At 43.1% G+C, this 71,516-nt stretch overlaps 2 protein-coding genes across 15 annotated transcripts in view; both read left to right on the top strand.

Moving 5' to 3' along the window:
* The window catches only part of ERICH2 (glutamate rich 2), a 26,665-nt gene extending 3,761 nt beyond the window's left edge, over nt 1-22,904 (top strand). For 2 of the 9 annotated variants that reach the window (XM_087819780.1, XM_087819782.1), the window contains exons 2-5: nt 11,578-11,759; nt 15,665-15,722; nt 21,156-21,227; nt 21,979-22,904. In XM_087819780.1, coding sequence (XP_087675906.1) covers nt 11,578-11,759; nt 15,665-15,722; nt 21,156-21,227; nt 21,979-22,124 — 458 coding nt within the window. In that variant the 3' untranslated portion in view covers nt 22,125-22,904. Of the gene's footprint in view, nt 1-2,339; nt 2,358-3,115; nt 3,509-3,540; nt 3,757-3,985; nt 4,023-8,373; nt 8,523-11,577; nt 11,760-15,664; nt 15,723-21,155; nt 21,228-21,978 lie in introns of those variants that run through there. The other 7 variants (XM_087819786.1, XM_087819781.1, XM_087819788.1 and 4 more) reach the window with 7 other exon arrangements.
* A 12,397-nt stretch (nt 22,905-35,301) lies between these two features.
* GAD1 (glutamate decarboxylase 1) lies at nt 35,302-71,207 on the top strand. 6 transcript variants are annotated; one of them, XM_087819418.1, is made up of 16 exons: nt 35,302-35,395; nt 38,428-38,490; nt 43,935-44,093; nt 45,464-45,706; nt 52,301-52,391; nt 59,190-59,302; nt 60,458-60,573; nt 60,658-60,737; nt 60,958-61,012; nt 62,279-62,395; nt 63,542-63,606; nt 65,287-65,365; nt 66,437-66,586; nt 68,528-68,635; nt 69,918-70,007; nt 70,789-71,207. In XM_087819418.1, exons 1-16 carry the CDS (start codon nt 35,314-35,316, stop codon nt 70,960-70,962), a joined length of 1,785 nt encoding a protein of 594 aa, XP_087675544.1. In that variant the 5' UTR covers nt 35,302-35,313; the 3' UTR covers nt 70,963-71,207. The 6 variants fall into 6 exon arrangements, with proteins under 6 accessions (XP_087675544.1, XP_087675541.1, XP_087675540.1 ...); XM_087819415.1 differs by lacking the exon at nt 62,279-62,395 and having other exon boundaries at nt 35,314-35,395; XM_087819414.1 differs by lacking the exon at nt 68,528-68,635 and having other exon boundaries at nt 35,314-35,395.
* Nucleotides 71,208-71,516: the final 309 nt, after the last annotated feature.

The following is a 71,516-nucleotide window of genomic DNA, read 5'->3' as shown; positions in this document are numbered from 1 at the left end:
AAATATCAATGATGAGAGAGTCATTGATCAGTTGCAGCCGGCAACCTGGGCATGTGCCCTGACCAGGAATCAAACCCTGATCGCCTGGATCCTAGGTCAACACTCAACCCCTGAGCCACGCCCGGCTGGGCAGGACAGTACTACTCTTGTGTTCAGGTGGGCTGGATCTTTTAACCACATAAAGAGGAAGGAGCTAGCAGCAGATAATACCTTATTCTAGGAACACTTGTAGAAATTATACCTGGAGGGATATAGCAAATCTAGAGAGAACAGGTCTCAAGAATGATTCTGGAACTGGAAAGTTGTTCAGAGACAGTTCTGATGATTAGCTCTTCCTCTATTTTTCCAATTCTGTCTCCACTGCCTGATGACTCTCCTTGGATATCTCCAGTCCATGAGCTTAAAAGAAGGGATTTGATTGATCCTGTTTGGGTAGTGTGGAAAAGTACATCGGAGCTTCTTAGATGAAAGGATTTAGTACAGTACTTTGAAGTTGGTCTTTCCCAGGTATATAGGGAATTAGTACTTGTTTCCCCTATAAAATTATGAGCTTCTCTTGTATCCCCAGGGCTTATCACAGACACATGGTACATAGTAGGCATTCATCAAATTGTGTCAAATAGACATTGAATGTTACATGAAAATTTGGAATTATCATCATTGTTATTCCCATTACCACTGGGACTGTTGAAAGACATCAGGAGAGTCTACTCATGTTCCAAAAGCCATAGGATGCACTTGGTAGAAACTCAAAGGGCTTATTAAATGAATGTTGTGAGGTTAACATTAACCATAACCAATAGTAATGAATATACAAGGTGTGTGCACCTGTTCTTTTTGGACACCATGACCCCAGTTTGAATAGGTACCACTGGATGGAGAAGAGAATTGCAGTAGCACCTTGCCAACATACAGCTCACATGCCTGTAAGAGATGGATAAACAGAAATACAAATGGTATTGCAAATTTTAAATTGTATTTTTTAAATAGGTAACACATTTATCTTGTTCAAAGTTCAAGAGGTACAAATGCACATAAAGTAAAAAGCTCCCACCCCAGTCCTGTAGCCATCACCAGAGTCAGCCAATATTATAATTTCTTTTCTGAAAACATTTCCTTTCAGAGATATTTTGCATATTGATAGTTATTTGAAAAATACATATTCCCTATACAGTGGCTATACCTCATTCTGCTCAGCTTATCAGCCATTGCTTTACCTTGACCTGTGTTTTTCCCCTGCTTTTTCCTGGAGTCAGTGATCTTTCTAAACAAGTATCATTGCTTTGGGGATTGTGTGATTTTTAAATTAATTAAAAGTCTTCAGAGCTAAAGCCTCCTTTTTGTTTCCCTAAGCAATCTTAATCAGCCCCTTAGAATTACTTCCCAGTTTTTCCTTTAGACAAAACATCAAGTTGTTTATACAGTGTCCCTCTTATGTACCACACACTGTGCTAAACACTTTACCCAGATCATCTCATGTAATACTTATAATGATCCAGTGAAGTTGGCAGTAAAGTAACTTATCCAAGCTTACATGGCACATGGCAGAACTGAGATGTGAATCCAGTCTGTCACTCAAGAGCCCCAGCTCTTGAGTACTACTCTATACTGCTTCTTAGGAATTCAATTTTATGAAAGGAGATTAAATAGACAGTTCCTGGGTAATGATAAAGTCAGACCTAGCAGAGCCTGTGTTTTTAAGGGCTAGGATTTGCCAGCCCTAGGTTTTTCTATTATCAGGTGAAAATGGGAGAATTATATGCACTGATGTTTCATTCAGGTAAAAGATGGACTGTAGCAATCCATAAAGATACTAGAGCTAGAAAGGAGAGGAGGGCTCTAAACATAAAGGGATGTCTACCCAAGCAGACTTTTGACAACACATGGGATTGTGGAAATCTGGAGTGAAAGTATTTCTCAGGAAAGGTCATCCTAGATTGCTTTTATTAAGGTCTTATTTGGTTCATTTTTGCATTGTTTCAGCTTCTGAGCACTGTCTACTGCCTTAGAGAATTAGGAAGAAAGTCTTTCATTTATTCTAGAGTTTGGCTTTCTACAACTGTTTTTCCCAAAAAGATGCCTTGTTTTTCTGATGAACTTGAGCTCTCTGTGAGCTCAAGAGATATCCCTCAATTCCCAGGGATAATCCAATTAATAACATGTATAATGTCTGGTTTGGTTAGGGTTGCCCAGAAAACAAAGCCCAAGGCAAAAGTTTACATATTACTGATTTACTCAGGAGTGCAGATCATTGTGAGGGAGCCAGATTTAAAAAGAGAAAAACAATGCAAAATAATGAAGCTTCTCTTTATTGCCCACAGATTTGGCCCTAAATTTTGTATTCCAGAAATCCCTAGGTATGTACTACCAAGAATAATTTGAAAAGTCTGGCTTGGGACATGGGAACAAGTGAATTGTTACCTATGAAAAGTTTAAATATGGCCCCTCTCATACATAAAAAACACCTTATGAGCTGATTTTCCTCCTTGAGATTAGAATGGAATTTATGCAGTCTACAGAAGGTAGTAACTTAGGAAAGGTAAAAATTCACAGAGAAAACATTTTAAGTATCAATAAACATAAGGAAACTTACAAAGTAAGAATTATAGTTTTAAATGTGTCTGGAGAAAAATCAAAGGTTAATTTCTAAATGTATTTGTTGAAATAATATTTTATTAAAAATACTATATCTTATTCTGGCTTATATACACTCTTACATGAAGAGGTTTTTCACAATATGGATGAACTGAAATGTGGCAGATAGTTTGGTTTACATATTGTTTTGTTGAAGTAAGGGAGAAAGAAGGTGGTCTAAACATGAGCCAAACTAATTTAATGATTGTTAGGGTCAGCTCAGAGGGAACGATGAATCCTTAACCTGCTGTTAATTGTATTTGGATCTACATCTAGAGACCAAGTTATTTAAAACCAGTTACAGTTAGGGGCTTATTTAATACATCACTTTTCTAACATGCGCAATTATTCCTGTAGCTCTTTTTACATAGACTTCAAGGTAAAAGGGGAGAAAGAGTTCATTTCTCTAGGCTTTTTTTTTTTTTTAATATATCTTTATTAATTTCAGAGAGAGGAAGGGAGAGGGGGAGAGAGAGAAACATCAGTGATGAGAGAGTCATTGATCGGCTGCTTCCTAGGCACTCCACAATGGGGATTGAGCCTAAGACCTGGCCATGTGCCCTGACCTGGAATTGAACCTCGATCTCCTGGATCATGGGTCAGTGCTCAACCGCTGAGCCATGCCAGCCAGGCAGGACTTTTTTTTTTTTTTTTTTAAGCCAATTTCATAATCCAGATGAATGAGGTTTTTCAGTTAGGATCGAAATAATGCTACCAAATACAAAAACAAAGTACACACTTAAAACTCTACTAACATGCTAAGCTCTATATTCTGTTTTATTTATATTCTAAATTTATACAAGAGTTTAAAGACTTATGAAGTAAATATTTTGGTTTTTGCAGGGATTATCTAGACAAGCCAGATGCTGTAAAGGTAAGAGTGCACAAACTTTTTTAGGACACTTTAGTTCTATTTTATCATCAATTTATATAGTTTTTGAATAATTGTTTTAGGATGAAGTTACCAGTTAGCCTAGGTAACAGAAATGTTTATATAAAGACTATGAGTAAGTTATTTCAAATACCTCAAATGAAAATAATAATGTTAGTTTTTATTTCTGCTTCTATTTTAGGCACCAAAATATAGACAGAATGGCAAATGGCTAGTGTTTGATCCAAAGGGTAAATGATTTATTGCTTGAAAAGAATATGTTTGAACACCATTTTGTCTTAAATATTAAGAAGATAGTTTACTGAAATGGTCAAGTGTGGTTGAAAGACTTAGCAATTAAATCCTTTATTATATTGTCTGTCATTCAAAAAATGCCTAAATATTTGCCAGTCAGGAATTTCTCTTAGGAACATCACTATTGATAAAATACTGAGGTTTTTTTTTCTTCTTCTCTTTCAGAAAAAGTGATGATTGAACCAAATGAAACAATATCAGAGTAAGAAAATGTCTCCGGTTGTGCAACTGATCTATCACATGCCTTTTGAGCAATTAGAACTAGATAATGCAATCATTTGTCACCCAATTAAATTTGAAAGGCCAAAAATGCATGGATTAGCACTTTAGCTTTTGCTTCAATCTAAGCAATTGTTACTAGATAAAAGGACATTTAAAATGAAGTGTGAATTTTGATAAAAATGTAGAGATATAGATACTATTCACTTCTACTTTTAAATGCTTACACACCAAGTAGTGTGTATTTAACTTATATAATTCTCATTTCTATTTCCCTTTGATAATTGCTCATTTCTTTCAGAATATCTCTTTATATTTATAAACAGATTCTTTAATTACTATGAGATGATTCATTACTACTAAATAAGGAAAATACATAATCACCCCAAGTAGATGAAGAGATTAGTGTTAAAAAGAATTATGGTTCAGTTTAAACTTAGTAGCTAAATATTAAGTACCTGATTTGTTCAGGGTTACTGATTCTGATCATCAAAGCCCTTCCTGATAGGATCATCTCCTACCACCTGAAAAAAAATTCTATCATTTAGTCCATGAAAAATCACATTTTGAAAGTTGATCATAAAACACATTCATAGATATCAATTATTGATAGGTTTGTAAGCACTGTTCCGGTGGGATTCTATTCAAATAATATTATTTTGGCTTACTGTGAATATTACTGGCTGGGAAAAATTTCACCTAATGCAACATATATTTTGATTTCATACTGTCAAACCTAAAGATTAAAATTAGAATCTATTTTGGCTTTGTTGTAAATTATATATTGAATATATATTTTTATATTAAAGGGAGAGTAATGTATAATAGATCAATGATGAGAATCTGTTTATTTCAGATTTAATATTATAGACAACCAGAACAAATAAATGCCCTGTTAAATATATGTATATCCTATTACATGGTTGAAAGCATTTAAATTTAAAAAAAAACTAAGACAATTTTAGTAGTCTTTGAGTGAAATATAACTTTTAATGATAGTAATGGAAGTTAGTAGGTCATTAATGAAAATAAATTGTTTTGCCTACTATGAGCCCAGTATTCTGAGACTGTGATAAACAATGTTGGAATTGGAGCAGGAGTGATCCACACCCTGAGGTAGTTGTACTCCAGGGATAAATCAAAGGCAGCCAGGACCAAAATACAAAAGCAGAGTACCTACTTTTTCTCTTGATCTCATTAATAATTGCATCTGCTCATCAAACTATTTTTTGAAAGGGTAAGATGAGCATTTTCCCCTTAATTTGCTTGCAGAGAAGAGTTTGGGTTTGGTTGTTGTTTGAAGTGGATGGTTAATGTAACCAATAAGCTTCATCGTTGTGTGGTGTTGTCACCTCAGGTACCTTACCCAGAGTTGAAGGCAAACAGGGCCAGTCCTGGAAAAAAATGATTAAGTAAGAAAATAGAAAATCATGTGGGACCTTTGTTTGGGGACTAGGTAACTGACCTGCAAAGGTGATGAATTTTCTCAGTGTAGCTTCAGATTCCACTTTCCACCCCGCTGTTGGCTCCATAGTCTGACTGGCAAGTGGAATTTGCCAAAAAGTCCTATCCAGCTTGGGTTAGGGGGAAACTAGAAGTTTTCTTTCTCCACCAGTTCTTTGCTTTAATCTTCTGATTGATTTTCATTCTAGTCCAAGCCACAAGGACTTTATAAACCATGAGTTTCAAACTTCTCTGCACACAAACCTCACATTTATAATTCCCTTTCCCCTCATAGATCCATGTGTAAAATATTTTGTCCACCCAACAGAATGCACTTAATTAACAAACTTTTCAGTAGTAAAGGTAAAATATATCTTTAATGCTGGACAAAGTTTTATAGATCTTGGGCCTTTGATCTGTTGATGTTTTTGGTCAAGCTTTTGAGCATACTCAGAGATGTGAAGTGTAAATGGCTGAAACAGACCCACAGCACTCAATGCTCTGAGGTTGAAAAGTTATATCTATATGTTTTTTCATAATCATATGTTTTCTCTTCTAAAGTGAAAAGTTATTTTTTTATTCCCATTTTTATACTTTAAGTAAATGCATCTTCGGACAAAGACTAAGATTGGGCAGCAAACTTTATATGTCAGCAACACAGGTTTCTCTAAATATAGCTAAGACATTTTTAGAAAATAAGTTTTAATTAATTTTTAGGCCCATGTTTGACAAATTATAAATCATTTTAAAACAAAGTTTAAAATATAAACTTCCTGAAAAACTTGTTAATTCCAATAGAAATCTGGGGACGTTTCATAAATATACCCAGTACTCTTAACAGAGGAATAATCCTAAAACCTAGATTATTTACCCTCTAGCATTAATATGTTCCAGTGAGATATCTAACTTGACTAACTCTCAAACTTAAGCAGATGCTAAATTAAATATCTTCCATTTCCAAAGGATATTACATAAAGTAAAAATTTGAGTCTTTCCTTAATTATAACTGTATTGAAATAACAGATATTTTAGAGTATACCGGTTATCTATTTTTCTTAAATAGTTAGAGGCATTATTACTATGAATAATAGCGCTTTCGCAAATGGAAGTCAATAGATTATTGTTGAAGAGGGGGTCAGTCATTGGGCCTTTGAGTCTTCGAGACTATATGAGAAAGACAACAGAAAGTGAGCAGAAAAGGAATTCATATTTTATTGTTAAATGATGATTTGGCCCCAATTTTCATATATATTTTTATGGCACATTAATGCTTCCAAATAGTAATATCCTATTTGTTTTCAGGCCATTGAGTATATTGACTTCCTCCATGTTGTGTCATTAAGACTATTAAAAGCATTTCCAACAATGCAAGTACCCAGAACTATACTAGCTAAATTCTCTTCTTTGGGGTATAACTTAGTCAATATATAAGTAACATATTTCATCATAGTTTAACATCTCTTACAATCGATGGCATCTTAAACTTGGCAATGCTTTTTCTTTTTCTTAAATAATGGTATGTCTTATAAATATATGGTATCTTGGATTCAACAAAATACTATAATTTTGGGAGGGTGGAGGGAGGTAGGCAGTAAAGCCCTTTAATCTAGATTTACTATTAGAGCAAATAAATTCTAGTAATCACTTGTGATGATCTTTGGTTATAATAGGAATCTCACCATGCTAGAAATTAAATACTTGTGACTTCTCAACTTTTCACATGTAGAGTTTCCTCTCGGATGTTTTCTTTCGAAATTAGAAAATTGAGGAGAGCAGAGGCAGACAAATCATCTTTGCTGTCCATTTTGTCTTACCAGGGAGGGGTTTGCTTTAGCAGAATATACTGGGGAAGTGAGGATTCTATTCCCTCCTGTTGTATTAAGAATATAACAGCTCTGCCCATGTGGCTCAGTGGATTGAACGCTGTCCCATGCACCAGGAGGTCACCGGTTTGATTCCCAGGTTGCTTGATCCCCAGTGGTGGGACGGGAGGCAGCGACCAGTGTTTCTCTCTCTCTCTCTCTCTCAAATCCATAAAAACATATTTTAAAAATAGAACATAACAAGCTGTTCTGCCTCTTTGCTAAATCACGGTACAAGACCACTAACTTAACTGCAGTACTAATGTTCTGCATTCAAATTTCATTGGATATAAAACAAAGCCACTATAACTTTGGGAGAAAAAATAATACTTTACATCTTTTTATATCTTTCCATGCAAACTAGGAGCTGAATTTTTAAACTTGGTAAAGGAGACACATTAAAAGAATCTTAAAACCACGGAATACAGACTTAGGCTTATTTTTCCACCAGCATGAGTGCCTGTCATTGTAAACAGAGTGCACCACACATGAATCCTCTGTCTCAGTGCGTTGTTTATTGACATGAGGTTTCGGGTGTAAAGGCTAAAAGAGAGAATCCATTTTGATTTCAATGACTTAATGAAAAAGCAGGCTACTTTTTATTATGACCAAAGATTAATATTAGTGTTGCACTCTCTCAGTGTAGCATTTAGCAATAGTAAAAATTGATTTACAAACTTAAAAAATGGCTAGTATTTCATAGTTTTGTTCCATTATATATGTTACAATGATGTGCCAGACATTCATAGAACTGATTGCTTATATATTCTGTGTTAAAGAATTCTGAAAAGGTTCTAAGAATCATTACACAATGACAAATGCCAAGCAGAAACAGAATTTTAATCACCAGTAAAAATTATTTTTAATGCTTTCCCACAAAGAAGATACTGCATTTTAGCTATTTAGTTTATTGTTGGTATATTATACTGTATGTTTATATTAAATAAGTGTGTGTGTGGACCCATATAAAGCCTTAAACAGAATTTTGACCTAGGAAAATATTTTTTTACTATCTACTTTAACATTTAGGAAGGAAGTCTCTTCAAAAAGTATTGAAAATAAAGTCTCTTTAAAGAATACTGAAAATAGAGTACCTTCAAAGAGTATTGAAAATAAAGATACAGAAACAAATCCACAGCCTAAGCTATGGTCATCATCCTTCTTAAAAGAAAGCACAGGTAATAACACTTGGTTTTGCTTTTGTTTTGAGTAACTGTTGCTTCTAATTCATTCCTCTTTCACCATGACTTTTGGAATGTTGACAACTCTGTAGGTCTGGGGAGGGTCATGGGAATCAGTACCTTTTCAAATTCATGTACCATATACGCAGTCAGGTATAGGATCCATGGAAAAACATTACGTGAAATGATAATAATAGAGTATGAATAGAGAGTGAATTAAAATACCTAATGAAAGCATTAACAAGTTCATTCATTCAACAATAGTTTATTGAGTGAAAGGCACTGGCTTAGAAGCTGTGGATACAATAGTTAGCAAATAGGGTCCTTGCCTTTATGAAGTTCACATTCTAGTGGGAGATAGACAACCGACTATTAAAAATAAATAGTAAACAATATAAAATAAATACAAGCAAAAAAGCAGCACAATGACGGGTTGTGATGGATGTTATAATGTTAATAAATGGCACCTGGGAGAGGACTGCCTTACATCTAGGATCAGAAAACCTCTCTCATGAAGCTCAATGTGTGTTTGTGGATTAACTGAGGCAGTTTCTGTGACATCACATACAGTCCTGAATTCCCTATTCTGATGATGACAGTGTGATGAGCCAGTGAACAGGCTGGATACACATTGGAAAATCGGAATGGCTGTGAGCTAATGGAGACTGTAAAGGAAACAGAAGCAGGTAGATGGCTTGAATAGCCCAGCCATCCTACCCTTAGAAGGACTTGGTATCCCTTTTCAGGGTAGCACTTTTTTTTTTTTTTTTAAAGTCAAGAGTTTGCTTTAGAGTCAAGAGTTTTACCAACTTTTTCTTTTTTTGGTCTGTGTTCCCTTAACATTGTTTTCTCTTGAGCTCTCCTGGATTTCCTCATTTTCTTCTTTCAACACAAGTGTTGCTGCATTTAGAGCACTCCAGAAGGCATCTCACAAGACTTCCCAGATACTCTAAATCTGACAAGAAAGGGATGGTGTAGCACAAGTTAGTATGAAACTGTGAGAGATATCCATAGAGCCAGAGGAGTCCTGTAAGCTCATTGAATGGTGTTTCCCAAAGAGATAAGTTTAGAAAACACATACTAAACTTTTTAAAAAATTACTTTAATAGTAGTATGTTTTAATATGTGTTAGAAAAAAATAATATAAGATGTGGTTGAGAATATGGACTCTGGAGCCAGACTGACTTCCAGATCTACCACTTAATTAGCAGTGTGAATCTGGGCAGGTTACTTAACCTCTCTGTTCCTCAGTTTCATCTAGGAATGGGATAAAAGTAAAACCTCCTTGGGATGTTTGGAGAATTAAATGAGTTAATATATTTAGTGTTCAGAAGAGTAATGGCATATATGTATTATGATTATTATATGTTACTGTTGTTAATACATCCATCAGTTTCATGGATGATAATATTTATGATCTGACAAAATGTATAAGTTAAAAAGTAGATTCAAAGAAAAATGTTAATTAGTATAGATGATATTCATATATGGCAAATGGATGAAGATAGTATAAGAATTACTGAAGTTTGGAAAATATTCTAATAGTTCGTACCATGGAGATTTTACCTCTTAAATATTTCTCTAATTTATCACTTCTCTATCCCTGTCTTACTAGTGCCTTATCATCTCTCTCACTTGGATTTTTGGGAGAGAACTCTAACCTCTCTCCTTACTCTGTCTGTCTTCCCTCAAATGCACTTTTCACTCTGCTATCCAAGATTTCCCTCAGAAACACAGAATTGATCATACTTGTTTCCTTACATAAAACCTTTCATTAGTAGCCCCTTCATTCTTAGGATAAACCCTAAGATTTCTGGCCCACAAGATTCTCCATTATCCAGCCAGCCTTACCTACACTTCCAGCCACATCTGTCACCATTTCAGCCTCAACCTTGACCCTCAAGCAGCGTCAAAGTGCTTGTAGTCCACACACATTCTTGTTTCTGCATTGGCTCATGCTGTCCTCCCTCCCTGGAAAAACTGATCTGCTCAGATTGGCCAGTTCCTAACCACTCCCCAGACTGGGATGCGGCCCTCCTTTGCTCTCCCATTTACCTAGAACATTATCTTCACTGTTTGTCCATGCTGTTTTACAATTATCCATGTTTCTGACTCCCCAGTTAGAGTTTTTGCAAGTACTCTCAGATCAAGGACTATTCATTTTTCTGTTCCTGGGACTCAGCATAGTGCCAGGCACTGAATGGGTAGAGTCAGTAGCATTTAGTTTTTATTTTTCAGTCATCTATGTTTGGTCGTAGGTAATGTGACTTGACATTAAGCAAAATAATTAATAATGCTATGTATAACCTTTGGTTATATTTAGAATACTCCACATGTATTTCTTCCTGTTTGTGTGTGTGTTTAGAGAGAGAGAGCTTTATTCTCAAGTATCCAAGGAGTGACGTGACCTAAGAAGGACTATTGCTTCGAGCCTTTCCAGACTTACTTTTACTCTCCAGGCTTTTTACTTTATATTTACCCTCCTATAAGAACAATTTAGGAAATATATTTCTAGAGATAGAATAGTATTAATTTTTTTTCTTGAAATTATATTCTTTATAAACAAAACTGTTTTCCATTTATTAAAATTTCAGGCACTAAACAATTGACATTAACATGAGCTCAGTGTTAATTGGTTTGGGTTTTTCTCTCTTTCACTTGGCAGTTTTATTACCGTTTTTGAAAATGGAAATCAGTGCTGTTTAGTCATGGGAAAAAATAAACCCCAGCACAGAAAGCCATGTAGGCAACATGTACACTTGTTACATTATCGTTTAGGAGTAACCATTTCAAATTTTTGAACTTTTTTTTTTTAAATATATTTTTTTTGATTTCAGAGAGAGGAAGGGAGAGGGGGAGAGAGAGAGAGAGAGAGAGAAACATCAATGATGAGAGAGTCATTGATCAGCTGCAGCCCGCAGCCAGGGCATGTGCCCTGACCAGGAATCGAACCCCGATCGCCTGGATCCTAGGTTGACGTTCAACCACTGAGCCACACCCTGCTGGGCTGAACTTTTAAATATTTATTGATTAATTATATATGTTGTTTTAGGTGAAATGGACAAAGATGAAGTCATTGCAAAGCAGGAGAAAAATAATGAATATTGCCTTCGGGATACTGATAAGTTCTTCGAATCAACAGAAGAGGATGGTGAAGATGACACCAATGGTGAAGAGAATGAAGACAGTAATCCAAATAAGGACACTCGTGCCCCATTAGAGTTAATGGCAGAAGTAAGCTCTACTTGTGCATTATAATTTAAGACACTTAAAAATATTAAATAACTAAATAGTCTATATCCTTGAAGATTAAAAAAATAGTAAAGAGGTTTTTGCCCATGTATAGATGCTTACCTGGCTACTCATCTCTCTCATAACTTTCACCAGGGCAGAGGTGAGAGAAGATTCTAGAACTGACAGTATTCTGGTAAAGGCAGGAGCAGGAATAAGAGAAGTTTTGGTATAAAACTCTTCAGCGACTGTTTAAAGGAATGTTTCTACATTAAGTGTGGGCACCATGCTAGTTACTAGGAATATGTAGAAATAAATAAAGACCTTTGAGAACTAACAGACATATTATTTATATAATACAATTTATAATAAAATGAAATATGTGGTAGTAGGAGTATTTATGAAGTTCTCTGGGGATGGAGGATTAAGTGGATAATTGAGAAAAGAAATAGGAGAAACAGGATAAAAGGAAGAGACGTGTGTACATCTTAGAAACTTGAAGGAAGAGGGAAGGTAGGAATCTATCTGGTAAACAAGAGGAGAAGGCATTCCTGGCATAGGAAACAGCATGGGCAAAGGCACTGAAGCCTGAAACGTCACATGCAAAACTTGTACATTTACTGATAATTCTGTGGAGAACAAAACAATTTTACCTCATTTAATGTGGTATCACAGTCTACCTTTACTTAGTATTACACAACTTCATGTATATTGTATGGACTTTATAATAGTACATTTTCATGTCCCCTTCTCATCCTTGGTATTATTGTTGTCATACATTTTACTTCTGCACATGGTATAAGCTTCACAATACAATTGTTATTTTTGCTTTAAGTGGTCAATTATCTTTTAAAGAGATTTTTTTAATTGGAAGATATCTTTTTTCTTTTTTTCAAATATGTTTTTATTGATTTCAGAGAGAGGAAAGGAGAGGGGGAGAGAGAGAGAAACATTGATGAGAGAGAAACAGCAATCAGCCACGTTTTGCATGCCCCCTACTGGGCCAGGCATGTGCCCTGATTGGGAATTGAACCAGTGACGACCTTGTGCGTAGGACAACATTTAACCACCGTTCCACACCTGCCAAGTGGAAGATCTTTTTTGAAACACATTTCTGCTGTTCTTCATAGTTTTGTGAGGGTCCAACTTTTCAACTAATATTATTTTTTTTTTTACCTGAAAAACCTCCCTCAGTATATTTTATAGTGCAATTCTGCTGGCAGTGAATTCTCTCAGCTGTTGTTTGTCTGAAAAAGTTTTACTATCGCCTTTTATAAAGGATATGTTAGCTCAAGAAATCTAGGTTGCCAGGTTATTTCCTATAATTTGAAAGGTTACTCTATTGTCTAATACTACTTTCTGAAAAGATGCATAGTTTCAGAAAAGATGTCTGCTGTTATTATCTTTATTAGTCTGTATTATATCATTTTGTCTATTTTTAAAATTTTTTATCTGTAGTATTATTATTGGCAATTTGATTTTGATGTGCCTTGATTCTTGTGTTCATTGAGATTCTTGGATCTATGAGTTTATAGTTTTCACCGGAATTGGAAAATATTCAATTAAGTCTTCAAATATTTTTTTCTGACCTCTGCCCTTTTCATGAAAGTTTTTAGCCAGATATCCATTGCATGAATTTCTTAATTTCACTGGCTTTTGAACTATTGAAAGAGAATATATTTTATGTTAACAACATAAAATAGATCAATACAAAGAAAAAATAGATCAATGCAAAGGAGCCTTTGAAATGGATTCCATGTACCTTTTATTTTCTGAGGCTAGTATTTTTAATATAATGCTTCATTAAATACACTGGATCTTAGTTGATACTAAGAAATTCTTGCGCGGCCGGGCTTGGCTCAGCGGTTGAGCATCGACCTAGGATTCAGGAGGTCGGGGTTCGATTCCTGGTCAGGGCACATGCCCAGGTTGTGGGCTGCAGCCGATCAATGACTCTCTCATCATTGATGTTTCTACCTCTCTCTCTTCCTCTCCCTTCCTCTCTCTGAAATCAATAAAGATATCTTTAAAAAAAAATAAAATAAAAAATTCTTATTAATTTTGTTAGGTGTGATAGCATTAATGTGATTGTGTTTTTAATTTAAAGTGAAATGAGGTGATATCCATAAACTACTTTTAAATAGTCTAGGCAGAGGGGGGAAAAGAGTATATGGTGATATTCATAAAATCAAATTGGTAAAATGTTAATTTTTGAAGATAAGAATTGGGAGCATGCATTTCTTTTACAATTTTCTCTACTGTGTATATTTACATTTTCCATAAAGATTTTAAAAATATAAACAGATAATGAAAATAATCAATAACAAAACTACTTAAAACTAAAAGATATTCTTCTAAGTGACACATGAATTAAAAATAAAAATCTAAACTTATAACCTATTTAGAAAATAGTGATAACATAACACTAAATATTAAAACATTTGAAGTGCTTAGAGTTTTAAATGCTTTGATGATGATGATGGTGATGGTGATGATGACTGAAAAGTGACAGTAAATGAACTAAATATTAATGCCAAAAACTAGAAGAAAACCAAAATAAATATAAGGAAAAGTACAAAAAAATGAATTAAAAGAACAAATTAATAATTCAAAGTAAAAACCAAATTAATATATCAACTTAAGAGCTAGATATTTGAAGAAAATGACATGGATCAAACACTAGATATTATAATTAAAATGAAAGAAAAGTACAAATAGGAATGAAAATGAACATGTCTTAACCTTAGGAATAGATTTTAAAAATATAAGAAAATTATTAATATGTAAATAAATGAGAATTGTGATGAGATTACGTATAGAAAAATCTCTAGAAAAGTTCTCTTTATATTAGAAAAATATACATAATCTAATACCCATCAGAGAAATGTAGAAAATGGTTAGAGAACTGCTTCTTAAAATGGCACCTGGGTATTAATCAAATATCTGGAAATGTGTGAGAAGTGGTTTTTAGTTTTGTGGGATTTTTTTGATTTTTTTTTATGATTTGATGCTCATGTCTCTTGGAAAGCAAACCAAGTGTATCTACATATGGTACAGAATATGTCACACCCAAGCAAGAACAATCATCTAAGTATAGGCTAATTTTTTAAAAAGAAGCAGTTTAGATAATTAATAATAAAATATTAGTTTAGTAAATGGCAGCCTAAGTAAATAAAAAATATGTAAGAATATTTAATTCCATGGGAGAAAATGATCATGATATGTGAGTATGAACATGATTTATTTTTAAAAGTTACTGAACAATTCTAGTTTTTGTAAATATGTAGTCATTTATGGAAACAATATACATGAATGTAATAATAAACATCTCTGGGTGGTAGAAATATAGAGGCTTTTGAATTGGGAACAGAATATGTTTATTTAGCTTTTAAATTTTCTACACACAAAGGTATGTATTACTCTGTAACAAGAAAAATATAATAAAAATAGTAAAAGCAGGATGGTATGAGAGCAATACTAGAAAATAGTGACTATACATACTTGTAAATCTACATTTTTTTTACTAAGTATTATCATGTAATTATGGACTGAGTTCACAAATAAAAGCTGTATCTGAACCAAAAGGATATGTGATAGTGATTAATGTCTTCACTGTCTCTGCCAGTTGAATCAACCTGTATATTTTCAACTTGTTCAGGAGTATACATATAGTGTGGCTGCAGCAAAATAGAGCTATCATACTTATTTTACATATGTTGCCTTGCCGTGAGAAGTCCCTAAATACAGTTAATTGGTTGACTGATTACAGACTTACTCCTGGAAAAACATGTGTAAATGTTAAAAGCAAAATAGTTAATCATTAATGGAATATTTTCTAGGGAGTTTATAATTGACACTTTAATTCTCTCTGGACCTACCTATCTGAAGAATTTCTTAATGTTTTCCAGTTCCTGAAAGCAGAAATGGGCCAAGACTACCATTTGGCTAAAAAATTATGTCAGATGAGTAAGTATAAAATACTTTGTTTTCCAACCTTCTCTTTGTTTCTAAATACATCACATAAATATATAAGATGGTTTGATTACTATAAGTCCAGTGACTTTCCCCAGTAGTGTCTCAGTGATTCCTTGACAGTAAATTAGGTTGATTGGTATAAGGGCAAATTTAGACTTCTAGACTAACTTTGAGTGAGATCAAGTAAAAGAAACGAATTAATTACCATGAAGGTAAGTCCAAATCCTTATCTTTATGATAATGGTAGGTAACTTTATGCCTTTAGTTTTAAAGAAGTGTCAGGTAGTGGAGCAAACCTTACTTAACATGCAATTATTCCACAAATACTTGGGTGCTTCCATGTGCCAGGCACTGTTCTAGACACTGGAAATACAGCAGTCAACAAGACAGATAATGATCCCACATTTATATCTAGTGTCAGACAGATAATAAACTCACATATAAAGAGTGTGTCATAAATGATAGGTGCTATCTAAGAAAATAAAGTAGGGAAGAAGGAATAGAAAGCACTGGGAGGAGACAAAGCAGTTTCAGATAGGATGGTCCCAGAAGGCCTCATTGAAAGACTTGCGCAAAGACAGGAAGTTGAACTAGCCACATGGGTATCTGGAAGGAGTGAGCTCCAGGCAGGACTAATAGCAAATGTGCTGAGATGCGAGTGTGCCTCACGAACAACAAGGACAGTGTTTAACTGGAGAGAATAACCAAGGGGAGTGTGATAGGAACTGAGGCCACAGAGGTTACGGATTGGGGTTGTGCAGATTGCATAGCACCTTTTCACAGCTTAGGGTCCTCGCTTTTTTCCTTAGTAGGAAACCAGTAGACGTTTTTGAGTAGAAGAATATTACCCCACTCTTTTTTCTTTCTATCTTTGGTTTTTAGTGGTTTGACGATGTTCAAAATATTTGTGGTTTTGTCTCTATACAAAGGGAGGTTTGAGAAGTTTCCCGAGTTTCCTAATTCTTTGGGTTGCTGTTTTCATTAACTTTGAAAGTTTCTTGGCCATTACCTTTTCAAATATCACTTCTGCCCTATTCTCTTTCTCTCTTTTCTTCCTGGGTCTTCAGTTACTCATAAATTAGACTTTTTTTTATGGTGTCCCACATGTATCTTATACTCAACTTTGGTTTTTTTCCATTTCTTTTCCTTTCTTTGTTTCAGTTTGGATATTTTCTTTGACCTGTACTTGAGTTAACTTATCCTGTCTTCTGCTGTGTCCAGTCTGCTATTAAAACCATCCAGTGAGTTCTTCATTTCAAAGATTGTGTTTTCCAGTTTTAGAAAGTCAATTTAATGATTTTGAAAGATTCTGGCTCTCTGTTGAAGTCCACAATGTTTTCAACTATTTTGCCCATCTTTTTCTTTAATACATATGTCATAGTTATTTTAAAAGTGAAAATGGCAACTCTCCAATAAACTTTATGGACAATAGGCCTGATGTTAGACTTAAGTCTCTTGGTCCAAGTCCTTGAAGTGAAAATGCAATGTAGGGACTGTGAGAGTCTCCTCTCACATGCCTCACACAGAGTCCCCACTGTGTATACAGTACTTCTGAAATCATTGGCTAATTTTTAAAATAGGTTTCTTGGATGCTTTAATACTACCTATTTTGTATCCAAAATAATAAGCCATGTTTTGTACTTTTGACCTTAAAGCCATTGAATAAAACTATTTTGATCAAAACTACTTTTGGTGGCCCACATACATAAATTTCCAATCAGAAGGAATCCTTAGAGAGAATCATGTCCTATCCTCTATTTTTATAAATAATGAAACTGAAGCAGAAAGAAGTTAAGCAGCTTTGGCAGCCCCACCCAGGAAGCAGGTGACACAGCCAGACCTGGAAGCCAAGCCTCCTTCTCCCACAAGCCCTTTCTTCTCTGAGGGGCTAGTGTAGAAGTGAGTGACTCTGTAGCTCTAGCTCTCAGTTCTCTGAGTTTCCTGTGGACACTAATTGTAGGGAAATTTATATATCATATTTCAGTATTCATCAATGATTTTTAGAAAGCCTTTGGCTGAAGCTTAGAAAATATATGCACTGATATTATATTTGTCAGTCAGTTTAGGCTGTCAGCCCTGCCGTGAGCTGCATAAGTAGCAGGTGCTCAAAAAAATGCTTATTGACCAGACTCAAATGGGTGAACACTCATTAAGTGCCAGGTCAATGGGGATGGAAAAGTCCAAATTGATCTATCTTAATGGGGCTATATCCCTTTAAAAACTCACTCACTACCATCCTTCCTTCCAACAAATACATATTGAGCACCATATCTGTACCAGGCATTATGCTGGGAGCTGGAGAGAAAGCAGGAATCAGAGCACACTTGCTCAGAACCCTTTTGGGGTTGACATAGACATGATCTGGTTTGGTTTTCATCCCTACAGCTCAGCTAGTAGCACTGTTCACTCTTTTTCTGTCTGTTTCAAAAAGTGGTGCCTTTAAAACTAAGGACTAGACTGTAGGAAAAGGAGCTATGGAGGGCCCTCAGACAGGCACCAGGATCCAGGAAGCCACCTGAGAAAGAACACTGCTCCCAAGAGGAAGAAGAGGCTGATGGGAAACATGGGAAAAGAGGCCCAAAGATGGGGAGGGAGTATACATAGTTAGATTGGCTACCCTTGAGGCAGATTCCCAGCTAAGGATGTAAAGGTAGGAGGCCCAGGTTTAGCAGTGCCAAGCAAGTTCCAAGAAGAACAGAGAGCTGAAGACAGACTCTGTCTCAGGAAGAAGGAAGGGCTAGTGCTGTGATGCTAACAGGAACACTTCTGTCTCTTTTTTTCCAACTTCTAGCTCTTCTACAGACACTCCCCCTTTCTCTCTGTAGATATTTATATATTTATGTGTGTAAACATAGATTATCTATTTACATATTTATGTATATGTGCATGTATTGAGCACCTACTAGGGGAGCATTAGTGTTACATTGTTTAATTCTTAAAACAATTCTGTGAGGCTGATTTAATTAACCCTACTTTACAGATGAGGAAATTGAAGCTAGCAAAGAAAACTAGTTCACACAAAGTCACACAGCTACCAAGTGGTCTGGCTTAAAAGCCTATGATATCCTATTATATTTCCATTTCCTCATTTTATTAATAAACTCATACTTCTGGTCAAACAGGCAGAGACTTGGAAAAGAGATACTTTTATGGACCAAGCAGGTTTGAAATGGCTCCTATGTTGACTAATATATTTATTTTATTAATAAATATATTTATTCTGTGAAATAATTTATATGAAATAATGTATCTTTGTCCCTTCAGAAATGTTTTACAAATCCATTTTCTCGAACAAAGCCTCAGGTTCCTGGTGTGTTTTCTTTTCTTTTTCTTTTTTTTAAAATATTGGTTACTTTATTTTTTAATATATTTTTATTGATTTCAGAGAGAGGAAGGGAGAGGGAGAGAGAGATAGGAACATCAATGATGAATCATCTATCAGCTGCCTCCTGCATGCCCCCTACAGGGGACAGAGCCCGCAACCCAGGCATGCGCCCCGACCAGGAATTGAACCTCGATCTCCTGGATCTTAGGTCAATGCTCAGCTGCTGAGCCATGCCCGGCCGGGCCCTGGTTTCTTGCTGTCACACTCAGTTTTTATTTGGTCCTAATATTTCCTCAGTCGTTTTCCTGCTGAACTGCTGTCTCTGCTCCACTCCATGCCTCTCCTGCCAGGCATTGGCTCAGCCTGGAAAAGTGATTTTTAAGTGGACTGAAAGTCAAGAGCTCTGAGTACTTATCTTAGTTATATCTCATGAATGACTGAGATTTTGTGCCAGTCTTCCTATTTCTTGGTCTTTTCACTTGCAAGAATGGAATCCGCAGCTCAATCTTCTCGGTTTCCACACTTCTGCTCACAGGCAGCCCTAGATTCTACTAGCCTAGAAGACCTATTTCATCTACTATAATAATTGTAAACGTTTAAGAATAATGGCCTGAAAACCAAAATGATTCTCATCATAAGTCTAACACAACTTCGTATGTATCTTCAGAAAACAGTTCCTATAATGTGTTTTTCTCTTTTTGAGTAAAAGAAGTCATTCTTTCCTATTGCCTAGATATAATTTATATAGGCAAAAAATAAGTTTTCTACTCAGTTGTCTATATTCATTTATTTCATTTTTTAATGTTTTGAGAGCTCCAGCTCTGTGCCAGGCACTCTAGGGATGTAAACAGTGAACAAGACCAACCTTCTAGACAGAAGAATATGCTCATAACTATTATGAATCTTATAGAGAGGAGAATTGGTTTCCCCAATTCTAGACCCTAGAATAGCCTCTAGTCTGAGGGACTTAAAAGTTGTATAAATACCTGTAGGATCCTTCAAAGCAGCTTCTGAGCAGGCACACTGTCATGCTAATGCAGCTTGATGGTAAAGGATTAGGAAATAAAGACACTGGTTTGGTGTGTCAGGATGAAAGCCATGTGGGGTGAGGTCCTATGAGCTAATGGGGCCTAGTTGAGCCATCCACAATTATCTCTCTTCCTCTTAGCCAGGCCAGTATAGCACGCTTGATGTTTCAGTGCCCCCTGGGTGCCATCAGGATCACAGGAGTCACAACATTAAATGGATGACGCTGAACTCTGAATACTCCTCAAGGCAGGCAGGAAGATGATAGAGATCTGAAAAATAAAATAGTCTAGAAAACTCTCAAACGAAAGGTGTAAATTGTTCTGGCCTCTAGGACATTGGTAACATACCAACAAGCCTTAAAAAATCTCTTGGTATGACCCAAAGGATTGATGAGACATTCACATAAGGATCAACAAAGGAATAAAGTGCTCAAGACAGTGGCTGATCAAGAGGGGAGAATGCTGTGAAGGTGGCAATGACTGGGGTGTACACTAGGGCAGACCTTTAAGGATGAAGAAAAATAAGAAAGATCAGTTCTCCTATTTGAAAGATCAGTTTTTAAAAATGTCATATCTGCCATGGAAGAGCTTGCATGTGCGCGCACACACACACACAAACCAAAAACCCCCAAAATTGTTCCTATGTGTTCAGATGAGGCCTTTAGTAAAGGATGTCATGTAGATTGTGGGAGGGTGAGATGAGATGAGAGATTAACAGACTCTAGACACATTATTATTAGCTAAGTCTATTTTTGCAAGATTTGTGCCTTGTTTGTGGAATGATTACAGTCGCTAAACACCTTGGTTTCAGGCCTATGAGGGAAGCCTCATAGTGACAGAGGTTGAATCTTTGGACAGGAGGTAGAAAATAGAATGAGAATTATTTCTCTTATAAAGCACCTAAGTTAAGTAGCGCATTTTCTCTATTTGCACTTAAATATACCCATGGTATAATTGTTGTTTATTGCTTTGTACATTTTCACTTACTGTGATTGACAGTTTCATTCTGAGGAGACTGTTTGCTGAAACACTTTGAACATCTAGTAACACACATTCTGTTGTCATTTTCAGTCCTAATCTATGAACCAGAAAATCCTGAGGCCAAGGAGTTTTTCTCACTTATTGAAGAAATGTTGCTAATGGGTAAATTTAAAAATTGAAATTCCTTCTTTCTCATAGAACTATGAGCAGTCACTATTTAAAAACCCATTATCCCAGGAGATTAGCAAAGTACATCCTCAGGAAGTGGTTAAGAAAAGGCTAAATGGTTGTCTTGGGTGGTTTAATGAAACTGGCTTGTCCTTTGTGGATGGTCAAGATGACCTCCTTTTCTCTGTGGGGTGGAACTGCCCAAACAAAGCGGCTTCCTGGGCACAGCAGTCTTTAGAGGGAACAGAACATGCTAATTGCCCCTTGTATTAAAGGGACTATCGCACAATTCCAAGGAAAGCCAGTACCCTCTAAGTTATCCTATTCTATTTGAGAATTTACTTATCTGTTAGAGTTATATTCATAATAATAAAATGTATTTTTATAGACCTAGTTTTAAATTTGCTTTATTTTTCTTTAAATTTATAACCACTTTTTAAAAAATTTTATAGTTGAGAGTATTACAGATATTCCCCCATTTTCTCCCCTTTACCCCCTTCCCCCATTTTCTTCTCCTTCCCAATTAAATTGATTTTAAATCCACAAACATCTTTATTCCAGTAAGAATATATTCTTATTTGTACTACTATTTTAACCCTATATACAGTTTTAACAAAGTTCAGCTCAATTTTCATGTTCCAAAAATATGTATTTCTTAGTGGAGGGAGAAGCAAGGAGAACTGCCGTTTTTCAGAGTGGAAATATTACGAAACATATTAAGCAATTCTCGTCCCTTCTGTGGCAGAGAAAGTTCAAAATCTTGAAGATGACCAAGAGAGTGAAGAAGACAGCAGCGGGGAGAGTGAAGGAGACAGCAGCGGGGAGAGTAAAGGAGGGAGCGGTGAGGAGCCCAGTGAAGACAGCTCTGATGAAGGCGAAGACGGGGCATGACAGGTGCTACTGTGGTTTCCTCTTCATATATTTTCATTACTGTATCACATGGAAATATAAAGAGAGCTGCATTTTAGTCTAACTCTTCTTTATTTGGTACAGAGTTATGTTAATTCATCCATATTAGTTTGAACTCTTTCCTAATATTTAGGTCTTTGATCCAATGTGAGTTACTCAGAGAGGAAAACAGTATTTTGAAAACACATAACACTGTGTGCCAGGTACCATTCTACACACATTATTTAAGCCAACAAACCCATGAGGTAAGTACTATTGTTGTTCCCATTCAACAGATGAGAAAACTAAGGCACAGAGAGGATGGGTAGTTTGCCCAGCATCATGTACCTATTGAGTGGTAGAGCCTGGATTTGTATGTGGACATTATAGCTCCAGAATCATACTCTTAGTCCCTCCATGACCACCTCTTCAGGTACTTTTATATCATTTGTTTTATGCTCTTTATAGCATATATCAGTACCTGACATTCTTATTTGACTACTTGCTCTTTTTATCTTCTCCCTTCCTGTCAGAAAATGTAACCTCCCTGAAGCAGGACATTATCCTTTTCATAGCAACTGCACAAGTGCCTGGCAAACAATGTGATGTATATACCGAGTGAATGCATGAAAACTATCATGAAACCTTTACACAGCTTTATTACACCTTTGATGTATCAATCCACATTATTTTGCTGATTCTGTATTCCTTGATGAATTTCTGCCACCTTCAAAATAAGTTGTAAGGTAACTTAAGTAAAATGAGAAAACTATTCCTAAGTAATTTGTTTTCAGTGTACCAGTCTGAATTTTTATTCTTATATCAGCACAGTATTACATTATATCCAAAATGTTTGCAGCATAGTTTATTCTTTGTGCATTTTGTAGCCTGCTAACATTTAGAGGAAGACATTCTGCACCATTTTATAGGAGTGACTGAAAGAAATGAAGACAGGTACTTTCAATCCACTAGTTACATAAGTAGTCAGGTGGCACTGGAGGGCTGGCTGATGCAGACCTCACAAGTGGCCATTCTTTTTATTTGGGGGGGGTTGTTATTCCCCCACGAGTATAGCTTGGGCTGTGATCGAGGCCATGCACTTGAGGGAGAGGCTAGTGTCAGGTCAAGACCCCTGTCGGCCCTTCAGCTACATAGAATGGATGCAGAGGCAGCAATATTATGGAATAGTTTAGCTATACACTCAACACTCCACTCCCTCTCCCACTTTAAAGACACTGTAGTTACTTTGGGCCCATCTGGATAACCCAGGGGATAATCTTCCCTCTCAAAGTCTGCTGATTAGCAACCTTAATTCCATCTGTAACCTTAATTGCCCTTTGCCACGTAACCCAACAGTTTACAGGACCTGGGGATTAGAACATAGACATTTTCTTGGTGTGAAGGGGGTGTTATTCTGCCTACCCCAGGAAGTATTGGATATTAGGGGTTTTTTTTGAATTCATGGTATGGAACTTAGAAGAGATACGTTGGCTAGAGATACACTCCTTAATTAGGAGTCATTAGTTTAGACTCAGTTAGACTACTCTTTGATTAGAGATAGTAATTCAAGATAAGGCAGTGGTGGCCCACAGAGAAAGTGTAGTCTGAATAGAAGAGGACCGAAAATAGAATTATCTTAAATGATGAACAACATTTAAGTGGTGGTCCAAGGAAGAAAAATTCACAAAGGAGACAGAAGTACAGCCAAGAAGAAAATCAGGAAAGCAAACATAGTGGATACTGTTGGTTGTCTATCAGCATCCAGCCCTCCCCCGCATCTTTGCTAAGAGAGCCCTGATTTTGAATCCCCTCACACATAGCCAGGGATTCAAGAAAGACACCCTCAACTAACCAGTACATGGCATTTCTCTGGTGGTGGTGGTTGTTCCAAAGGTGGACATGTGACCGACATTGGCCAAACCAAATTAAGGACTTTATTTCATGATTGGGAGGAAAGGTTCCTCCATTCCTCTGGCTAAGAACCAGGAAGCACACTGCCTTACTTACTGCTGGCAGCAATTTTAAAAATGATCATGAGTGGAACTAATCTTAGGATGAAGCTAATGCTGTGGATAGTAAAGCAAAAAGAATCCAGGTTGCCTAGTCTGGTGTAGCTCAGCTGTTGAGTGTCGACCTGTGATCCAAGAGATCATGGTTCGTTTCCGGGTTAGGGCACATGCCCATGTTGCAGGCTCGATCACCAGTGGAGGGCGTGCAGGAGGCAGCCGATCAATGACTCATCATTGATGTTTCTCTCTCTCCCTCTCCCTTCCTCTCAAATCAATAAAGATTTTTTTTAAAAAAGTACCCAGGTTGCTGGTGATGTCCTGCCATGGAATCTGCTGGGGAAGCCAGCCCTCTGAGCTTTGCTGTAATGTGAAATAACTATTTAATTGTCTAAACCAGTCTGGAATGAGGTTTCTTTTAACTGCCGCTAAAAGCCTTCTGATAGTGAGTACACCACAGAAACCCAGAAAAGAGTTTCAAGATCTGGAAAAATGAACTTTGCCCAGAGTTATAGAGAGGGCAAGTAAGGTAAGAACTAGAAAGGGTGAGTGGGTAGCAACAAAGAGGTGGTTGGTGACATTACAGAGAGCAGAACCACTGGGGAGGCACCATGTATTCGTGAGTTCCGGTGCATTCAAGGTGAGGAAAGGAGAACATGGAGTTTTACTACAAAGGAAAGGGAAAAGATGAAGTTATTGTTGGAGGACACAGGCACAAGGAGTATTATTTTTTACATGTTTAAGATAAGCATGTTTAGGAAGGATGATAATTATGTGTTTTGATAGGCTATTACCTGTTAGGCATTGTATTAAGCATTCCAAATCTTTTTCTTTTTCTTTTTAATATATCTTTATTGATTTCAGAGAGAGGAAAGGAGAGAGAGAGAGAGAGAGAGAGAGAGAGAAACATCAATGATGAGTCATTGATCGAGCCCACAACCTGGGCATGTGCCCTGACCGGGAATCAAACTCTGATCGCCTGGATCCTAGGTCAACTCTCAACCGCTGAGCCACGCCCAGCCAGGCAAGCATTCCATATCTTAATGTATTATTCATAGCACCGGTGTAGGATAGACATCATTATCTCCATTTACATATGAAGAAATTGAGGCCAAGAGACAGTAACTTTCTAAAGATCACATGCCTGGAAATTGGCAGATTCAAATCTGGGGGGGGGGGGGTCTTTATAACTTTGACAATCAGTGGTGAGCTCTCATCCACATTGATCAACTGTAGATTTTTGAAAGTGGTGACAGGTACATAAGTAACCAGTGTATAAAGCTTGTTTGGCAAATCTTCATTCTCATTACATTTTCTGGGTAACCACACATGAATACTGTATGGGATGTTACCCATATAATTTTAATAATTGGGTAACTCTCATGACTTTCTTTTGCTCTTTTTAAATACTTTAGTGTGCTTCCTCTTCTGTCTGAAACAAGGCTTTTGGTGTTTCATACCCTCAGGTCCCTAAGTGTATATTCATCTCTAATAAATTATTTTAAATGCCTTTCCATAGAAAGAATCATTTAAAAATGATCATTCTGTAACAATGATAAATTTCAGTTCCCTGGACAGTGTGTTAGGAGGAAAATCTCTTCCACATCATCACAGGCACCAAATTCAGTTTCTTCCTGTTGGTATCAGAAGAGCTCATCCTAAGGGCAGAATACTTAAATTAGTAGACAGCATCATCATCCTAACTCTACCTTCTCTTAGCTTGCAACCTACCAGTGAAAGAAAATAAGAGGAAAAATATTAAAAATCATATGTACTAAATGGAATTAAAAGAATCCTTTAAGAAACTTGTCTCAAACTAAAACTTGCTAAATTGAGATCTTATACAACCTGTTAAAGTAGTGATTTGTATACTCACATTAACTGGCTGCTGCTCCCTTTTAGGCTAATTGAGGACTCCTAGATGGCTCTGACTTTCTGGGACTTACATTTTCTTCTCAACTTACGTGAATCCAGATGTAGAACAGAAACTGATGCAAAACAACTGCCTGCATTCATTGTGCAGTTGCTAGTGCCTTCCAGATGGCCAGCTGAAGAGGTTAGGAAAATACTATCTATTCAGCTGCACAAAATAAAAACCAGCTAAATATGCACTGGGTGGGTATAGTGTTCCAGGAACCATTCTAGGCTGGGACTACATTGGTTTAAAAAAAAAAAAAAAATCCCTGCCCTCGTGGAGCTTGCATTTTAGTGGGAAGAAAGAAGCAATAAATAAATATACAATATGTCAAGTGATATTAAAAAAAAAAAAAGGGATAGGAAAGGCTGTGGGAGGGGGAACTGCCATTTTAAATAGACGGATAAAGCCCGGTCTCACCGAGAAAGTAACATTCGAACATTTGAGCAAAGACCACGGAATAAGGAGGAACAGGTCCTATGTGTACTTCGGGGAAGAGCTTTTTCCCAAGCAGAGGAGCAGTAATTGCCAAGTCCCTGCAGCTGGGAGCATGCCTGGAATGTTCAGGAAACAGCAAGTGAGCCCGGCCGGGCGTGGCTCAACGGTTGAACGTTGACCTAGGATCCAGGAGATTGAGGTTCAATTCTGGGTTAGGGCATATGCCCAGGTTGGGCTTGATCCCCAGTGGGGGGCGCGCAGGAGGCAGCTGATCAATGACTCTCATCGTTGATGTTCCTATCTCTCCCTCTCCCTTCCTCTCTCAAATCCATAAAGATATATTTTAAAAAAACAAGTGTCACTGGGGCAGAAGGAGGACTTCGTCACAAAACTGGTTCCCTTTCATCCCTTCTCAGGTGAGTCTGAATGTCCCATCAGAAAGTTTTCTCATCTTGGTATCAAAACTTCTCTAGGGGTTAAAAAAACTCACTAGAGAAGGGCCTCAAGTCCATGTCGGGATGAGCAAGCTCTGCCAAAACAAATGGGCAACAAAATAAAACACTTGTTTAGGCTTAGCTTATACATCCATGGAGAAATTTAAATGGATCAAAATCATTGTTGAACTGAGGGGAAGGAACAGGAGCAAGAATTAACATTTATTGAACACCGTAAACCAGGCATGGTAGGACTTACTGAGTTTTATGGGCATCAAATAAGATAGCCCACAAAACTGTTTATTAGCCCCCATTTTACAGGTGAGAACATTTAGAGCAGTAAGTAATAGCTGATAAGTAGAATCGAGATTTGAACTTGGCTGACTGACTTTAAAGTTTTTGCTTTTCCTCCTGTGAATAACTGCCTGGAACACCTCAAGAGGTCCTTGAAAGGAGTCCTTAGCATTCACAACATAAGAAGATTCCCCAATGAAAAGAGTCACAAAATATTAATGCTAAATTATTTCAGATAAACAAAGCCTTATCTGGTCTCATCTGATCCCCTACCGCTCCCATTATGGGCGTCCAGAGAGATTAAGTGATTTTCGAAGGTCACGTGGTTATGTGGCAGAGGTGGGAGGCCTCACTGAGCAGTGTACAGGGCACTGGGACTGAAGTTTTCAGCCCACTTCCCACTAAGTGTGTGGTCTGAGAAGTCCTGAAAGCTCTTCAGACTTCTGTTTCCTCATCAGCAAAATAGAGGTGATAGTTAAATGAGAATTCATACAATAAACACCACATAATTTCCATGAGATTTACTTCTCACCTCTATAATATAAATATTTCTGTTAGTCATGTTTTGAAATGAGAGAAACATAAACACAGAAAGGCAGGTCTCTAACACACCCCACTTCCCTCCACCACTACCACCATTAGGCCAGGCTGGGCCCACAGTAAGCAATCCTGGGCAGCCTAGGCCAAGACATTTCTCTGGGTCACACCTTGGTTCTCCTGAAGGCCTGGGTGTATCTGTCAACTATTGACACAAAATGATGCATCACCCAGAAATTCATGGGTTTGCAGTTGAACTCCATTCCCGTGGCCAAAGCAAGTCACATGGCTAAGCCCTACATCAAGGAGGGGCGTGGGGAGGGAGGAATAGAGTATAAAGTCTTGATCTAGGGAAGAGGGGAAAATGTCTTAATCAGTTCAAGTCTCCCCATGCTCTGATGCTTGTCTGTGGCCTGTTCCTGGCTATGAAGTTGAGAAAATGTGCCTATAGCCACGGTGAGAAGATATTTAGGGACTGCCTGAGATTTCAGGTGCAGATCTAAAGGGTCCCTGATGTACCCAAAGGCAAAGAAAATAGGACCTTAGCCTTGGGATTGAGCAGGATAGAAAGAATGAGCTCCAGATGATTGACTGCTCTGGGAAAACCCGTGGTGGAGATTTCAGATGATCTGAGAACCTTGGTTGTGGGAAAATTCCAGTGAGGTTACAGGTAAGTTCTTACATGAAGGAGACTGAGCTAGAGCAGCAAAGGTGAAGAATCTCCTCCCTCTATGATTCCAGTTTTCTCCCCTGAGTAACTGGCCAGGATTAGGGCATGACCCCTATCTGAAATAGAAATTATCAGATTCTCCAAAACTAAATCAGAACCTTCAAGAATTTACACAAGCAGTAAATCCCATACCTCTGAGTCTGAAACAAGTCTAAATACCTGTTACAGTGGTGCCTCGGTTTTCGAATAACCTGTTCCGGAAGACCGAGCTCTGAAATGTTCAAAAACCGAGGGATCCACAGCCCACAGCTGGGCCTCAGGCTCTTGCCCTCAACAGAAGCGGTGTGGCAGGTTCTACTTCTGAGGCGTGTTCAAAAACCGAAGCATTTCCAGGTTTACAGCGTTCGTAAACAGAAATGTTCATCAATGGAGATGTTAAAAAATGGAGGTACTACTGTATTTTAAATAGTTCAAGAGCTTTTACACTGAAAGAAATGGATAAAATATTACTATACCTAATATCCAATTTCATACTGTTTCACTAAAAGCATCTCCTGGGAAATAATCTTTCTTGTATCCCACTCTTTGGGAAAGGACTGAATTTGCCTTAGTTTTGTTGAATAAAGAATTGAAAAGATGGATACATCCTAAGAGCTCTCTGTGAGAATTGCAATCCAAATCTGTTATTTCCTTGGTCTCCAGTTTTGCAGTGAAATGCCTAATATCAAAAGGTTCCCTTCTTAAGGGTATCTTGGAGGAGCAGCTCTGTGGGAAATGGACACTCTGCATCCCTTCTCTTTCACCAAAGGGACAGAGACTTTCGATGTGTGAGGCCACTTCCGGCAGCATCTCTCAGCATCTAAAAAAGGCCCTGCTTTGTGAAATATGGCAGGGGACGAGCGTGAACTGGAAAAGGCCTGCAGTTTTCCTTGAAGAACTGCTCCCTTGCGCGGCGCGTTGTTTCTTCTCAGAAATTGTAGTCTGTCGCCACCTGGTGGTCCCTTTGTCTTCATGTTTGGAATAACAAGCACTGGGCGTCTTAAGATTTGTACAAGATTTGCCCTAATACAAATCACACTGTCTTCCTTGATTAATTTCTTTAATATTAGAGTATTTTCATCGTCTGGCTATCTAGGGGGAAGGGACCATTTGGCCATTATCTGAGCAATTCAGCTCTCTAGGAGAAACGGTTGTAATTTCCGGAGTCCTTTCCAGCGTCCCGCTGGAATTCTGCCTCCCTCGCCCCCCTTTAACCCTTCCCTGCCTCCTAGGAGTTGGTGAGTGTGGCCTGTGGGGTAGGGGTGTCGACTTAGCCATGGTCTCCACAGTCCAGAATGACCTGGGGAATTACCTTTAAAGTACACAAACACACTGAATAGACCTCAGCTCCGATCTAAGAAAAGCCCAGTGTAAACTTAACAACGCTTCCCACAGCCCTGGTCTCAGGAGACAGACGTTTAACACGTGAACTGCCATATTCTCCCTCCCTCCCACTCCTCTCTCTCCTTTGTCGTCCATTAGGTACTTAAAATACACCTTAAAGAGCCCGCTTAAATAAACCAACACGGTGGCTCTCAATTACCTTTCCCGGAGGCTAAAAATGCTAAATACGTCAAAAAACAAAACAAAAAACCCACAAACCCACAACCAACGACTGACGTTTCTCATTTACTCACCTTGACTTGGACCCTATTTTGCGCACGGAAGCCTCCCCGCAGCGCGTGAGGGAGCCCCTTCCACGCCGGACTCTTCCCTCCCACTCCTTTTTTCCTGTGGTGAAAGGCTCGGCTCCAAATCCGGTTGGACTGTGGGAAAGGGCACTGTGGGCGCACGGTCGCGCTCCCGAGCCACAGCCCACGCTGGCCTAAGGGGAGGCCGCGCTCGCCGACTGGGTGGGCAGCCGGGCTGCGGGCTGGCGAGCCCGGGGAGCGCCGGGGGTCGCGCTCGCCTACTCCTCCCGCCCCGGGCGTCGCGTTCCCGTTTCTTCAAAGCGCTGAACCTCGGATCAAATGGCAACCAAACAGCTGGGCGGATACCACTCCCTTCCGGGCTACCCCTCCCCTCCGGTTCGAGTCCCCAGAGGGAGTATCATTTTCCCACCCCCATTGTCCAAAGCACCTTCCCATGGTCATCATAAAAGATAAAAAGAAGAGTGGAAAAAAAAACAAATATAGATTTCAAATGTTCTGAAGAGCCAAAAGACGGCCACGACCCCCCTCAGTATGATTTCTTATGGGAAGGAGAGGAGGGGGCGCAATACTCCACCACCGCCCCCAACGAGGGGAAACAACCAGCAGTTGCGGCGGGAAGGGAGGCGGGCTGGGCGCGGGGCAGGAGCTGCAGACTGACGCGGACCAGAAGGGAGCCTCCGGGGCCGGACCGCGGGCGCTGTCCTCGGTGCTGAAAGCGCAGGGCCCTGCCTGCGAGCTCGACGTGCCGGAACCGTGGGACTCAGACCTCCAGTTCCTTACCATCTCCGCCGAGCCCAGGATTCTGGGTTGGGGTGAGAGATAATTAGAAAATAAATCAAAGTTCTCAAGTCTGTTACGCTCCCCGCCTAACTGGAATGTCAACTCCTTGAGGGCAGGGATAGTATAAGCTGCTAGGACAGTGTAAGCTCCATGAGAACAGTGTCTGGCACGTAGTAAGTGACAAATATTCGTTTAATTTCTAACATTTAATTAAACATTTTTAAATTAAGGACAAGCCCTTAGCCCTCCCCTCCATAAAGGAGAAAGGGGAAAGGTCCCCGCAGCTGGACCAACCTCGCTTTAATTTGTGATACCCAGTCTTGTGGATTTCTTTTTCCAATGAGATCATTTTCTTGGCTAAAAACATTAGGGGTGAGCGGTTTGGACACCGGCGTCAGAAGGGAGTGGTTGGAAATTTCTCAGTCTGACGCCACAGGTGAAGGTAAACGAATCTTCCTTGGGGAGAAACTTGGGTCGTGGGAGAAGGTTGAGGAGCCAGAGGGCGAGCCGGCACCTTCCCGTGCCAGCTGACCCGGAGGGGCGCCAGGATTTTTTTGTGTCTTCCCTCCTTTCTCCTTGCCCCTCGCGTATTGCATAATAGCTTGGGCACTGGGCTCCATGGTTGGTACAACCATCTCTTCGGGAGGCTGGAGGAGAGGGCGTGGGTGGGATTCCGAGCCTCACCTGGGAGGAAACCACCCATTTCAGGCGTGAGAGAGAAGCTGCGCGCCGCGTGGTTCCAAGGAACGCTTCGTGCGCCGAGTGGGCACGCCCACCCTTCCCAGCCCCCAGCTCTGGCCTGGAGCTGCGGCTCCCCCAGGCTGGCTGTTCAGGATGCTTTTGTGTGTTTAAAAAGTGCCCAAGTTTTTATCGTAAGGTTCAGGGAGGGCGACAGTATTTTCTTTCGTATCAAGGGCAACGCGGTTATTTCAAACCTCACAGCGAGATCTCTCTTACTGATCGGACTATATCTTCTCAGGGCAAATCTTCCATCTCCCTTACGGAATTTTCAGAGATTTGTAAGATTTTCTGCATTTCCACTATGTCGTGGTGGAAAGTGATAAACCATTAAGAGAGGAGAGGCGGCCTAGGGGGGACGAGCAAGGCCGCAGACGTGTCCATAAATAACCTTCGCCTGCTGCGCAGCAACAGGGAAAAAAGGATTACGGTGAAAACGAGCGGTGTCATTCGGACACGCACAAGGATCGACTTCGTTTTGCCCTAAATAAAAAGGTGAAGTAGAGGAAAGAGGGGAACATAATTTAGCGACGAGGGTAGCTGGGGGATGGCTTGAAGGGACAGGACTGCACAGCCAGCCCCTCCAGGTGTTGGCTCTGGCGCGTCAGGAAAGACCCGGCTGGCACAGAGCCGCTCGGTTTCTGGGCGCCTGGCGCCCTCTGGTGGAAGTTTTCCGTGAACGCCCTTTTGTGGTGAGGGGCTTTCTGAACGCGGCAATTCATGAAACGTGCTTAAATGTTGCAAAAGGAGAATCCTAAAAAGCAAGGACTTTTACACACACACACACACACACACACACACACCACCGTCACCACTCTGTGCTCGGTTCCCCGTGTGAGTCGAGTGTCACTCCTGCATATTAACCTTCAGATGTGATCAGCCAGAATTACTTCTTTCCCCGTCACCAAGAGGACCAAAGTTAGTGAGGAACAGAATAAAGAAATAAAATGAAGTCACTATAGTCATGTGAATTACTAAAATCGAGTAGGTTGAGGCGTGAGAAAACAATTCTATTATGTTAACCAACCTGGGAACTTCAACTTTTTAACTTTCCGGTCTTGCCTCAACGCCTGGATATACATCAGCCCTCCCGACAGCCCTCTGATTGCCCCTGAAGGACTGTGGAAAGCATGTTCGGGTACCCAGACCGCCTGGCATCCATCATCCAGACCACCCCGTCATCGAGGGGATTACCTTCTCGGACCAACCCAGAGCCTAAGCATGCAGGGCTGACTTTTCTTAAGAACTTCTACGAGAAGAGCCTTCAACCTATCTTTCTTCTTGGGAACACTCTGGGTATTGCCGAATTGTGTCTTCGGTCTGCAAACCCTAAAGCCCTCGGATAAATCTTTATCACTTCTTTCTAGTCCACGCCTCTGATTCGTCTACACTAGGTGGACACTAGGAGGGAGCCCAAAGTGGGTGTGAGACGGGACCCTTTACTCTGCCGTGGCACTGGGTAGCTGTGCTCAAGTGAGGGGCTTTGGGGAGACCTTGAGCTGGATGAGAGAACGGGTGGGAAGGAGATGGAGATTCCCTCAAGGGTCTGAGGGTTCCCCCTCATCTCTGCCTCCTTCGCTTTTACAACAATCCTGGCTGAGTAGAGGGCCAGAGAGGACACTGCGTGAGCTTTCGCGTGGCTGGGGAACTGCTGGGAAGGAAATTGAGGCAAAGCCACTGCTCTTGTCTTCTCGACGACATGGGGGTGGGGGAGGAGAGGGCGGAAGTGCCCAGCCAAGCAGGATTCTTCACAGGAATTATCTTTTCCCTCGTCTAACCCGACACTGCCTACTTCAAAAAATAGAGCGTGTGGAGTACATTCTGGATTACTCATAGGACCTTTTTTTTTTTTTTTTTTCCAGGCGCAAAACCGTGATCTGGATTTATAATCGCCTTGTAAAGCTCCAGAGGCGGTCAGGCACCTGCAGAGGAGCCCCGCCGCTCCGCCGAAGAGCTGCCCCCGCGCGCGAGCCGCGGCCGCGTGATTCCCCCGCGGCGCGGGTCCCGCCTCCCCGCTCCGCCCCGCCTCCCCCGAAGCCCAGCAGCCGCCTCTCCGCGTCGCTCTCTTCTCCTCCGGGCGCTAGCGTGCGGGACGGTGCTCGTGCGAGCGAGGCGGCCGCTGGAGGCGACGCCGGGCCGAGCACGCCCGTGGCAGAGCCGGCCGAGCCGGGCGCATCGCGGGGCGCGGCTGGGGGGAGCGGCGGAGGCGCCGGGCTCGCCGTCGCCGAGCCGAGGTGGGTAAGCGCGCGGCCGACTTCCCGGCGCCCAGCCCCGGCCGCTCGGCGGGGTCCTCTCCTCCCGCGGTTTCTCGGTCGCCCCACCACGCCGGCGTCCGCCATCCGCCCTCGGCGGCCGAGCGCGCACGGCGCGCCCGGGTCCCGGCTCTCGGCCGGCGCGCGGCGCAGAGACCCCTCCCCCCGCGCTCGCGCTCGCCGCGTCCCCACCCGCGGGGTTGGCGCCCAGGGGATGCCCAGAGGCTGAGGCTCGCACCGAAGTGGATCGAGAGTGATTTCCCCCTGCGCTCCCCGGCTCCGAGCGCCGGTCTCACCTGAGGGCTCTGGGACAGCGGCAGCCGAAGGCGCGACTCGAAGCGGGAACCTGTTACTTCTCCAGAAGCCACGGTCTACCCCTGTGCCAGCGTTTCTGTGCGAAAGCGCGCGCGGAGCTAGGTGTGGGGTTCTAGGCAGGAGGGGGGCGGGCGGTGGGCGCTTTTCTGCCGGCTCTGAGGTCTCCCCAGACTCAACCTCACTCTGTCCTGGAGTCCGGACGCCATCGCGCCAGCGCCCAGCGCTGAGGACCGGCGCCGGCCGCCGATCCCTGTCTGCCGCCTCCCGCGCTCTGGGCGCAAATTCGTTTCCCGGGTGACGTTCCCCTTTCTTGCCTCCCTCACCCTTTTCGAGTCTGTGCGGCGAGAAATCCCGGGACCTCAGGACGTTGGGTAGAGAAGAGACATGGAATCCTGGCCCGAGCCCCGACCTGGGCTTGGAGATGGCTCCAAGCGAGGTGGGGCGAGAGGGGAGACGAGCGAGGTGGCGACCCGCTGCTTCCCGGCTGTTTAGAGTGCATGGTGACTGTAGCGCTTCCCCGGCCAAGTCCGAGGAAGAACATAAAAACCTGGGTCCTTTTTCCCTCCTCTTGTCTCACCAAAGTCCTCGGTTCCCGGAGCAGTTAGCCGCCTTCTTTCTAGGGAATTAGCCAGACACAACAACGGGAGTCAGACGCCGAACCAGACGGGCCCGCCCCGTGCGCGCCTCCCACCCCCTTCCTCCCACCCGCCGGCTGCTGAGTCCAAGGGGGCTCGTCGCGGCTGGGCTGGAAAATCGTGCCCTGAGCTCCCCTTGCCCTCCTGGCCCTGGCCCCGCTCCCCCGCGTCCTGCCCTGGCCTCGGGCGCCCCTGGCCTCGGCGCTGCGCTCCGGCTCCCGCGCTGCTTCACCAGCCCGGAGCCGCCGGGAGCTGCGTTGCGGGCGCCGAAGTGTCGGACCCGGCTGGCCAGCGGCGCCTCCTCCCGCTTCTGTCCGCGCCGCCCGGACTTCGCGGGGAGCGCCCGCACCCCTGGCCGCCCCGCCGCCCCCCGCGCGCTGGGCCCCGGAAGCCCTCCCCGCACAGCTGCCGCTTCTCTTTACAGCCTATTCCCGTGCCTGACGGGCAGAGCACCCCGGAGCGCAGGGGCCCCCGGGCGACCGAGCCGATGGCGTCCTCGGCCCCTTCTACATCCGCTACCTCCTCCAACGCCGGAGCGGACCCCAATACCGCCAACCTGCGCCCTACAAGTAGGTCCTGCCCCAGTTTCCTATCACAGCAGCGGCGGGGAAGGTGAGGGGGCTGGGACGTGAGGGGGCTGTGCTGGCGGAAGGGCTGGGGACAGAGGTGACGGAGGCTGCGAAGACATGGGGCCCTGATCCGGTCCCGGCCAGAGGTCGTTCGACTGACAGGGATGCTGGGCGATCCGGGGGCGCTGCGAGTGGGCACCGCGCGGCGCCCGAGCGGCGGTGATCGTTCAGGGCTTTGCTGCGGGAGCGGGACGCGCGGCGAGGGCGTCGTTTCTGTCGTGCGGCGTGTGGTTTCTTTGCCCGGTGGGACGTCGGGGGACAGGGTCAGGGTCGCGGGCGGCGCGCGGAGCCGGGGGTCTCGGCCGGGACGGAGTTCTCTGTCTCCCGCTTTCGTTAAGCCGAGATCTGACTCCCTCCTCACTTCCCCCGCGCCCGCTCGAAGCCTGTAATCACGGACGTGTCGACGTTAATTGCAGCTCTTAGAAAACTCGGGGTCCCTAATTGCTCCAGATTGGCCTTGACCCATTGACGAGGGAGGGAGCAGTCGAAGGCGAGAAAGGTGCAGGAAACGGTTTGGGGTTGAGCCTGAACGTCTCAGACAATTAATGACATCTCAGAGACAGACCAAAAAAAAAAAAAGGAGCCGGCAGCACCCTGAGTGGCGAGAGTTGGCGAAACCAGGAGGCCAGAAGGCTTGCCAGGGCGGGAGGGGAGAGCGCCCCTCTCTTTTCTCCCGGGCGGGAGATCTGTCCGCAAGGGACAAATTCCGAAAAGAGGGGAAGGGAAGGGGCACCAGATACAGCGCGGAGGCGGGGAGGAAATTCATGCTTCCCCGCCCCTAGGTCAGATGGCTTTTCAAACCGTCCCAGAGTCTGTCTTTAATTCAGATTGAGTTTCCTCTATGGTATTGAGGCACGGGGATGAGAGAATTGTTTTTCTTTTTCCAGTTTGGATTGAAATGGACCTCCCCCCCACATCTATCAGCCCCAGACAGTAAGGGCTCCAAAATTTCTCCATAAGAGAGCCTGGGGAATGGCAGTGTCCTTAAGAGGGCTCGTTGCTGCGCTTTTATAGCACTTTCTATAAGCTTAAGGAAACGTTGATTGTTTCCACCAACGAAGATGGGGGATGTTAGGGGGTAAGGCCCCTCTCCAACCCCTTAGTGTTGCCACTGGCTCCCGGGCTGGAGGCCTTGTCTTAAGTCCTAATTCCCTGTGCAGCTCCCTTACCCGCCCCACAGGCGAGCTACAATTACCCACACAACAAAGAGGGGCTCGGGAGAGCCGCCAGCCTGGTGGCGCGTGAGGCTGGCGCTGGCGGCGGAGGGCCCGAGGAGAGTGAGGCCTGCGCGCCTTTGTCTGTTGCTCTGGCCCTGATGGTTTTCGTTTCCAGTCCTCTCCACATTTCCCGCCCCTCTTCTGCTGCCGGGCGGGGCTGGGCGGCCGTTGCCTTCTCTCAAACTTGAGTCCTGTACCCCCACCTTGGACTGAGCTCCACTTCCAGGCTGCAGCCAGAGGCTGAGTTCCACGTGCCCAGCCCTGGGTCCGAAAACCCCTAGAAGCTCTGAACTGAGTTCGCACATAGCCTGGCGCGACTGGAATCCCCCAGGGCAGAGGGGCGATAGTCGAAGACTGGGGGGGAGGAGGGGGAGCATGCACCTGTTCCGAGCTCACCTGCGGGCCCCCAGCAGCCCCCAGCAGCCCAGGCTGCACTCTACACACTCTCAGCCTGCGCATCCTTGTAAACCCAGCTGGTGCTCTCCTCTGCCCCTGCCAGACCTCCTACCTGGGAGGTGGCCTTGCTGAATCTGCACCACAGTACTCGGCCTTGGCCCCAGCGACCCCCCCCCCCTTGCTCCCTGCCACTTGCTACATCCTAGGGGCTCTCTCCCCTCCTCTCCCCATCTCTCTTTCCTTTTCTTTTACTGTTACTCCCAACTCCGAAAGACAGAGTAATGGGTCTGAACTCCAACGCGCCAGCTGAGTGACTCTGGAAAACTCACTTAGCCTCTCTGAGCCTCGATCCTTGTATTTGTAAAATGAGTCTTAGATGAACACCCCTCTTGTTTCATAAGGTGGTTCTGAAAATAAGCTGAGATGGTGTTTATAGCGAAAAGCACTCGATCGGCTTTTTACCTGGCAGGTATTGTTATTAGGGGTTTGCTTTCGCAGGCATTTCATGTCTGTTGCAGGAACTCCCTCCGTGACGCGCTGTCTCACTGCCGTCGGGCTGTCCCCCCTCCCCGCTGGGGCTCTGTTGAATGTCCCGGTTTAATGGATGTCACTCCCCTTATCGCAGCCAGCACTCGCGCGGGGCTGAAGGCGCGGGCCGGGGTGGGGTGGGGGATGGGAGTGTTTGGAGGAGCCGTGCTTTGAAGCAGCCGAAGCGAATGCACACTCGGGCTCCTCGCTGGAAGCTGAGCCCCGAGGGCAGGATGGACCCTGAGGAGTCTGATAATACTGCGACTCCCGGGTCAGACAGAAGAGCAGCCGTGCGAGTCCTATCATCTAGTCAAATACTATTTTTCACCCAATTAATTCCTGAACTCTTCCGCGACCCCATTTCATGCCAGTTTATTTTAAGCTGCCACTCGGCTGGAGACCCGCCAAGAAATTATGAGATGTGTTGGTCCCAGATGCCTCTGTTCCCTTTCGCGGCTGCTGTGGTCGCCTTTCGAGTGGGGGGGAGGGGAAGGGGGGAGACGGACTAAGACAGGGCCTGGCGGGCGAGTGCGGGGCAATCTGAGCTGCAGAGCTGGCCCTTTGCTCTTGGGGTCAGCGCGCCCCACTCGGACCCCGCCTGCGCAGCTCCCTGGGAGCGTCGCTGGTGTGCGGCCTCCCAGAGACGCTGTTCTGTATGTGAAAGTGGGAGCGGGACACGAGTCTGCGCGCCCGCCCGCAGATCTGGCTCCTAGCTCCTTTCAGGAAAGAGCACTGGCAGAGACCTGCCCCACCTTCCCCAGAAAAACCTTTGCTCCCGGCCCGCTCTCCCGTGGTCCAGGCCTCACTGATTGCCCCTCTCTTGCTTTCTAGCGTATGACACCTGGTGTGGTGTGGCCCATGGATGCACAAAAAAACTGGGGCTCAAGATTTGCGGTAAGTGAAAAGGCCCGCTGGGGCCCGGCGCGGCAAGCGGGCTTTGCGGGTTTATGAGAGGGATGCACGCGAAAGGGGCTCCTGGCTGTTGGGTCAGGTTTTCTAATGTACCTGCAGCCCTGGGGCGGCGCGGAGACGCTGCTCCACGGGCCTTGACGCTCCCCCGCCCTCCCCCGACCCGGCCTAGAGGGACCTCTCCGCGGGCGTTTCGCGCTACCTAAGACCTCGGGCTGCCCTCCGCGTGTCTAGGCGCCGGAGCGCGAGCACAGCGCCCCCGCGCGGCAGACGGGCTCCTGTGGCCGGCGCCCGCCGTTCCGACCCTTGCGCTCCGCTCGCGCGTCTGGAAGGTCGTGCAGAAAAGGTGAACTGGTCTGGCTCTCCCAGACAGCAGGCCCATGGCGTGGTATCTGCATGAGGCGGTGGATGACACGTCCCCCTTCCCTCTCTACCATCGTGCGTTGAAAGTGGCCTCTCCGGCTAGAGATTTTTGCCCCGAGATGCCATAACAGATCCAGATTTCGTTGGTGCCTCGGAAGCCAAGAGGAAGGATTGCCTGCAGCCCCCCGTGGGCTGCCTGGGGCAGGTGCGGGCGGCGCAGACCTGAGGGGTTGCCCAGCTTGCCCTTGAAGTGGAGGAGGCAAGGGAAAGGGGAGAAGGCGAGGGGAGGGGGCCGCAAGAGAGAAAGGGGGAGTCGGGTGCAGTTTGCCAGAGAGAAAGGAAAATAGATCTGGAAGCTGGAAAGGAGAAAGAACAGCTCTCTGGAGACGTGAGGATCTGAAATGAAAACGCCCAAGGGATGCAATTTTTTTTTAAAGGAAAAAGGAGATTTGTTCGAAGGGACACAGCCGAGTGGCTCCGGCTGAACAATGAGGACTTGCTTTCCTTGCTACAATTCACCGTCTATAATCTCTAACCTTATCGGGCCAGAAAATACGGGCGTCCCAGGGCAGGGGATGGAGAGGCGGGGGAAGATTAACGAGGGACTGATTAAAGAGCCATCGGTCAGCTGCTGCGCGCGGCGGACCCGCACCGGGCGCGCACGCACGCCCAGCCCCGCGCGCCCGCCGGTGGGCGAGGGGGTGCCTCTGGGCCTGATCTTCCCCGCGCCCTCGCGTCCCGGGCGCCCGGGCGGAGCAGAGGGGTCACTGCGCAGCTCGTGGGAACCACCCTCCCTTCCCCAGCGTCTCTGGGGCTCTGCCCTCTGGATCCCAGAAGGGGGCCCAACTGGACCTAGCCATTTTCCAGGGAAGGCCCCGCCCGGGGTTTGGCCCTCTCCCCGGCACCGGAGGCCCGTGGGGCGAGGCCCGGGGCCCGTCGGTGGCGGGGGCAGCTGGCGGCGGCCCAGCTTTGTTCTATAAATAGCCCCCTCCCCCCGCCGCCATTCGGGGCTTAATGGCCCGTTCAGTGCCGCGGAGCGCGGGCGGAGCGCCGGCCCGGCCGCCTCATTGTCATGCAGCCGCGCGAGCGGAACTGAGCGGCGCGGGCGGGGTGGGGAGCCTGCGGGGAGGGCCGCTTTCCCCGCGCCCCGGGCCCGCCCGGCCCGCACCCTCAGCCACCCCGACCCCCGCCTCCCGGTCTGGGCCGCGGGGGGCTCCCTGCTGCCGGGACCGCGGGCCCTGCGAGGCCGCCGGAAGGAAAGGTCTGAAGTCCCCTTTGGGCAAAGGAGCTTCTCTGCGCCCGGGAGTAGGGGCGCGGAGAGTTTGCACCAACTTCCCCTGAGGGAGTCCTCTTGGGCCTTTGGGGGCTACCATCCTTAGAAAGTTTCTTCTGTTTCTACCCCCACCCCCAACGCTAATTTCAGGAAAGTTGAAACCCAAGTGACCGGAGGAAATGGCCGGTAGGCGTTGAGGGGAAGTTGCCTTCGGCTAAAATGCATGGTTTTGGGGCCACAGGTTAGGAGGCTTCACATGAGGTTTGACTGTGAAGGGAAAGAAAACACCAGGGAGATTTATTTTCCACATCTTGGGCCAACTCTGGCTTTCCATTTTCATGTAGTAGAAGCACAGTGCCCTCTTTAGTTGTGACTGAATCCACAGCCCCCTCCCCTCCTCCACACACACACCCCTCCTCTGCCTCATCCCAGACTTTCTGTGGCCTGAAGGGTGCCTTCCTGACCTGATGGCATTTGGGATTAGTTTGACCTTTCACCTTAAAATAGCAAAGGGACTAATGGTCCTCTTCCCACCTCCTAATCCATTGCCCTGCCTCCCCCACCCCAACTTCCCCAGTGCCTTGTCAAGATTCTACCCCCACCCACTTTTCTACCCCCTTTTCTGGAACCCCTAGGAAATGAGCTGCAAGGGAGACCCTGGATCTCACCAGTCGTACCCTTAGCTCCTGAGGCAGAATCCCCTGGGAGAGTAATCAGCTGAAGGAAACCCAGGGTCTTGTCAAGAAGTAGAGAGTGGGGTGGCTGCAGACATGGTGGCATGACCCAGCTGGAAGGAGATGCAGCGAGCCCTAAGTTCTGGCTCTGGGCTCTGCTAACTTCCCAACGTGTCCTTATGCCTCCATCACTTATCTATGCAGAGATCCCAAACTGGCTGCCAATTACAACCTCTGTGCTTTTATTTAGCCTATGCTGTGTGTGTGTTTGTGTGTCTTTAATTATGTGTCAGTTGCCAACTTTTAAACAAAGAAAGACTTCAAACATCTGTATTTTTGGCTTCTCTTGAAATATAATAAAAGGTGTGGGTGGGAGGAGATCTGACAGGGTCTGGCAGGATATTTATAGCTCAGAAAAATCAGAACAAGAGCCCCTTCCTCTAGTTAAATGCAGTTCCATACCACAGCTGGTGAGGAGAACAGCTGCTGGGCTTCAGGCTCCACTTACCCTCTTGGCCATGCGCTTTTATGTCCTGCGCAACTCACAGCCACACTTGGAAACAACTGGCTCATATCAGGTGCTCTCTAGTTCCACACACTTCCCCCGCTCACTGGGCCACCTAGACCTTGGACTTTGGTGGCAGCACAGGAACCAGCAGCAGGATCTCCCCAGAGCCCAGAGGTAGAGTCCTAACAGGGCTCACCCCGTCTTCGGCTTGAAGCTAGCCAGAGTGCTACAACCTGACCAAGCCAACTACAGCTGCGCCTCTCACTCTGTTTTGCCTCTTTTCCTCTTAAGAATGTTGTACTAGGTTACCAGTTACAGGCACTAGGTCCTCACAGCCAGTGTGTGGAGCAAGAGGGAATACAGTCTGCTTCAGTCTCAGGGACTCCTTGCTAGCCAGGGAAGTTGTCAACACTTACTTCAGTGTCACCCACCACCTGGGCATCCTTGCAGAAGTATACAGTTCCTCTCAGAGCCCAGAGAGACCTGGCTCCTTTATCTCTTATGAGACTCCCAGTATTTTAGAAAACAGCTATCTTCCAATGAATTGTTATTCCGATAACCATATACATTAATTGCTTATATTATCAGATTAATAGTTTTTGCCACAAATTCCAATGCAATGTAAGTGTGCTATTCATAAGATCGCTATAGGACTTACAGAAAATATGGATTCATAGTGCACTCCAGGGAGTATGGTCTAGAAATGGGATACAGGTTTGAAGCTGTGTCACAGTTGTCATCTCTCAACCCTATCAGGACAACTCTGAGATTTAGAGAATATCCAAAGCCTAAGTGGAGGTCCTAGGTCCTGCAGCTGCCCAGAGAAAAGGCGTTTCTAAGGGGTTTCAGGTAGAGAGACTTCAGGCTTTTCCCAGGCGTGGGTCGGAGCCAACCAGAAGTTAAGGACCTAGAGTCCAGCTGGCAGGACCTCACCTCCATTCAGCCACACAGATTTGGTCTTTTCAGCCTGGCAAGTTCCACAGCTCCCTGTTCCAGGCAGGGTGGCAGTCTCTGGATTCAGGAGCCAGGTGACCCTGCATCTCTCTGGCACATGAGTGCTGGCCCCTGGCTTTGGACTTTGGGGATTTGAAGGATGGATTCAGAAAGTAGGAGAAGGGCTGAGAGAAAGGATAGAACTTCTGCCTTTATGTTCAGGTGTGGAGCTCTGTTCCACAGGACAGCAATTTTCAACCTTTTCCACCCCGTGGCACACAGAAACTAATTACTTAGACTGTAGCACACCAAAAAATACATTGTTTTGCCAATCTGCCAAAAATAAAATAGGTATAATTTTCATTCATTCACACTGGGTTGCTATTGTTGTGTTGGCAGTTGTCATTTTTTTCTAATTTGACACCCCAAAGAAAACGAGGTCAGTGCCCTCTGACTAGTCCGGTATTGCGTGTTCTAAAAATTCCTGTGGCACACGGGTTGAAAATCGCTGCAGTGATGTTTCTCCCCTTCTGCTGTCCTTTGGGGCTTTATCAATAAGTTTACAAGGTGCTGGGAACAATAAAGGGCCTGGTGCTCCTACCTTCCTGTACTTCCCTCCAAAAACAGACCCTGCTCCTTTGTGTGGGAGGACTCTCCTCCCCCCAGCCTCCCCCTGCATCCCTCCTACCTCCACCCATCGCCGCTGACTTGCAGTCCCGGGAAGTAAAGCGGAGTTCCCCAGGCTAACTTGCCTCTTGAACCTCCTGGGACTTTCCTCCAAGCCTGCCTTGTGATGTAAGCCACTCCCCAAGGATCTTGACATCAAGGAAGACAGCTTTGGGGCCACCAAGAAGCTTAGAACTCTCTTCCTCTTTGCAATATGGTACATTTTGGACTAAGGACTAAGACTGAGGCTGAACTGGAGAAGGGGCTGAGGGAAGGAGCGGGCCTGCAGGCCCCGAGCCCAGAGGTGATGTGTGGAGGCACTGAGGGAGGCTGTGTAGAGAGTCTCCAGCTCTTTTGGCTCAACCTGCTTCTCAGGGAGACATCCATTCCCTCTGAGGGGCAGAGGTGAGGCGCTTTGAACCCCACCCTGGACTCAAAGTCCATCTCCATGGAGTTCTTGGATGGCATTCTAGCTTTATTACAACAATGGCCACCGTCTGCCAAATTGTAAGCTCCTGGAGGGTAGGGGGTCTGTCTCATTTATCTTCAGAAAAATCACACTTGCACTCAACCTGTGAGCTGTACATGGTGGCTGAGGAAAGCCTCTTCCCTAATCCCCACTGCTGGCCCTCACCCCACTTCACCCCCTGTTGCACGGCCCGTAGACCCTGTGCTGGCAGCGTCCTCTCCGATTGCATCCTTCCCTTAAAACCCCATCCTGGGGCTGGTTACTGGAGTGGAAGTTGTCCAATTGACTTAATCCTGAGTCCACTGTCACATTCGGAGAGGAGAATGGGCTTTGCTTACTGTTTTTCTCTCTTGCATGACTGGGTCTGTGCCACTGATGACACTTGGCACTGCCCCCTCCCCGCCTGAAGGCAAGCAGTGCCAGAGCCCTTCTGTATCAAATGCAGACACCCAGCTTCTCTGGAGAAGCGAGAACCCTGTCTGCAGAGCCGACCTGAGGCTGGAGTTCAGCGCACTACCTCTGACCCAGCTTCTTGTGCTACAGGCTTCTTGCAAAGGACCAACAGCCTGGAGGAGAAGAGCCGGCTTGTGAGCGCCTTCAAGGACAGGCAGTCCTCCAAGAACCTGATTGCCTGTGAGAACAGCGACAGGGACGGCCGCTTCAGGCGCACGGAGACCGACTTCTCCAACCTGTTCGCTCGAGGTAGTCTCTTCCCACCCCCACCCTTACCCCTATTCCCCCAGCCCTAGTGCTGTCCAGTAGGTTCACTATTTGAGTTTCTTGACTTTTTCCTGAAATTTTACTTCTTTTACCAAAAATGCCATTACTTTCTCTGAACTGTCATGAAACTACTTTTCCAGCGTTTGAATCCCTCCTTCCTTAGTGCCCAGGTCTTTTTTGCTTTGGGAGCCAGATGAAGGTAGTCAATATGCTTGTCAACTCTAACAACACTTTCAAGGACAAATATGGATTCATAGAATCCCAGAATCTGAAGGACTGTTTGCATATAAGAAAATCCAGTAATTCCCTTCATAGCATTTATCCTTCGAGGTTGGCAACAACATCAACAGCAGCAAGAACAAAATCTCCCTGTGGGAGGCTGTGTGGCTGGACCTCATGACCAAGCGCTGTCTTGAAACTCATTTTCCTTTTGGAGATGTTTCATTATTTACCGTTGTCCCCATAGCACTGGTCTCGGGGTGCTTTCCCAGTCTTTCTCTCTCAAACAGCTCCAAGGTAAACCCACTACCACCCCTTCCATTAACTCCCCACAGTCCAGAGAGGCCAGATCAGAATAGTAAACAAGAGTTCAGTAAACCTCAGAGATAATCCAGGGAATAGACCCAGGGTATCACATATAACCAGTCTGCTCTTGAGCTATGGCTGACAACCCCAACTGGGGCCCCCTGTGGCTTTGTACCCTAACCCCTAGCCCAACTGCCTAACAGAGGCAGTAACCCAAAGTCACCTGCCGACATCCCAAAGTGCAGGCCCAAAAGGATGAGGTTAATAGAGAGGTGGGGAGTTCCCTCTCTCACCTTCCTGAGTCCCATCTTCCAGTTCTAGCTCCCCGTCCTAAGGACACCACAAAGGACCACCGTCTTCAGGGGAGACTTCAACCTCTACCCACAGAGGCCTTACCCTCCGCCATCAACAGGTCAGGCACATCATGACTCCAAACCAAAAGCCCAGTGTCTGAATCAGATGTGTAGGGTCACCCCTGGTTCCAGGGGAGCAAGATAGAAGTCCCCTCCATCACAAACCTGACAGGTGTCCGTCAACCTGCAAATGGACAACTGCAGCGGCAGACTGCTCACGCTTCTCAAAGCTCTCTGTTTCATTTATGGGCAGCCTAACTATCAGAAAGTCTGTAAACCCCCAGGAAGTGTGTGCAGAACTTCTGTGTATCTGCTTATGTGCATTTTTCTGGGGAGATGGTACATCAGATTCTCAGTGTATACATATCCTGGAATGAAATTAGGCCTATAAAGATATGGCTGATATTAGGAATTTCTGGGCCTAGGAAAGGCAGATATGAGTCAAGTGATAACCACTTGGCTTTCCCCCCTCAGATCTGCTTCCGGCTAAAAATGGAGAGGAGCAAACTGTGCAGTTCCTCCTGGAGGTGGTGGACATCCTCCTCAATTACGTCCGCAAGACGTTTGATCGTTCCACCAAGGTGCTGGACTTCCATCACCCACACCAGCTGCTGGAAGGCATGGAGGGCTTCAACCTGGAGCTCTCTGACCACCCCGAGTCCCTGGAGCAGATCCTGGTTGACTGCAGAGACACCCTGAAGTATGGGGTCCGCACAGGTAAGGGTGAGAGCCAGGTGGACACGCAGCGGCACACCCTTTCCAGCTGTGAGCATGTCAAACTCATGTTGAGGGAGAAACACAGGCCTACTGAGGGAAGGCAGCAGAGTGCTCAGGGACCATACAACCACCTGGGGCAGGGCTGGACGGCCCCAACCCTGGCAAAAGCCCGTCATTTATTATTGTAAAACTGTCCATTTCTGTATAAGGTTTTCATTCTTGTTCTTAAGCTGTTCACAACCTAATGATAGCAGAATGACCCATTTTCATGCCTATTTCATTCTGATAAATCCTGCCTTTGCCTGTCCCTGAAATTGGGGAGAATTGGACCCATTTATCTCCCTTTCTGTAGTAGTTTCCTAAGGCTGCCATAACAAGTTACCACAAACTGGGTGACTTAAAACAATAGAAACTTATTCTCTGCCAGTTCTGGAGGCTAGAAATTTGAAATCAGAGTGTTTGCAGGGCCGTGCTCTCTCTGGAGAATCTTGGGGAGGATCCATCCTTGCCTCTTCCAACTTCTGGGGGTTGTGGGTAGTCCTTGGCATTCCTTGGCATGTAGATGCATCACTCCAGCCTTTGCCCTCACCTTCACATGGCTTCCTCCCTGTGTACGTGTCCAAATTCCTTCTTTTAAGGCAGGGGTGGGGAACCTTTTTTCTGACAAGGGTTATTTGGATTTTTATAACATCATTCGCAGGCCATACAAAATTATCAACTTAAAAATTAGCTATGAAAAAAGTTCCTAAATTTATTGAATTTAAAGTCCCACCTATGGTTGCGTTGGCAGGGCCAGACCAGATCCCCACCCCTGTTATAAGGTCACCAATCTTTGGACTAGGGCGCACACTAATCCATTATGGCTTCATCTTAACTTGATTACATTTGCAAAGAACCTGTTTCCAAATAGTCACTCACCAGGAGTTAACACTTGAACACATCTTTTTGAGGGACGTAATTTAACCCACAATACCTTCTATTGGCTAGGCAAAAAAGCCACACACACACACTTTGAATTCTCTTCCTACCTCTGGAGTTCAGACACCCTAAATCACCAACTCCTGTCTCCAACAGGAAGCCCTGGAGGATGCCCTCTTGCCTCCTTTTCATGTTACCTGAACCCTCTCTAATCTGCAATCCTGGCCAAAGTGGTTACTTTTCAGTTGCCTTAAGTTCAAGGACTTTTTGGAAGTCTGCCTGTCTCTGCCAGAGCCTGGGAGTGAAGCAGTGATTTCTTCTCCCTACTATCTTTCCCCTCTGCAGCCTGGCCTCCTGAGCTTTGGGCAGATAGATCTACAGGAATTGGCAGTTCATGGCATAGTTGCCACCATAAGGGAGCCCCCGAGACCACAACTGGTAGCCCCTTGTCCTTTTTTCTTCTTTTTTTCTCTTATATTATCCCTCTTACTCTTCCTAGTCATTTGAAAGTATGACTGGGAAGGTTGGTGTGGATAGAGCTGAGTAAGGCTATTAGATGTCAAAAACAAAGTGTTATAATGAAATAAAGAGGCTGGCCAAAGAGGCATTTTTAAATAAAGAATCCTAAACAGCGTTTGAGGCCTGCCAACACCACTGGAAGAAGTGTAGCTTCCTTGAATAATTGTAGGATGGACACGACTTAATTATATTACAAAGTCTGTGTTTCATTTTTAAAGAAAAGCATGCTCATCAATTCAGTTACATATCACCTTGGTGTCTGATGGCGAACCCATTTCTAACAGAGGTCAAGTAGTGTTATGTGGCTGGATTAAAAAGTCAGAACTCGCCCGGCCGGACGTGGCACAGTGGCTAAGCGTCGACGAGGATCCAGGCGATCAGGGTTCGATTCCCGGTCAGGGCACATGCCCGGGTTGTGGGCTGCAGCTGATCAATGACTCTCTAATCATTGATGTTTCCCTCTCTCTCTCTCCCTCTCCTTTCCTCTCTCTGAAATCAAAAAGATGTATTTAAAAAAAAAAAAAAAAGTCAGAACTCTCCATGTATGTTTTAGCTTGACTTGTTTTGGCCCAACGTTTTTTATTTCATCAGCTCAATCTGCATACACTTTGTCAGAGATGAGACCATGTATTTTTATCACTAAAGCCCAGAATAGTGTTGTGCCTCAAAGAAAAATACATGGATTTGTCATAATAACAACTCCTATTGCTGACAAAACTAAAGCATCATGGACTCTTTTTTTAAATTTTGTTTTTCAGTTACAGTTTACATTCAGTATTATTTTGTATTAGTTTCAGGAGTACAGCATAGTGGTTAGACAGTTACATACTTTACAAAGTAGTCCCCCAGTATTTCCAGTATCTATCTGGCACTGTACATGGTTATTACAATATTATTGACTATATTCCCTATGCTGTACTTTATATCTCTATGATTATTTTGTAACTACAATATGTACTTCTTAACCTCCTCACCTTTTTCACCAAACCCCAAAACCCTTAACTATTTGGCAACCATCAGTCTGTTCTCTGTATCTATGAGTCTGTCTCTATTTTGTTTGTTCATTTATTTTGTTCTTTAGATTCTACATATAAGTGAAATCATGGTACTTGTTTCACTTAGCATAATACCTCTAGGTCAATCCATGCTATAGCAAATGGTAAGATTTCATTCTTTTTTATGGCCAAGTAATATTCCATTATATATATGTATACCAGTTTTTTTATCCACTTGTCTATTGATGGTCACTTGAGTTGCTTCCATATCTTGGCTATTATAAATAACACTGCAATAACAGAGGGGTGCATATAGTTTTTCAAATTAGTGTTTTAAATTTCTTTGGATATATACCCAGAAGTGGAATTGCTGGTTATAGGGCAGCTCCATTTTAAATTCTTTCAGGCCCCTCCATATTGTTTTCCACAGTGGCTGCATCAGTCTGCATTCCCACCAACAGTGCCCGCGGGTTCCCCTTTCTCCACACCCTCACCAACACTTGTTGTTTGCTGATTTATTGATGATAGTCATTCTGACAGGTGTGGCATGATATCTCATTATGGTTTTAATTTGCATTTCTCTGATGATTAGTGATGTTGAGCATCTTTTCATATGTCCATTGACCATCTACATGTTCTCTTGGAGAAGTATCTATTCAGATCCTCTGCCCACTTTTTATTGGACATTTGTTTTTTTGGTGTTTAGTTGTATGAGTTCTGTATAAATTTTGGACATTAGCCCCTTATTGGATGTATCTTCTTCCATTTAGTAGGTTGTCTTTTCATTTTGTTGATGGTTTCCTTTGCTGTGCAAAAACTTTTTAGTTCGATGTACACCCATTTGTTTATTTTTTTTCTTTTGTTTCCCTTGCCCAAGGAGATACGTCAGAAAAAACATTGCTAAGAAAAATGTCAGAAATTTTTCTGTTTATGTTTTCTTCTAGGAGATTTAGTGTTTTGAGTCTTATATTTAAGTCTTTAATCCATTTGGAGTTTATCCTCGTGTGTGATATAAGAAGGTGGGCTAGTTTCGTTTTTTTGCATGTATCTGTCCAATATTTCCAACACCACATATTGAATAGACTGTCTTTACCCCATTGTATGTTCTTACCCCCTCCGTCAGATATTAGTTGATCATATATATGTGGGTTTATTTCTGGCCTCTGAAGCATGGGCTCCTATTAGTCCAGCGTATGAATTCACTTAGATATTCACCCTGCAGCCATCCATCCCTGTTCTTCAGAGCAGCTTCTGGGAGCAGATATTTGCATCTATAGAGTTTACTGTCTTCCAGACGGTGTGAAACCTTCTGCTGCGTCTCAGGGTGTTGATCTTGGCAAAGTGTACTGTGGCTGCCATGTGAAAACAGCTCCTGGATGCTGGTCTCTAACTCAGATGTAGATCCCAAAGCAGTAGGATAAGCCCCACAGATAACTACGCACAGTGGAAGAATTTTTTAAAAAGGATATTAATGCTCAGCCATAATAATAAATTAAGTTTTAATAATGAAAACATGCTGATCTGGGTACACTGTGTGAAGGGATGATGATGGCATTTGGAGATTTCTCTACAAATTAACTAAACACTTATATAGATTGTCCATGAACCAACACAGATGCTAATCAGCCCTCAGTCAGAGTAAATATGTTGACTGCCTTAATTTTTCTTTCTAACATTTTATTATGGAAAATTTTAAATTTATACAAAAGTAGAATAGTATAATGAGCTCTGTATATCCAATACCCAGCTTCAACTATCATCAACTCCTGCCAATTTTGTTTTACCTTTCCTCCCACTCACTCCCCTCTTCTGTATTATATGGAAGCACATCCCTGGCATAATATTATTTCATCCATAAGTACTTTTTATCACCAAGGGCTCTTTAAACAAAAATAATCACAATATCATTATTACATCCAAAACCCCACAGAATTTGCCGTTCCTTAATGTCAAATATTCAGTCAGTGTTCAAATTTTCAATATCTCATGAGTGTCAGAAATGTTTTGGTTTTGTTTTTATTTTTTATTTATTTAATTTTTAAATTCTCACCCGAAGACATTTTTTCCATTGCTTTTCAGAGAGAGTGGAAGGGAGAGACAGAGAGAGAGAAACATCGATGTGAGAGAGAGACATCGATTGGTTGCCTCCTGCACGGGCCCCAACTGGGGATGGAGCCGGCAACCTAAGTACGTGCCCTTGGCCAGAATCAAACCAAGGACCCTGCGGTCTGCAGGCCGACGCTTTAACCACTGAGCCAAACCGGCCAGGGCAGAAATGTTTTGTTTTGTTATCATTCATTTGAGTCAGGACCCAAATAAGTGCCTCACATTGCAGTTCCTTGTTATGTCTCATAATCAAAGTAGATTCTCCCTTCCAACTTTCTTTTTCTTTCTTGAAGTTTATTTGTTCAAAAACTTTACTTTAAAAAATTACTCTTTCTTTCTCTCCCTCCCTGACTCTAGGCCATGTGCTGCTCAGCACGTCTGTCATCTGTTATTTTCATGGACTATAGAGAGTTGAAATTGAAAGTTAAACTAGGTCATTTTGTTACTTGATATAAATTCCGGTATAAGATGTTGGGGGCATAAGGCTGTAGCCATAGAAGAAAAGTAAAGGGGATTCCTGTCGTTCATATTTTAATGGAGAATGAGATTCTGTTTCACTTTTACTTGAGGAAATGTCTGTCAGTCTGTCTGTCTATCTTTGACCATCTTTTGTCTCTGCCAGGCCATGTGGTTTGATACATTGTCAAATAGTGTGATTGAATTTATTTATTATTCAGGCCTGTATTAAAATGAAAAGTTTGTGTTAAAAGTTTTCAAATGGATATCACGTGTATTTTTAAATGAATTTCAACGAAATTATGTTGCAGGAGCTCTGATAGATTCTGTTGACACAGAGCAAAGTAGAGTGAAATAGGCTGGTTTAAGCTGTGTAGAGTAGTCTACATGAATGTCTGGAATCTGACTCCATACTTACACTAAGCTTAATGTTTATGCTGTTTTTATTTTTTCTAAAGATCGGTATTATTTTTTGAGGACTGTTGAGATGTAGGGCTTGGACTGTTCTGATATAAGAAGCAATAGTCCAGATGTTCCGAATGAGTCCCCATCACATGTGGGAAAGAACAGACATTCTCAGAGAGGGGACTTAGAAGAGGAACATCCAAACGCTAGCTTTCTGACAGTTATTTCAAAGGCAAAAGCAATTTCCACTGGAAATACAGCAGTCAGCATATCTTTCTAAGACCAGTTCTCTGTCACATACCTCTAGATAATCTATCACGTTGGCTCCTTTGGGACAGCCAAGCCTAGCCGGCTGATGTGGGCTTGAGTTTTCCCATGAATGCCAAGTTGGCCAAAACTTGGCAACAATCCTGAATTTGCTGAGAAAAAGCCTGTGAAAGCATACTCTGGGTTGCAGAGGGCTTTAAAGTTACATAATAATAACAATTATTTTACCAACAACTCAGTGAGTGAATGAGGCTATGTCTGCCCCTGTTTCACATAGGAGATACCAGGTCATCTCAGCAATAAATTTAGTGTAATGGTCACTCGACTCTATATAGGCAAACACACCAATGCTTGATGTCGCATTTGACTAACACAGAGACCCAGAGAGTGATGGGATGCCCTCAGCATCAGCATCGTAGCTGGCACATTCCCTGGACTTGGTTTGGTCCACAGAGCCACGAACTCTCTCTGAGGCCTGCAGCCTCTCCTCCATTAGTAAACCTTGATTTGGGGATTAAATCCTTGAGATGTTAAATTGAAGGTTGAAACATTTATGAGGAAAATCAGGACCACTACATCCTGATTTGTAAGTAAAAATAAAAATACAACAAGAATTTCACCTGGAAATTAAGATATTGGAAAGATTATTAGTTTCATGACATTGGGGTTTGGTTTTTTTTGTTTTTTTTTTAATGTAAAAGCATGATCTTTAGAAACATAAAAATTTGGGGGACATCATTCATGTTAAAAGTTGGTATGGGGTGAGTGAGCCCCATCTTCCTTCTCCATATCCTTGGGCAGCCCATTAGATTATTGGGATGGAGTCCCGGCCCCATCAGTGTGGCCCTAGTGGAGCAGGCTTTTGCTTGGAAGGTAGCTGGGAAAATCTGGGTTTGCCTTGAAGCTTGCCTGTTACTTACCTCTCTAGGTCATCCTCGATTTTTCAACCAGCTCTCCACTGGACTGGATATCATTGGACTAGCCGGTGAATGGCTGACATCAACTGCCAATACCAACATGTAAGTCCCTCATGTTATTTTCATATAAACAATCATGATGTGTGATTATGGTTTGTTACTTTAAAATTTCAATTCCAATGGCTCTATAATAATTTTATTATAGTTACCCTAATCATCTTTTCTCTTTAAATCTTTTAGGTTAATCACCTTATAAATCTAGTAGGTTTATAAGTGGATAATTTAGTAGTGGATAATTGATTAACTACTTTTTAATTGAATGATGCAATTTAATAAAATCATAGTTATAAAAAATAACTAATAACTAATAAGGAATAATCAAGCTTTCAAAATTTAGTGTGAATTTCATGTTTAAAAGACTCCATATATCTTAATGCTGTATCTAAAAAGGTCATGTTTTAGAGTACCATCTTGGTCCATTTTCCCATCCAAGCACATTGGTCCTTACATTTCATTTGTATTTCCTTTATAGTTAAAGCTGCCATAAATCCACAGACTAATTTGATCAACCTATTATTGCTTCACTAAAAATTCCAAAACAGCCCAAACGGCATGGCTCAGTGGTTGAGCATCAACCTAGGATCCAGGAGATCACGGTTCAATTCCCAGTCAGGGCACATACCGGGGTTTCAGGCTCGATCCCAGTTGGGGGCGCGCAGGAGGCAGCCGATCAATGACTCTCTCATCATTGATGTTTCTCTCTCTCTCTCCCTCCCCCTTTCCTCTCCCTGAAATCAATAAAGATATATGTATTTTAAAAATTCCAAAACAAAATTCAGCCGCTAGTGATATATTCCTTTCAAAATCATTGTTTGTTTTTCTGAATTTCACTTTTTTCATACTTGTTTGAGTAGGCAAAACCTTTGTTTGTTTCTAAGTTCTTGTAAATCTATATGAAATTTACTCTCAGGTGCTGGGTGGAGGGTGGGGTGGCACATGTACTACCTACGTAGACTTCCGGCAATCATCTCACAGTTTCCTCTACATACACATTACCTTTTTGGAGACAAGGACAGGTGATAAGTTGGTGTAGTGTCATCATGGCCTACTGAGTACTCTTTGATCTCAACACTATAATTATGTTTTACCACTATTTATACAACCAGACAATGGCACCACATTTTGTTAAAGTATCCAGGAGAAATAATGAAACAAGTTTCTTACAATAATTTTAAAATGACTACATAAGAATTATATGAGTTTTAGTAAATAATCATTTACTTTTTAAGTTCATGGTAAAGCAGATTTAAAAAATAAATTTAAGTGAAAGGGTGGTATTGTTTAAAATGAGAAATTCTGATTGACGTAAAGATAGAATGTAAGTTGTTAAAGTTCAAGGTACTCTGTTTTTCTCCCAACCACGAAACCTGAGAGAGCGCTTTAAAATTACTTATTGAATCATGTCTGTTCCAAAGCTGTTTAATGCTGTGACACAAAATACTTAACTACATTCAGAAAAGTTTCTATTGATTTAGTTTCTTGCTTTGTTTGCTAATTTAAAGCAACAATGACAAATTTTTAAAAGCAAAAGTGACAAGTGAAGCCTTTCCTGCTAAAAGGCATAAAAAATTAAATTGATTGAAATTGAAAATGGTTTTCATGCTCCCTGCTCGCAAGTCATGGTTAACTTCACAGAGTGTCCATGTCAGATCGCTGAGGCTGCAAAGGGCAGAGAGGAATTCAGGTCAAAGATACAATTGCTGGTATGGTCTCTTCAAACAAAACACTTGTCTTTGCAATTATTACTGTAATATGATTTATGAGATAAAAATATATCAGCAAGCACAGACATCGTGATGTACTAATTATAACTTGAAAAGACACTAATGCTTAATTGGAGCATTTCACACTACGGAATAATTTTCATTAGAAAGTACAGCTTTTAAAAATACTTAACTATTTGGAAAATAAGTGAGAATAAATAGTGTAAAAGAAGCATATCTATTAAGCCCCAAATTCCCATATTAATATAGGCCCTGCATTTACCCAGAGCCTTAAGTGTGTATTGTGTAGGCCTCTCAGCTGCAATTTCCTAATATATATAGCCCAATCTCAAGGTTGAACCATTTATAACCAGATATTCTCCTGAAAGGCTTTTCTTCAACTAGAGAGTTTGCACAAACTCTCCTTGTTTGTATGGGTTCATAAAAATCAAAGTCCCATATTCTTCCCTCACCCCAGCTCAGCCATGAAACACTAAAATATGTCCCAGCCATCTGAGGTCAAGGCCAGACCAACTACATGGCACATAGTAATTGCAGCTGTACTGAACAATGGATGTGTATAAAATATGATCCGATTCCAACAGATCAATAGAGAAGGTTATTTAAAATAGTGAAATAGCTTCTGTCAGTTGGAGACAAGGCATTGTCTGAAGAAGGCATAACTATTATCTAGAAATTATTCTAAGCCAGTTCCCCTGGAAGATCATGAAACGTGGCAGCACTCTCAGGAGCTTATGCAGAAATGTGCTCCCCTGTGACAGTTTCTCCTCCAACTGGGAACAGTGTTCAAATCAGTCTGAGAAGGGATGGCAAAGGGCTCTTGCTTTCGCAGAGTTGGAATTAGCAATACACTCATTTGTTTGACCCGGACTATCATTAAGTTTGGGTGGCACCGGTAATATAAAATAATAACTATTCCTCAGCATAGTCTTTTAAAAAGAAATGTCCACTATCCTAATGCAAGTGGCAATGTGTTAGGTATCTGACTTTTGGAATAAAAAGAACATTTATGTTCATGCATTTATACCTGCCTGTGCGCATATCTTTGAAATATATTCTTCCAAGCAAGGACCCAGTGAAGATCCAAAGAAAGCTTCATAAATATGTAGTTGTCCATGACATGTACAACTCTTTTCTTCCAAAACAGGGCCACAGAGCACAACTGTGCAGGTTGAGCCGTGCACAAGTGTAAACAGTAGCCTGCCCACAAGTAACCAAGCACAATACATAACCTTTACGGTGAGACCCATCCTAGCCCTTGTGTTATGAGGTTATAATTTCAACACTCTAGTGCTTTATTTTCATAGAAGTTACGCAGGAGAAATTTCCTATGGGAGTTATCAGTCATTTTATACTACTGGGCAGGCTGTTAGGAGCCTGCAGCAAGCAGCTCTCGTTTGTCATAGGAAAGCAGCTGTGATGTAAAGGACTTGGAATTCTGACTCCGAAACATACTGTGAGATCTTAAAACAAATCACTGAATTTTTCTGAACCTTGGTTTCTCCTTCAGGAAAATGGGGGATAATTATATCCATTTTGCAGAGTAGTTCTGAAGACTGAAAAAGGCACCGGTCTTAAGTGCCTAGTGTATGCAGGGTGCAGGGCTCGAGGAAAGGCAGCCACCCTGCAGGTCACCATTGTCATTCGAGACCCCTCCCTTCAGCCTCCAGGCTCTTTTTGTTTCTGTTTCTCTTCTCTCTGGACACCAGAGGGGCTCACTAAGCTCCCCTCAGGTGTGTTAGCTTCTAAGGTGAAGAAAGGCCACCTGCCACATCTGTAAGGAGAAATCTAAGAGGAGTGTCAAGATGGTCAACATAGAAAACTTCTTCATTAAAGAAGTTTCCAGTTTGGCAGTCACCAGGGACCCAGATTCCTTGTGCCTTTTTCACCCCTATGGTAGCAGGTGGCTTTTGTCCTCAGAGTCAGTCACCTGATGGCGCAGGCCGGCTGCTGGATCTCTAGCATCACATCCCTGTTTCAGACCTCAGGAAAGAGGGAGGGGACTGCGGGAGGGAGGGAGGAAGGGCAAAAGGGGAACACATTCTTTCCTTCCAAGAAACTTCAGAAGTTCCACACCTTTCCCACGGCAGCTGTTTAGCCAGAACTTAGTCCCATCTAGGGAGGCTAGAAAATGTAGTCTGATCTGGGTGAATTTCCACCCCAAATAAAACTGAATGAAGCAAGAGAAGATTGATACTGGTTAGCAACCAGCAGACTCTGCCACAGAGAAATACAGTTTTTAATCAGTTTGCTTGGGTTCTGAGTGAATCCCTCTGGAAAGGTGAGTTGAGCCACAAAAAAAGGGCTGACTTACTACCCTACTCAGAATATAGAAAGAGGCCCAGTGGTCTCCTTCAGTGTCACTCATGACTGTTCTACATCCTTACTTCCAACCCCATGTTCTTATGCTTCAACTCAGAGCTTTTTTGCAGGTTTAGTTTCTTGTTCTCTGATTCTGAAATACAGTCTTGTACTCTAACTCTAGCATCTAACCAGCTTCTTCTGAATCCATATTTGACTTCTGATCTCTTGACTTTATCTGCTTTTGTCTGTCGTTTAGGGAAAGGGTACCTGACTGGAATCCAGTTTGCAAAAGGGGTGTTTCCTACAATTGTATACCAAATGATGTGCATGTCCTCATTTTCTTCCTGGGAAGGGGGGCCATAGTAGGAGTCCTAAAGGGGTCTGTGATCCCAATTAAGTTAGGAATCACTGCTGTAGAGTGAGCTTCAAGGCCTTCTATAAGGTTTTGGGTGCAGGCAGACTACCAGTTGTAAGCACGGCCCAGGATGGGAAGGCAGGGCCATAGAAATGTCAGAAACAGGCACCATGTCAGCCCATTTGTCAGGCCTCGCTGAGGATCAACAGCCATGGGCCAACCTATCTTCTTCCAAGAGAAGATGTCAGGACTAAAGTCATGAATCAATATAAGCTTGCTCATAGCTATGAAATAACTGGTCCTTCAGACCAAAGCAGAAATGTCAAACAGGATGTAGCTAAGGCCAAGAACCAGATGCTGGATTCATCCTCATAAGCTTCTTCCTCAGGGTTGGGAATGATGTCTTATAACATCCATCTTTGTCTTCTCAGGACGTAAGATGCCACCTGACAGAATAGAATAGTCATTCAGTAAGCATTTGTTGAACAGAACTGAAAGAGGGGTTTATGAATTAGGTACCTGGCACAAATAAGGAATCTGAAAAAGATCAGATCAGATAGTCTCATGATCAGACTCTCTAGACTCTTTCTCCCAGTCCTGAGAGCAATCCTGGTCCTTAAATAGGAAGACTAATTCCAAGGCTAAACCTGGGGCCTAAATTGATTCAGATCATGAATTAGACCAACCCCTGGCCTTCAGTCCCATCCCTTCTCCCTTCCCCATGTGGTTCCTTCCTGGCCATCTAACACTGTTTTGACTCCAACTCAGCTTCCATCCAACCCTTGGTAAAGTTCTGATACTATTGTGTACAATTCCGTGTTCCTTGCCTACATGAGATTGCAGCACACGGACTGCCTCCAGTACCTTTCACCATGCAAACATGTTTGCTATTCCAACCTTTCCAAAAGTCAATGGCACTATTAACACATTTGTTCAAGAATGGTTAGATGCACATCATGAGTTTGACTCTTGGTACACTCAGCAGCACAGGCTAAACCAGGAATCCTTCTCTTCTTCTTCCTTTATCAGGCCATCAGACATGAGGGAGTGTTGGTTGCTACGGTGATGGGGCTCAGAGCAGAACCAAAGCATGATTGTGACCTCCAGAGGTGATGGTAACTGAACACATGATTTCCAAGGGTCTTCCTCCTAAATTTCAAGGGTCCTCCTAAGGAAAATGGACATACTCTTTTTGGAAACAAAATTCTTCTACCAACAGAAGTATCCTGAGGACCCTCCAGGATCTTTTTGCCCTCTTTTGCAGCCATGTGATTAATTTGATTGCTTTTTTCTTCATGATTAAAACTTAGTAGCTTCACATGTGTCTTATATACGATTGTTATCTCATCCTTGCAAATAGCTTTTCTAAATCATTAAGCCAGCAAGAATTCCCATTAGTCCTCAGCATTGGCATTCAGCTCAATCTCCCTATCCAATGGTAAAGTCTCCCCACATCACTCGGCTGAGTCAATCTAGGCATCTCTCTTCAGTGAGCATGATCTGAGCCAAGCCCACAGACTCCAACAAAAAGAAGAAAGACAAAGAGCCTCAGAGTCAGTAAATGTCTTTGTTTTCTGGCTCAATTTTCTGTGGATGCACCTTCTTTGATTTCTCTTAAGCCCTATGCTTGGCACCACGATCTTGTTTCAATGACTGGTCTATCAGACTGTGCCTTGTTTTGAGAAGAGCATGGCTTGCTGCTTTTAAATCAGTTTGTTAGAAGACAAAGCTAACCTACCAGGATATCTAATGCCCACAATTAGCTGTTTATGCCAATTGACCATCTTCTTGTTATTTATAATTGGTAATTAGAAAATCATCACTTATAATTATTCTTGACAGATATTGACTAAAGAGAACTATAGAAACATAGCTGTCCTTGGGGATTCTTAGTAGGAAAACCATGTAGATAATTATATTGAGATCTTTAAGACCTGGGTCAATATTTCCAATTATCTTCACAGTTAGCTTCCAGATGTTTACATTGTTTTTCAAAGACAGAGTTTGGCTCTCGTTTTTATAAATTCTACAAGTGTGAAATTGGCAGTCAGGTGTGTTTTTTTCATGTTGCAAACCAATTTTATATAGAACTGAGAATACATTTTTCTCAATTAACATTTGCATCATCCTACAATCTTAGAGGTGAAAGGGACCCAGAAAAGTCAGTTTCTTTCATTCTGTTTCTCTGAGTGGACCACACCTAAGACATTCCACTTAGATGAGAATCTATTTTGTTGATGAAGAATCACAGAGCACAAACTTCAGCCCCCTCTTTTGGTAACCCAGGCTGGTGTCTGACATTTTGATTGGTGACTTAACGCATATCCAGGAAATGAATTTTTAGTGGCTTTGAACCTCTTTTTTTAGATCCCAAGTACAAATACTAAACCAATCATCTGTGTTCCTCAAATAAGTAGTTGATTTCTTTATTTTCATTCATTTTTACCACCTTTCCAGGTTTACTTATGAAATTGCTCCAGTATTTGTCCTTATGGAGCAAATAACTCTTAAGAAGATGAGAGAGATAGTTGGATGGTCAAATAAAGATGGTGATGGGATATTTTCTCCTGGTAAGTTTCTGTTCTCCTTCCCTGACTCTCCTCCAGGTTTGTAGTATGAATCCTTAGAACCCTTTTGAGAACACTAACCACAGAGTGAGTTTGTAGAAGAATAATGGCCTTTAAATATATATATACACACACATATGTATATTTTTTCATATATACACACACATATACATATATATATTTATATTCTGCCTTCCTATCTTTGTCAGGGTGAAGTCTAGCAAGAACACTACATTCTATATGTTCTAGCCAACAAAGGCTGTGCCTAACTAACCCTGTCCAAACTGACAAAGGCTGTGTCTAAATTATGCTAAATAACTCCGGCATGTCAGCATCAGTTAGATTAAGCTAAGGATCAGTGAATCAAGATTATCAATTAACTAATCGATTTCTGCCAAAATAGTTTGTCTGCTTTGAATCCCTAGTTCAATATAGATATAAGAATTTTACAAACAAGGACAGATGCTCTTGGAGGTAGGAAGGAGTTTTGGATGGTGTCAAAGGTGATTGTGTACAAGGGGAGGAAAAGACATAAGAATTGCAATTGTCAAGGCAATTCAAGCCGACCGCCAATTTGCCTTTTCATTGTCAGGTAATTGATGCAAAAGTGATTAGTTTGTGTTGGCCAGGTACACCTAGTTACCTCAGTTCTCCTTGTGTCTTTGTCTCAGTGAACACAAATTTGGTTTTACTTTAATCAGCTCAGCGCTGTCCTAAGCGACTCAGTTGGGCTGTCCTTCGAGGAGCCTCCAGGCAACGTCGCCGTTGCCCTCGGTAGGCTCCATCGCTCCCTCTCTCTCTGTCTCCCTGACTCGGGGACCGCATTCATCTCTGCTCAGTGAGTAGACTGAGCTGAGAGCGGAAGCAGGGAAGTTGGAACTCACCTCTCTTTACAGCCACCGCCACCTCTTGTATTTCTGTGGAGGCTTCAGGTGGGGTGGGCCCTGGAGGATGCGACTCACCTCCAGCCAAATGGCCTGATGGCTTTGGTAAGGAACGTGGCCACCGGACTCCCCGGGCAAGGGCCGCAGGAAGCCCTGGCCATAGGGAGGCCATCAGAGCCCATCAGGATGCTGCCCTCGCCCCTCCCTGAGCTCCCTCGCCTCGCGGGTAGGAGGGTCCCCAGCGCTGCGGCGCCCTGCGTGTGCTTGCCCACAGGGGGAGCCATCTCCAACATGTACAGCATCATGGCCGCGCGCTACAAGTTCTTCCCCGAGGTCAAGACCCAGGGCATGGCGGCCGTGCCCAAGCTGGTCCTCTTCACCTCCGAACATGTGAGTGGGGTGCTCTTGCTCGCGGACTGTGGTGTCCCCCGAGGGACTTCCGAGCGTCTAACCCCGAGCCTCTGTTTGTTGCAGAGCCACTACTCCATCAAAAAGGCCGGGGCTGCGCTTGGCTTTGGAACCGACAATGTGATTTTGATAAAGTGCAATGAAAGGTAGGCAGGGGAGAGTGACTATTAGGTTCTTGATGTATTAAATGTGTTCATCTGTTAAATTTGTTTTATTGTGCTTAAGGACTGACTCAGTACAGTGTGCCAAGCTGCTAATGGTCTGTTGAAAATATCCGATTAAATTACTTTTTGCTGCAGCTGAAGTTTTTTTCATGTGCAGTCTCATTGATTCCTCATTTTCATTTCTCTCCTTTTATAATTACAGGGGGAAAATAATTCCTGCTGATTTAGAGGCAAAAATTCTTGAAGCCAAGCAAAAGGTATATATTCTATGGTGCCTCTAAATTGTCTGATGAATACAGATTTTTGAAAATATTGTCTGTCTGTTGTAGACAGCAAAATCTTTGCTAATACAAGAAATTATTTTATTGTGTATTTAAAATTCTATTCTCAGGTATTTATTTCTGACTTCTGAGATGATTTGTCTTTAAAGCTGTGTCTGTACCATATCAGTTTTTTTGAAAAATGAAAAATTCAGTCCTTAAACCTTTTGTCCTATCTTAATTGTGCCAAATGATTAGTTTGATGTACTTCCATAAATCCACTACCCAAACACCATGAAGATACAGCTATGGAGGTTTTCACTTAGTACTTGTTAGGTATAATCTCATTTTAACAAGTATCATTTTAGTTTAGGATTCTGTTTAACAAGGTACTTCCATGCCCTGGCAGATGGCGCATGAGACTTGGTGAATCAGCCTCAGTAAAGTCTATTAAACAAAAAAATTTCATAGAACACATGTATCCACAAGGCACGTTAGGTTGCTGTCAGGCACTTACCAACTTGTTGTTTTGGTTACAGTCTTGTACCCCCTTTTCTAACTGTGGTTGTTTGCTGGGGTCTCAGTAGGGGAGATGGATGAAAATGTCGTTAGGACTGAGCAAGGAGCAGAGGTGCAGCTGAGTTTCAATAAAATCCAGGACTCACAGATTTCCCCAAGTCTGTCTGACTCTACTTCCTCGTTTACTTTTTGTTCACATCAAAATTTTACTGAGTCCACTATTACTGAAACAATGTATAGGCTGGTTTTAAATAGCCAAACAATGCTTCGGTTTATTATCACATCAGTACACTTAAAATAACACAGCTTCTAAAAACAGCAATGTCCAGATGATATTCAGAGCTACTTGCCTAGCACTTTAAGCTTACTATTACTCTTCCCTGCTTTGTTGTTCACCATAGACCTTGTCAATATTAAACATGCTGTGTATTTTGCTTATCGGATTTTGTTTGCTGTCTATCACTGCCCACTAGAATGTCAACTGCACAAGGACAGAAGTCTTCATCTGTTTTACTCACTGCTGTATTTCCCGCATCTACAACAGGGCTTGGCACATAAATGTCACTCAAAAATTATTTGTTGAATAAATGAACGAATGAGCAAATGTATCAACAAAGAATACTGCCAGATACAGTGTCCGATACCACAGCTGATATGTGAATAAATGCTACTGCAATTCATCTACTTCTTGTGGAAAGGAGAAAGGTTAAAAAGACTAATCAGCCTGTCTCTCTTGCCTCATAGGGATATGTTCCTCTTTATGTCAATGCAACTGCTGGCACGACTGTTTATGGAGCCTTTGATCCGATACAGGAGATTGCAGATATATGCGAGAAATACAACCTTTGGCTACATGTCGATGTAAGTGCTATAACTCAGGGTGGGGGTGAAGCAGCTCTGCTTTGTGATTTGCCTCAAGCCTCTCCCACAGCCCCAGCTGGCTCTCTCCACACCACATTAGTTCCACTTCTCCCTGGCTCTAGCCGGCCATTCACAACTGGACATACCACAGGCCTATACATCCCCTGGGACTCATCCATTCCCTGATGGCCAGTTGCTGTCTTCTGTGATTCATTTTAGAATATGGTCTCTATCACCTTCCCAGGTAGCTTTTGTCTGGGTAAATAGCTACAGAGAGAAATATAACTGATTTCAGAGGCAAAAAACATAAGACATAGTGTATAGAAAGTGGCCCTGAATCTGGATGCTCAGTTAGCTGCCTTCAGTCAGCCACCTATGACACTTTTCTAAAAAAATGCATATCTGGTGCTTGTAGGAGAAATCAGACTATATATGGAAGGTGTTATCAGCTAAGAGATTTAGTCCCAAATTTTTCCTGGAACACAAAAAATACATCTTCACATGTGTAACTGTGTTTTTTTCCTTTTTTCTCACTTCTTTCTCTTATGGATATAACTTCTCACAACTGGACAGTTGGGTAACCTGCGGTACTATTGAATAAATGATTGACAAAGACTGTTCTTGTGTCATGTGGAGTCCCAAGCTATTCTGTAAACCTAGGCACCAGGGTGCCCACAAAAATGTCTTGATGTTGCAGGAGCTGGTGGTAGGATGTCCAAGCCTGGCAGGGCTGCTGCTTTCTGAGCTTGCAGAAGCCCTTAGAATCCTACCCTCTGGAGAATCAGATGGCAGGCTCCAGTCTTTTGTGTCACTTCCAGAGCCGCCCTGGGGGCTCACTCAGTGTCTGTCTCTGCCTTTCAGAGAACTTTAGGCCTTTGGGTCTCCGCACCACAGGCTCAGACCAGACTTACCTGTATCACTCATAGCTACTCTGACTTAACATGGAGGAACTTTTGAAGACGTGACAAATGAGTTAATTACAACAACCACTGGTTGCACAGTGTGGGTTCCTTTTGTCAGAAAACCTTACGTCTTTCACCATTTACTTTCTCTACTTTCTATGTTTTAGTAGAGGTGTGGAGTGACTGGTGTGAATTCTTAAATGTCATGGCTGGCCACCTCCCTCTCCTTTCTCTGTCCTCACAGGCTGCCTGGGGCGGTGGGCTGCTCATGTCCAGGAAGCACCGCCATAAACTCAGTGGCATAGAAAGGTAAGGGCCAGAGTCTGGGGCCTCCTTTCATCGGAGGATAATCTATTAAATAGAGATGAGCCAGGTCAACTGTACTTTAGATATCTCAGGCAATTTTCATTTTCCATCCTTGAGTGTAGGAAAACTTGAAACATTTTGCACTAGCCTTTTTCTCATCAGGCATTTTAAAGCATGTATGTCTTCTGGAGGAAATTGAATCCATATCATGTCTTAAATTACTTTCCATTTGTAGCAGCAAAGAATCATTTACTTCAGACCTTTAGGACATTCAAAAACCCCCACTTAATTTAAGGCGTTTTGTGAGATCTAAATATAATATTTAATGACTCAGGGGTGATAGCTTTTAAATATGTCTTGACTCACTGATGCATTTTAGTGAGATAAGCACTTAGTCAACTTTCCTTAGAACTTATTGTAGGTCTCTTCACAAAGGTTTTCTTTATTGTACACTTAGGGGGACAGGACTTCAGGCCTTTCTTTCTTATCTTTGGAACACAGTGTACACCCTGTTGTCATATATACACTGAATTATTTTCCCTCTAAAAGACATAGGCAAGATGGAGAGGTTAAAAATTCACAGCAAAGATTAGCTTTCGGGAGAGCAGGGTCAGTATGATTCGGAGTCAGTTGCCCTGACGGAGAGAAGATCCTCCACAGGATTACAGAGCAGAGCCCAGCTGGGGGCCAGGCCATGGGAAGGGTTCTGTAAACTGTCGAAGAAAGTTACCCAAGTTTTAATCGTCATACATTTTACTTAGTTTCCATAATGTCCTGGCTAGTGTGCTGCTTGGCCATTTAATTGTGTCCGAGTAATGCGGTTGCTAGGAGACCGTGCTTGTTAAGCTATCACTGCAGCCTAACCTGGCAGTGTCGTGTTCATTTAGCATTTAAAACAAAGCTGCAAGCCATCAAAGTCTAGAACTGTCTAATTGATCCTTGCTTTTAAGTGTCACTCTTCATACTACGTCATAAGTAGGCAGGTCAGCATTGCCTGCCCATTTTATAGATAAGAATTGAAAGGCAAGAGAAGCCAGAGTCTGTTGCCCAGGAGGCAGGCTGTGCAGTCCGACCCCCTGGACTTGGCTGCAACACTTCCTAGCTGTGTGACTTTGGGTAATGTATTTAATCCTTTTGTGCCTCAGTTTCTCCATCTAAAATAGGCAATAATTCCTACATCATAGTATTGTTGTGAAAATTAAGTATTCCAAGCACAGTTATTAGCAATATGTATTTATTAGCCTTTTCTCCTTTATTCAGTCCTGTGACAAATACTTCCCATTTTACAGATGGGAAAACTGAGGCACAGAGGAGTTGTGTAACTTGCCCAAACTAGCAAATGTCAGAGCCAGGATTCAGATTCGGACAATTTGGCTCCAGACTGGAGTTTTTAACCATGACGTCACACTGCCATAAGGCCTGGGAAGCTTCCACAATAGTAGGACACATAGTAAGTTCTTCACAAATGTTAGCTGTTACTAACAGCAGGTGTTTAGAAGAGGCAATCTGCAACTTAGTCCCCTGAAACTGCCTACAAAACAATTGTTTACCACTTGGTCAGTCAGTTTAGGGGGCTAGGCATAAAAAATGTGGACTGACTTGGTTTGCAGTGGGTGGTGTTTTCCTTAAGGGGACAGTCACCTCTTGCTGACTCCTGCACCTTCTGAGTATCCTGTGTTTCAGGGCGTGCTCAGTGACCTGGAACCCTCACAAGATGATGGGCGTGCTTCTGCAATGCTCTGCCATTCTCGTCAAGGAAAAGGTCTGTACTCCTCCCAGAGATGAGCTGGTGGCCTGAGCATCCAATTAGCAGGCACAAGAGGAAAACATGGGGTCTTTTGACAGTACTTGGTGACAAACTCACACGGTTGACTGCCCTGTTAGGACCACCATTGCTCTTCTTTCCTGCCCTTACCTGTTAGTCTTCAGCTAACCTCGTGCCTCCTCGAGGCTCTTGCTTTCTGCTGCCCTTCCTTGGTCAGTGCTCAGGGCCTTATCAGTGACAGAAACTATAAAGGTATTATTTGATTTCATTCCTTCATGTTTGTACAAGCAAAAGTGAGAGCAATTGGAGTACCAACTCTCACCTCAGTGAGGACAATCAAGTGGGTCACTGGAACATACTTTTAAGTTCTTGGCACGAATTTGTGGTCCCAAGAGCTGAGATAAAGTTGGCCTTTACATGTTACAAATGTCAACTCAGAGTAACAAGGACTGTTGACCAAAAGCCTCTGTAAATGAACTAGTAGTGTATTTCCTTCTAGAAGCATCTAATAATAGGACCTTGTCCTTGAAGGAAAACTTTTGCTTGCTGAGCCGTTCCAGAGTCTGTCACCAACCTATAGGAGCCAGAACCTGCACGAGCTCTTCACTCCACTCCTAAATTAGAGTGCCTGCTGACTTCATAGGAGATCCTGGAAAAGATGGAAAGACATTTTAGGGGATGCTTTGGGGGAGGAAAATTCTTCACACCATGACACTGTCCCACCCACCGCCGGAAGTTTTTATCCCCTGCCCACTGAATGCCATAGCACTTCTCAGACTTGAAACAGCCCAGAACACCCACACACATTTCCAAATGCCCCTCAGAGGGACGGTGAAGCCCTTGTTGTTGGCATCTGAGACAAAAGGTTATTTTCTAATCAGAGTGATGGAGGGAAAAGGGTAAAGGTTTTTCCAGGAGTGGCTTTAGGTAAGAACCTGAGAACAAGCGCAAGACCTCGTAAGACCTTAGAAAGGTTGCGTGTGAGCCCAGGCCCAGGCAGCCCTGCTCAAAGCCATCCACATGTCTGACCTGTGATTAGATGCACTCCTGTCCTGATTTCCACTGTAGGGGATACTCCAGGGATGCAACCAGATGTGTGCAGGCTACCTCTTCCAGCCGGACAAGCAATATGATGTCTCCTATGACACTGGGGACAAGGCAATTCAGTGCGGCCGTCACGTGGACATTTTCAAGTTCTGGCTGATGTGGAAAGCAAAGGTACGAAAAATGGGATTCTGGAAATAGAGCAGAAATGTAATTTGCACAGGCTGGCTGGCAAAAGAGAGGCAAAGATGTATCACAGTAACTCACTACTGTGTTCAATCAGTATCTGGATAATTGAGTTAACTGTATTTTCTTTATGAATGAAATCACTTTATTTCTCATGTAAAATTTTCCCTTCCTCCATTCAGTCTCTTCAGTTTGATTAGCATGAAGTTCTCTTATAACTTTGTCTTATAATAACTAAAAATAATTCCAAGATACAGACTTCCACATCAATCCTTAGGGATGCTGAAGTTATTTAATGCTGATGTAGAGAAAGAGATAAAGATAAAATTACTGCATTATTGTGTACAGAACCCTGAATTCCTTTATGAAGCCTCAAGTCATGGGATATATTTGACAGTTTTAAGTTCTATTTAAATAATGGCTCTCCCATTTTTTGTACTTGATAACCATTATGAAAAATACATGCTTTATTCTGAGAAATCCTACTGCTAGACTGAATGCTGGATCTGCATTCATCAACCTTTCAGGTTATACTTCTGTGTCTAGAAAAAAAGCAAACTGTTGGAATTTTCCCCAAAATATGGGTGAGGGGGAGGATTACCATTTGACTATTTGTTTCAAAAGTACTTCTATGCAATCAGGTAAAGGCAATTTTTATTTCACAGCTGTATACCACTTCTAGTATTTTTATTTACCTACTGTAAATTAACTTTAATAATTTCTGTGATTAAGATAGGGTCTGCCTAATAAAAAACAAGGCTTTCCAATGAAATATCTAGTCAAATATTTCCTCCGTAGGAAGAATTTGACAGATTATTAGTTTCCCCCCTCATTAAGCCATTTTGTCTTTATTTAGAAATAGTCTGAATTTGATGTCTACCATAAAGGACTTATAGGCATTTTAAGCATATAAATAGCCATAAGCAACGAGGGAAAGAGCCCTATCATTTAGAAATATAATAACCATACTGTGTCAGTAATGCCCATCTTTCTTTTGCCTAAAAATAACCCCTTGAACAATCTGCTGGCAGTTTGACTCCTAGTGAATTGGTTGCTGGAGTGGAACCGTGGTGCAGGCTTACTCCCCAAGTGGAAAGTGGCTTGGCCGGGGTGTATGCCTGGCAGTGACTGCTGCTTTGCCAGGGTTGGCCTTCACCCAGGCCCGTTAGCAATCCACGAGCCAGCCTTGTACATCTGCTCTTGTTAACACTGACCCACTCAACAACCTCCACACTGCTGTTATTAATCAGCCATGCTGGCTTTTGAAACTCGTGCTCAACCAGTTTGTCAATAGTTGGAGCTATTGCCGTCTCAGGGCATGCACTGAGACCAGTGGCTTTCCCATCCGCCTGCCTGCCTGCCACCGCGAAGGGATAAAGCTGTGCTGTGTAGAAGGCAGCCTGCCTGCGAGTGTGGCGGACTTGTTTGACCAGGACTTACTGCTGGGGAAGCTGGGTTCTAAAGGAGTGTTTCTCAAACTATCTGTGGTAAAGAGCCAGTTGGGTTTTTTAAATCTATAGACCAATACAATAAAGATGAATTGCTAGAAAAGTGAAATAAAAAACCATAGAAGGTATAAACACCAATTTTTAGAATTGGATTCAGTAGACATTAAAATTATTCTGTCGCAGTGCTATTACAGTTTCTTATTGTTTAACCTCAGCCTTTGTGCTCATTTTAATGGTGGCCCGATTACAGTTGTGAACTGAGTAAGACGAGAGTGCCTTCAGCAGAGAGCGGGCGTGTTTCCCTTTTTGCCCGCAGAGCTTTGAATAAGCTGTGCGCAGTCAGATGCTTCTTCCAAACCATCTCCAAGGATATTCTTAGTTGATTTCCAATAGACAAGGACAGCATAGCCTTTCCAAATGCCCATCACAGGGAAAGACAACCTCTCACCAACAAACTTTTTTTTTTTATTAAAAAAAAAAGGGAACAGTGGGATTTGAAAATCAGATCAACAGATGCTTGGAACTGGCTGAGTACCTCTATGCCAAGATTAAAAACAGAGAAGAATTTGAGATGGTCTTCAATGGTGAGGTAAGTTGTCATCGCGGACTATAGATGTTCAGCATTTCCAGAAAGTCTTTTGAGGGAAGCTCCTAAAGCCACATTTTCCCATGTTGCCAAAAGCTGTTTCAGAATTTTCATCCTTATGCACTATTCATTTAATTCTCTCTGTGTCCGTGAACTTTTCTCCCAGTAGCACTGGAATGAATTTTCCCCTCCACCTCTTTGCAGACAAGAGGTCTTTCCTTGGCAGGTCTGAATCCGTTATTATTTTGGGGTGGTCTTATCGTGTTGAACCCTCAGGATAAATTATTTCTCAGTTTCCAGAAGCTTACAGGGTAGGTGTACCCTTGTCTCCCAAGGCTAGTTCTGAAATGAGGTCCTGCTTTACATAGATTCATTATGAGGAGAGCGAGGTACCATCGTCCCTGCCCTGAGTTCATGCCCACATGGTGCACAGTGCAGCACTTGTCACACCAGTGTTGACCAAGTGCCTGCTGTGTGCCAGGCCCCATGCCAGGAGCTGTTACAGAGCAGTGACCAAAACCCTATAAAGTAGTGACCGTCTCTGCCCTGATGGAGCTCGCAGTAGGTAAAGGAAGCTTCTGCTGTTGAAGAAAAGAAGATCCCCTCATGACCCAGTATGACACCACCTGCTTAGTGCATTTGCTGGACAGTCACCAAACGCAGAAGAGCCCTGAGCAGCTCAGACCGGCGGCACAGTGCCCGTGCCTTTCGCTCAGGGACCTCACTCTGGTCATTTACACTGTTTTAAACTTTCCGTTAGCAGATTAAAGACAAATGTGATATCTCAAGCCAGTCAGAGGCAGGCACAATGGTGGCAAATGGCAACTAGGAAGGAAACTGCAAAACTGTAGCCAGAATACAGAGAAACTGAAAAGCATAGGAGCCTCCAGGGGAGGGACACTAGAGTCCTAGGCGTCAGTTGGCCCTGTTGTACAGGGCAGAACCCGTGTTAATGGTCCTTATGACGGCCCTGAGGCATCAAGGAAAGATTCAGTCTCAGTGTATAAGCTCAGCGAAATACTCGCTTAACAATAAAAGAATTGTTTCAGGCATCTTCTAGATATGAGGAACTACGAAATGGCAAGATGGATAATACCCTTTTTAAAAACTACCCAAATGTAATTATTTTTAACATTTCAATGTTTTGGTTTGGGTTTTGGTTCTTTGTGTTTGGAAAGGGAGAATCCCACCAAGGTCCATAGGGGTTTGGGAGAAGCCTTCTCGCCAGTTCTCACAATTTCCTGTTTTGTTTGGTGTGTTTGCTTGTTTGTGAAAATCTCTGCAGCCCGAGCACACGAACGTCTGTTTCTGGTACATTCCACAAAGCCTCCGGGGCATGCCGGATGGCCCCGAGCGGCGGGAAAGACTACACAGGGTATGGCATCTCTCCTTGGTCTCCTCTGACGCTTTGCATTTCTCTGGCCGGCCCAAACATCTAGCGTGTCTTTCTAATGGGGGAGAAATAAAAATGAAAGACTTGGGGTGGTGGGGAGCCATCTTGTTACGTTCTTCTTGGGTCTGGATTGTCCCCTTGCTGTGGTTCAGATACAACAGGGAGCTCTGTGTTCCTGTCTGAGGCTGGTTTCTTCATTGAAGAAGCAGCTGTGTGCAGGGCAGTTGAATCCTAACATATTCTTAGGAACTTCCATATTGAACTATGTCTATTAAAATATCTTCTACTAAGTTAAAGGCTACTCTGATTCATTCTGATTGTTGATTTCTATATCTAGTTGACATATGATTGATACATGTTGGTTTATTTCATTTATATAATGTTTCATTCATCCAACCATTCAACAGATATTCATTGAGCAGTCTCTGGGCCAGTTTGTGTGCCTGGCAGCCTTAATTTGTGTGGCTGCCCATAAGAGTTTTTGTTTTTTTATTTTGATTTTGTTATCATTGTTTTTTAACTGACTTTCAAAATTCAGTTGCACAGTATTTTCTGAGGGAATTTATGACTGGGAAGACTCAGTCATTAGGTCTTAGCCACTGAAGAAACCTAGATGTAAAATATTTCTTTGTCTTTACATCAGTGTAAACACAAAGAGTAAAAAGCAAACTGCCTTTTTTTCCCAACCAAGAAACAGGTTGCATTGTTAAAAGGAGTGGTGTTAATACCAGTCTTGAGTTTTGTTTTGTGTTTCCATCACAAGGTGGCTCCAAAAATCAAAGCTCTGATGATGGAGTCCGGCACGACCATGGTTGGCTACCAGCCTCAGGGGGACAAGGCCAACTTCTTCCGGATGGTCATCTCCAACCCAGCTGCTACCCAGTCTGACATCGACTTCCTCATCGAGGAGATAGAAAGACTGGGCCAGGATCTTTAATCGCCCATAGAACATGAATTTATGGGGATTCCTGTTCCCTCTGGCACTCTAGAACAACCTCTGTAAGTTGCTAAAACAATAGGCCATTTCACTGAGGGAAAATACAATATCTTGAAGAATACTGTTAAATCCTTACTTACGCTTGTGATAGTTAGCAGGAAATAATGTTCTTTTTAAAAAGTTGCACATTAGGAACACAATCTATATGTACAGTTATATATACCTCTCTCTACATATATATATATATATATATATATATATATATGTATAGTGAGCGGATGTTAGTAATAGATCACAGCATGTTCCCACTCCAAGACAATTAACTTTACCTGATGGGCCAAACATGCTGCAAACCAGCTCGCCCAACAACCCCAGGAAAGATGTTGCTCAAGATGTCATGTTGTAGGAACCAAGGGAAGTCCTGTTAGCAGGAGTTGACCTTGTTGTCATTGTTTTTCCCACCTAAAGTGATGACGGATGAGAAAGGCACCACCTGATGACAAGAGTCACACCCTCCCCATTAGTATCCTGTTAGGGAAAAATAGTAGCAAAGT

The sequence above is a fragment of the Miniopterus natalensis genome, chromosome 8 (assembly GCF_054644295.1).
Source record: "Miniopterus natalensis isolate mMinNat1 chromosome 8, mMinNat1.hap1, whole genome shotgun sequence".
Classification (NCBI taxonomy): Eukaryota; Metazoa; Chordata; class Mammalia; order Chiroptera; family Miniopteridae; genus Miniopterus; species Miniopterus natalensis.
The sequence above is the reverse complement of the archived record's forward strand: the minus strand, read 5'-3'. Positions and strand labels throughout refer to the sequence as shown.

What these genes read in the sequence shown, in the direction of transcription:
- GAD1 (XM_087819418.1), top strand. Translation starts at nt 35,314, where the DNA reads ATGGCGTCCTCGGCCCCTTCTACATCCGCTACCTCCTCCAACGCCGGA. An exon ending in CCATTCTCGTCAAGGAAAAG is followed by an intron (nt 65,366 to 66,436) that starts GTCTGTACTCCT and finishes TTTCCACTGTAG; the next exon opens with GGGATACTCCAGGGATGCAA. An exon ending in GGCTGATGTGGAAAGCAAAG is followed by an intron (nt 66,587 to 68,527) that starts GTACGAAAAATG and finishes TAAAAAAAAAAG; the next exon opens with GGAACAGTGGGATTTGAAAA.